We start from the raw sequence: 72089 nt of genomic DNA, 5'->3' as shown, positions 1-72089 counted from the left end.
CTAAGGATGTCAGCTCCTGGACGAGATGGACTAACAGGAACTGGATTTACCCAACTACCTGATTTTTAAAAAGGGCAAAGTATATGAAAAAAAAAAACAGTTTTCAAGACATTGGAACAGAACCCTGAAAGATGCAAAGCAAATGATATGCCTCTGTAATTGCTCCAGCTTACAACGTTAGAGAGTTTCCAGGTCATCGTGCAGACAGAGGAAACCGAGAAAGAGCCTGTGAGATGACCTCCATTGAAGACATGGAGCTCAGAGTTCAGGCAGAACGAGGTGGCTCCAGTTAGTAGGACAGAGTATAGGAAAGGAGAATTGTACCAAGAAGCCTGGAGATCTGTAGAGAACTTCTCCAAGAACATTCAGCTGCTTACTGATCAGCAGTCGCATGTAAAAACACCTACCCAAGGTCAGGGAAAAATCACCCCAAAAGATTAGAGGTTGACAGTGCTGTGATCACTGTTGTATGTGTCCTTTAGGGTGGGCAGTATACATATACTTTTCTGCTGGGTGAATGCGTAGGAGTGGAATTGAGAGGCTACGGAATGTTCATCTTTAGTAGTTGCACCAATTTAACACTCCCACTGATGGTTTCCATTTTTCTACATCCTCTTGAACACTTGTGTTGTCTATCGTTTTTATTTTAGTCATTCTGGTGTATATTACCTCATTCAATTTTAATTTGCATTTCCCTGATTACAATGGAATCGAGTTCCTTTTTATATATTCATTGGCTTTGTTCACATCATCATTATGGCATAACTAATCATTAAAATAACCTTGTAAAGAAAAATAATTTCTTGTTTTATTGACTTAGAACTTCCTTCTCCTTAGAAATAATATACTCAAAAATCAAAGCTTAGAGGAAATTTTCCATCAGAGTTGTTTGACTATCTTGCAAAGTCCACTGCAAATCTGAAATTTAGGAAAAACACTATTTAGTAAGTAGCTTTGGAAAATCTTCATTGATTGCACTAGCTGGAAATACTTTACCAAACTGAGTAATTCGGTTCATGATTTATTTGGCCAGTGGGTGATGATCAGATCTCAAAATGACCTGAATAGCAAAGCCTTCCCCTCATGAGCTTGTGGGAGAGGTCTGCTATTTCCAGCTTTGATGTTAGACCAACTTACCTCAGCAAGTGAGACCTTCAGATACATGGGGCAGAAGAGGCTGTCACATGACACTGGTAAAATTTCTCTCAACAAAATTAGAACAAATTGACAGACCTCTGCTAAATTTAGAAGTAACTTCACTATGTAAATAAAAATAAGACTGCACTGAAGGGGGCATCTGGTGGTACAAAAATAGACTGCACATGGCCCAGTGAAAATTAGCTGTCAGGAAAGGGTTTGCTAATTATTTTTCCTTTGGTGCTGTCATTCCTGAAATACTTCTACCACCTGAAGCCTTATGTTTGGCTTGATTTAAATATTTAAAAAATGGTAGTGGGTGTCTAAATATGCCATCAGCAAAATCTCAATTAACATAAAGTGCCCATAAGTCAGAAAAGCCCTGAAAAGGGTGCTAATCGGTATCATTAGACATTCTACCTCTCCTCTTAGGTAAAGGCAAAGCCTGTGAGACCTCTCAGATAAAACAAAATATCACAAAGTAAATAGATCTGAAATAGCTCCCTGGCCCTGATGCTTCTGCCTCCTACATTTTGTATTATTCATTTTGATGAGACCTATAATTTTTCATTGCAATTCTCATGCCACTCATTTTCAGAGAACATCACAATAACTCATGAGTTAAATGACCAAGGGAATGTTTTGAAAAGTGGAGGAGACTCTTTGGATTGTGTCTCTTAGGTAAAAGGACATTGAAACAAATCAGCTGTTAAATTTCAAATTTTAAACGTATATATCATCTCTGTGTTTTCATTTTTCTATTTAAGTAAATAAGATGAGCAATGATTCAAGGAATAGGTATCTCAGGCATCACTGGTGATAAGTAAGTTAGTTTATGGTTTAGCTATAGATTTACTTGAAGCACCAAATTATTGTTGTTTTATATCAAACAAAAACAACAGTATTTATGAGTGTTTACTAAACATTGAGTGTCACACTAACAGATCTGCTTGCATTAATCTTCTTTTCTTCTCAATGATTATATAAGTTAAATATATTATTTCTATATTTCAGATAACAAAACCGAGGCTTAAAAAGTTTACATCCGGGCTTCCCTGGTGGCGCAGTGGTTGAGAGTCCGCCTGCCGATGCAGGGGACACGGGTTCGTGCCCCTATCCCGGAAGATCCCACATGCCGCAGAGCGGCTGGGCCCGCGAGCCATGGCCGCGGAGCCTGTGTGTCCGGAGCCTGTGCTCCGCAACGGGAGAGGCCACAGCAGTGAGAGGCCCGCGTACAGCAAAAAAAAAAAAAAAAAAAAAAAAAAAAAGTTTACATCCCTTTCCTTTTCCTTTTTAATACTCATTCAATGTCCCTTTTGCTTGTCCCTTTCAAAGCAGTTGTTTCCCAAATTCTATTGACTTTTTCCTCTTACAGTCTCCATGGAAAATTTGACTTATGTTATGGTTTCCTATAAGTTTGGGTAATCAGATAGAAAGTGCTAAATCCACCATTACATGTAGAAGCTGATGACTAATGAAAGAATACTTCATTAAGGATCTTAAGTATTTTGCTCACATTTAAAAAAATAACATTTTAAATTAAAAAATGGAAAATAATCACAACAGTATTTACTTCAACAAATCAGTTATGTGGAGTCACTACTCCCTGTGCCCTTTGAGAGAGAAAATGATCTAATATATATTTATGTCCTAAGGAATCAGAGCAATTAACATAGAGCAGGCAGCTCAGTAAATATTCAAGAAATAAAATAATACTAATAGTTTATTAGTATAAGAAGCCCTAATAGTTTAATGTAAGTCTTCAAAAATTCCAAAAACTAGATATGAATATAAACTTTGTTTGCTACCAACAAAAGCATCTATTTACATATTGTGCTTATATCTTGCTTTCTTCTTCAGTCTCATCCTTAATATCTACAGTCTAACAGTCATACCTCTGAGTCATTTTTGGCCATCAAGAGTTATGCATAAAATCATGGTGACATGCTTATGTTCTCGGATTTTTAGACACTTTAAGATGAACATTATGATGATTTCAATGTTTACTGAAGATATCTAGTTGTCACAGTAAGATGTGTTTGAATTGAAGTTCCTTGTATTCCATGAAAATAAAAGTTTTGTATTTATCCTTGTATCCTTTTGTTGAGCCAACGACATTTTAAAATATTTTTAAACTCCTGAAATATAATATTTGTTTTTGAGAAAAACACCAAAAACTGTATGTCAGGGAAAGACAGAATGATCAGAAGGAAAAGTAGAAGTATGGCATTAATGAACAGACTTACTTAGTAACCAGGCAAGAGATGATGGGACAGCATCCTTCATCCTTGAGACAGCAAGGATGAAGAGGGAAGCGCATATTGGAAAGATAATAAAAATATAGAATTAGCAGAACTTGGTAGCTAATTGGATGTGCAGAGTTGGGGAGTAGGAGAAGTTTAAAAATATTGATCAAGGGCTTCCCCAGTGGCGCAGTGGTTGGGGGTCCGCCTGCCGATACAGGGGATGCGGGTTCGTGCCCCAGTACGGGAAGATCCCACATGCCGCAGAGCGGCTGGGCCCGTGAGCCATGGCCGCTGGGCCTGCGCGTCCGGAGCCTGTGCTCTGCAACGGGAGAGGCCACAACGGTGAGAGGCCTGCGTACCACAGGAAAAAAAAAAAATATATATATATATATATATATATACACACATATATATATACATATATTGATCAAAGAAGATCAATAGAAGTCCTTAAATCAAGTTTCCCAGGTGTGTACCTGGATGAAAGAATCATTAGAACTACAAGCTGGTTTCTTCCTTTTTTCCCTCCTTTGAAAATATTTATTGCATGCCTTTTTTATTCCAGCCATTTTTCTAAGCTTTGGGACTACACAGTGAACAAAACTGAGTTCCTGGGCTTCCCTGGTGGCGCAGGGGTTGAGAGTCCGCCTGCCGATGCAGGGGACGCGGGTTCGTGCCCCAATCCAGGAGGATCCCACATGCCACGGAGCGGCTGGGCCCGTGAGCCATGGCCGCTGAGCCTGCGCGTCCGGAGCCTGTGTTCCGCAACGGGAGAGGCCACAAGAGTGAGAGGCCCGCATATCGCAAAAAAAAAAAAAAAAAAAAAACAACAACTGAGTTCCTACCTTCAAGGAACTATATTAAGGAGACATAGAATGAATAAACAAGTAAATACAGAGTATGTAGCGTGTTATGGAGAAAAAAAATACAGTAGGATAAACTTCCACTTTGATTTGTGATGGAGTAACTGCTATCAAACCAGTTCTCCCATCATAAACACCTGTTAAAGCAGGATTTTTTTTTAAAAAAGCATAAAAATACAGCTATTTAAAGACATCACAGAATATCCAAGGTAACTGTGACTTCAGGAAAAAGATTCTAAGATTCTAGAGGAAAAAGATACCATACAGATCTGACCCTGACACACTGTGCACAATTCCCACTTTGAGGCATCCTTTTGAGGCATTTACGGACTCCAAAGTTATGTACATTTGGAACGATTTTCTAAGAAACCATTCTGGAGCAGTGACAAGGGGCTAAAAAGCTAAGAGGAGATTTTTGCACTATCAAAAAAAAAATGCTGTGAATCTGCCAAGGAAGTGAGACTCTGGTGGACAACCTAGGACTAGGCGGTAAGAATAAGGATAAACGGCTGAATTAGTGAATTGTGCGTGACAGTGTCGCATTACAGTTTTTCTTCTCTTTCCAACTATTTTTTGGTGTCTTTTACGTACCCCAAACTTTTCATTCCCATTTTCTCTTTTTTCTTTTACAGTCATTTTGTATGGATGATGGGAATTTTGCTTGTCTATTTGTTTATTTTTAGCTGCATTGGATTTTCTTGCAAAAGGAATAAAAGGTCATTTTACAGACTGAGAAAGATGGGTTTGAACTGAAAAGATGCGGCTTACTTGGCTTCTTAATTCAAGAGCACTATTGTATGCGAAGTGTAAATTCTTTAGCAAAGGGTACCTTTTGGGAAGAGTCTTTCTTCCTCTATTCTTGGATAATATTTTGTTTTTATACAGCCATTATCTCTAGATGTTTACTTCTTCCTCTTCAGCACTAAGCCTCTAGGAAGCGCTGTCTCAATAAAGCATTCTCTTTCTCCAGAAGGAGTGCCTTCCCAAGAGTGCCTTTGCTTATCCTATGCACTTTCTAAGAAGACTTTATTTTACTCCCCTATTGTCAGTGCTCTCATCTACCAGACTTCAGATATTTTCTCAGTATTCACCCACTCAAGATATAGCCCTCCTTTACTGGGGATAAATCACAGTCAATATTATCTCTACTTTACTCCTACTAGGATCCTATTGTATTCTGCTCTCTTCTGCACAATCCTTGTCTGACCCTCTGCCCTGGTTTGTAATCTAGAGAATGTTTACTTAAATGTGAATCAAAATTTTCAAAAATTTCTGCCTCCCTGCTATTGTCATAGGTTAGGGGTGATTGCCTTTGTTCTTTTTGTTCATATAAATGTTTTTGGGAGAAGCGTATGTGGGAGAATTTGAAGTTAGGTGGCCATAATTAGTCTATGGGAAACCAGAGCTCTATTTTTCTTTAGGTACTGCTGTTTGAAGGTCAGAAGACTGGAAACATACCTGGAAAATCCTCAAATTGCCTAAGTCATGATTTTGGCATTCATGTTTTATATTATAATTCTGTATTTTGCTAAAAAAAATTCTGTCTAAGGTTGAAACAGAATATTTTTTTCCCTCATTCTTCTGCACCTAGATTTAGTTCCTTAGCACCAGTTGATTTGGCAGTAATTTTCATAGTTCGTTTTTGATATTCATTTTTAATTGAAGACAAATGAACTCACTGCTTTTAAAAAATCTAATCTCAGATATCAGACAGATGGAGATGGAGAAAGAAGAAATTTCATTTCACTTATCTTCTGTTGTATCTAAGTTTTGCCTTGTATGCTATCAATGATTTATTTTTAACTTCCAGTTTCTCCCCTGAGAGCTGTTGGTACAAATGCCATTTCTGACATTTGGGGGTTATTTGTTTTTTGTTTTTCCTCAAATATCTTTTTTAACCTGTGTAGCAGAATTCTACTAGTCACACGGGGGCATTTGACTTTCACTTGAGCCATCAAAATATCACAGTCGTATATGCATTTTATTTAAAAAATAAATCTTCTGATTAACTCTCTTATAAGAAAAGGTTAAAAACATTTTTCTATCTTACAAAAAAATCATCAATAATTTCTATAAGACTCACTTGTTCATTCCACAATGGTGTACATATATTGTTCCTTAAAATATATTAAAATCCTATATTTTTTCCATCTTAAAGATGATTAAAATGAATGAATAATTCTAAGTTCTGCAAATGTTTAATAAAATGTTACAAAATATGAGATATTTAATCTGATGATTTTATTTTTTCTAGGTTTATAATGATGAAGTTTATTCATTATTTCAGACTATTGTAATAATCTCTATCTTTTGAGAAATATATATATTAAGCACATACTATATATGCCAGGCCTTGTTCTAGGTACATGGAGTATGGAAGCAAATAATGTGGAGAAGAGGGAAACAGAGATTAGATAAACAAATAAGTAAATTAACAGATAAAATAAAATATATCAAACTGTGGTAAATGTTTTGTTTAAGAATTAAAATAAGATACAATGTAATAACTAATGGCTAGTTTAGATTGGATGGATTAGGTGAAGAACATTCTGGGAACAGGAAACAGCTTAATAGAAACAGCAAGGTGGCCAGTATTGCCAAAAAAACGGCTGGAAATGAAGAGAGTCATTTTTTTTTTTTTGCTTTATAAATTTTGGTCTTTTAAAAAGTACTGACACCATCAAATTAGAGTGAATTAGTTTTTGTGGAGATAATATTTGAAAATAATTTGAGAATCTCATCATCTAAAATACTTTGTGGACTCGATCATTTGTCAATGGAAAATGGAGTTGGTTCTTTTGATTCTTTTGATTATTAGCTCTCTTGTACTGAATAGAAATCTGTGGATGTGGTTTCAAGAAAACCCTGCTCCCTTTGAAAGAAATACCTCCCTAAGGATAACTTTTCAGCACTAGCAGCTAGAAAACTTTCTAGTTTAATGTAAGGAAGTGCTGAGGCAAGGAAAATCTGGTGTCGGCCTTTTTGTAATTCTTTTTCTTTTTTTTTATTGATTAGAAACCTGAGGGTAATTTATTTTTCTCCATCCACATGCTTGCACTCAATGACAAAGTCTTGTACATTCTGAGTCCGATATTTATCTCCCATTGCTCTTCATTTTCTTTTTTTTTGCTTTATAACAAATTTAATAAGTTATACATATACATATGTTTCCATATCCCCTCCCTTTTGCGTCTCCCTCCCACCCTCCCTATCCCACCCCTCCAGGCGGTCACAAAGCACCGAGCTAATCTCCCTGTGCTATGCGGATGCTTCCCACTAGCTATCTACCTTACGTTTGGTAGTGTATATATGTCCATGCCGCTCTTTCACTTTGTCACAGCTTACCTTTCCCCCTCCCCATATCCTCAAGTCCATTCTCAAGTAGGTCTGTGTCTTTATTCCTGTCTTACCCCTATGTTCTTCATGACATTTTTTTCCTTAAATTCCATATATATGTGTTAGCATACAGTATTTGTCTTTCTGTTTCTGACTTACTTCACTCTGTATGACAGACTCTAGGTCTATCCACCTCATTACAAATAGCTCAATTTCATTTCTTTTTATGGCTGAGTAATATTCCATTGTATATATGTGCCACATCTTCTTTATCCATTCATCCGATGATGGACACTTAGGTTGTTTCCATCTCCGGGCTATTGTAAATAGGGCTGCTATGAACATTTTGGTACATGTTACTTTTTGAATTATGGTTTTCTCAGGGTATATGCCCAGTAGTGGGATTGCTGGGTCATATGGTAGCTCTATTTGTACTTTTTTAAGGAACCTCCATACCGTTCTCCATAGCGGCTGTACCAATTCACATTCCCACCAGCAGTGCAAGAGTGTTCCCTTTTTTCCACACCCTCTCCAGCATTTATTGTTTCTAGATTTTTTGATGATGGCCATTCTGACTGGTGTGAGATGATATCTCATTGTAGTTTTGATTTGCATTTCTCTAATGAGTAAAGTTGTCGAGCATCCTTTCATGTGTTTGTTGGCAGTCTGTATATCTTCTGTGGAGAAATGTCTATTTAGGTCTTCTGCCCATTTTTGGATTGGGTTGTTTGTTTTTCTGTTATTGAGCTGCATGAGCTGCTTATAAATTTTGGAGATTAATCCTTTGTCAGTTGCTTCATTTGCAAATATTTTCTCCCATTCTGAGGGTTGTCTTTTGGTCTTGTTTACGGTTTCCTTTGCTGTGCAAAAGCTTTTAAGTTTCATTAGGTCCCATGTGTTTATTTTTGTCTTTATTTCCATTTCTCGAGGAGGTGGGTCAAAAAGGATCTTGCTGTGATTTATGTCATAGAGTGTTCTGCCTATGTTTTCCTCTAAGAGTTTGATAGTGTCTGGCCTTATATTTAGGTCTTTAATCCATTTTGAGCTTATTTTTGTGTATGGTGTTAGGGAGTGATCGAATCTCATACTTTTACATGTCCCTATCCAGTTTTCCCAGCACCACTTATTGAAGAGACTGTCCTTTCTCCACTGTACAGTCCTGCCTCCTTTATCAAAGATAAGGTGACCATATGTCCGTGGGTTTAACTCTGGGCTTTCTATCCTGTTCCATTGATCTATCATTCTGTTTTTGTGCCAGTACCATACTGTCTTGATTACTGTAGTTTTGTAGTATAGTCTGAAGTCAGGGAGCCTGATTCCTCCAGCTCCGTTTTTCGTTCTCAAGATTGCTTTAGCTATTCGGGGCCTTTTGTTTTTCCAAACAAATTTTGAAATTTTTTGTTCTAGTTCTGTGAAAAATGCCATTGGTAGTTTGATAGGGATTGCATTGAATCTGTAGATTGCTTTGGGTAGTAGAGTCATTTTCACACTGTTGCTTCTTCCAATCCAAGAACATGGTACATCTCTCCATCTATTTGTATCATCTTTAATTTCTTTCATCAGTGTCTTATAATTTTCTGCATACAGGTCTTTTGTCTCCTTAGGTAGGTTTATTCCTAGATATTTTATTCTTTTTGTTGCAATGGTAAATGGGAGTGTTTCCTTGATTTCACTTTCAGATTTTTCATCATTAGTATATAGGAATGCCAGAGATTTCTGTGCATTAATTTTGTATACTGCAACTTTACCAAATTCATTGATTAGCTCTAGTAGTTTTCTGGTAGCATCTTGAGGATTCTCTATGTATAGTATCATGTCATCTGCAAACAGTGACAGCATTACTTCTTCTTTTCTGATTTGGATTCCTTTTATTTCCTTTTCTTCTCTGATTGCTGTGGCTAAAACTTCCAAAACTAGGTTGAATAAGAGTGGTGAGAGTGGGCAACTTTGTCTTGTTCCTGATCTTAGTGGAAATGGTTTCAGTTTTTCACCATTGAGGACGATGCTGGCTGTGGGTTTGTCATATATGGCCTTTATTATGTTGAGGAAAGTTCCCTCTATGCCTACTTTCTGCAGGGTTTTTATCATAAGTGTGTGTTGAATTTTGTCGAAAGCTTTCTCTGCATCTATTGAGATGATCATATGGTTTTTCTCCTTCATTTTGTTAATATGGTGTATCACGTTGATTGATTTGCGTATATTGAAGAATCCTTGCATTCCTGGAATAAACCCCACTTGATCATGGTGTATGATCCTTTTAATGTGCTGTTGGATTCTGTTTGCTAGTATTTTCTTGAGGATTTTTGCATCTATGTTCATCAGTGATATTGGCCTGTAGTTTTCTTTCTTTGCGACATCCTTGTCTGGTTTTGGTATCAAGGTGATGGTGGCCTCGTAGAATGAGTTTGGGAGTCTTCCTCCCTCTGCTGTATTTTGGAAGAGTTTCAGAAGGATAGGTGTTAGCTCTTCTCTAAATGCTTGATAGAATTCGCCTGTGAAGCCATCTGGTCCTGGGCTTTTGTTTGATGCAAGATTTTTAATCACAGTTTCAATTTCAGTGCTTGTGATTGGTCTATTCATATTTTCTATTTCTTCCTGATTCAGTCTTGGCAGGTTGTGCATTTCTAAGAATTTGTCCATTTCTTCCAGGTTGTCCATTTTATTGGCATAGAGTTGCTTATACTAATCTCTCATGATCTTTTGTATTTCTGCAGTGTCAGTTGTTACTTCTCCTTTTTCATTTCTAATTCTATTGATTTGAGTCTTCTCCCTTTTCTTCTTGATGAGTCTGGCTAATGGTTTATCAATTTTGTTTATCTTCTCAAAGAACCAGCTTTTAGTTTTATTGATCTTTGCCATCGTCTCCTTCATTTCTTTTTCATTTATTTCTGATCTGATTTTTATGATTTCTTTCCTTCTGCTAACTTTGGGATGTTTTTGTTCTTCTTTCTCTAATTGCTTTAGGTGCAAGGTTAGGTTGTTTATTCGAGATGTTTCCTGTTTCTTAAGGTGGGATTGTATTGCTATAAACTTCCCCCTTAGAACTGCTTTTGCTGCATCCCATAGGTTTTGGGTCGTCGTGTCTCCATTTTCATTTGTTTCTAGGTATTTTTTAATTTCCTCTTTGATTTCTTCAGTGATCACTTCGTTATTAAGTAGTGTATTGTTTAGCCTCCATGTGTTTGTATTTTTTACAGCTCTTTTCCTGTAATTGATATCTAGTCTCATAGCATTGTGGTTGGAAAAGATACTTGTTACAATTTCAATTTTCTTAAATTTACCAAGGCGTGATTTGTGGCCCAAGATATGATCTATCCTGGAGAATGTTCCATGAGCACTTGAGAAAAATGTGTATTCTGTTGTTTTTGGATGGAATGTCCTATAAATATCAATTAAGTCCATCTTGTTTAATGTATCATTTAAAGCTTGTGTGTCCTTATTTATCTTCATTTTGGATGATCTGTCCATTGGTGAAAGTGGGGTGTTAAAGTCCCCTACTATGAGTGTGTTACTGTCGATTTCTCCTTTTATGGCTGTTAGTATTTGCCTTATGTATTGAGGTGCTCCTATGTTTGGTGCATAAATATTTACAATTGTTATATCTTCTTCTTGGATCGATCCCTTGATCATTATGTAGTGTCCTTCTTTGTCTCTTCTAGTAGTCTTTATTTTAAAGTCTATTTTGTCTGATATGAGAATTGCTACTCCAGCTTTCTTTTGGTTTCCATTTGCATGGAATATCTTTTTCTATCCCCTTACTTTCAGTCTGTATGTGTCTCTAGGTCTGAAGTGGGTCTCTTGTAGACAGCATATATATGGGTCTTGTTTTTGTATCCATTCAGCCAATCTGTATCTTTTGGTGGGAGCATTTAGTCCATTTACATTTAAGGTAATTATCGATATGTATGTTCCTATTCCCGTTTTCTTAATTGTTTTGGGTTCGTTATTGTAGGTCTTTTACTTCTGTTGTGTTTCTTGCCTAGAGAAGTTCCTTTAGCATTTGTTGTAAAGCTGGTTTGGTGGTGCTGAACTCTCTCAGCTTTTGCTTGTCTGTAAACGTTTTAATTTCTCCATCAAATCTGAATGAGATCTTTGCTGGGTAGAGTAATCTTGGTTGCAGGTTTTTCTCCTTCATCACTTTAATTATGTCCTGCCACTCCCTCCTGGCTTGTAGAGTTTCTGCTGAGAGATCAGCTTTTAACCTGATGGGGATTCCCTTGTGTGTTATTTGTTGTTTTTGCCTTGCTGCTTTTAATATGATTTCTTTGTGTTTAATTTTTGACAGTTTGATTAATATGTGTCTTGGCGTATTTCTCCTTGGATTTATTCTGTATGGGACTCTCTGTGCCTCCTGGACTTGATTAACTATTTCCTTTCCCATATTAGGGAAGTTTTCAACTATAATCTCTTCAAATATTTTCTCAGTCCCTTTCTTTTTCTCTTCTTCTTCTGGAACCCCTATAATTCGAATGTTGGTGCATTTAATGTTGTCCCAGAGGTCTCTGAGACTGTCCTCTGTTCTTTTCATTCTTTTTTCTTTATTTTGCTCTGCATCAGTTATTTCCACTATTTTAACTTCCACCTCACTTATCCGTTCTTCTGCCTCAGTTATTCTGCTATTGATCCCATCTAGAGTATTTTTTATTTCATGTATTGTGTTTTTAATCGATGCTTGATTCATCTTTAGTTCTTCTAGGTCCTTGTTAACTGTTTCTTGCATTTTGTCCATTCTATTGCCAAGATTTTGGATCTGGGAAATAGAATCTTGGATCATCTTTACCATCATTATTCTGAATTCTTTTTCAGGTAGACTGCCTATTACCTCTTCATTTGTTAGGTCTGGTGGGTTTTTATCTTGCTCCTTCTCCTGCTGTGTGTTTTTCTGTCTTCTCATTTTGCTTATGTTACTGTGTTTGGGGTCTCCTTTTTGCAGGCTGCAGGTTCGTAGTTCCCGTTGTTTTTGGTGTCTGTCCCCAGTGGCTAAGGTTGGTTTAGAGGGTTGTGTAGGCTTCCTGGTGGAGGGGACTAGTGCCTGTGTTCTGGTGGATGAGGCTGGATCTTGTCTTTCTGGTGGGCAGGTCCACGTCTGGTGGTGTGTTTTGGGGTGTCTGCAGACTTTTTATGATTTTAGGCCACCTCTCTGCTAATGGGTGGCGTTGTGTTCCTGTCTTGCTAGTTGTTTGTCATAGGTTGTCCAGCACTGTAGCTTGCTGGTCGTTGAGTGAAGCTGGGTGCTGGTGTTGAGATGGAGACCTCTGGAAGATTTTCGCCGTTTGATATTATGTGCAGCTGGGAGGTCTCTTGTGGACCAGTGTCCTGAAGTTGGCTCTCCCACCTCAGAGGCACAGCACTGACTCCTGGCTCCTCAATTTGGGATGATGTGTTGTCTATTCATGTATTCCACAGATGCAGGGTACATCAAGTTGATTGTGGAGCTTTAATCCGCTGCTTCTGAGGCTGCTGGGAGAGATTTCCCTTTCTCTTCTTTGTTCTCACAGCTCCTGGGTCTCAGCTTTGGATTTGGCCCCGCCTCTGCGTGTAGGTCGCCGGAGGGCGTCTTTTCTTCGCTCAGACAGGACAGGGTTAAAGGAGCAGCCTCTTCGGGGACTCTGGCTCACTCAGGCCGGGCGGGAGGGAGGGGCACGGAGTGCGGGGCGAGCCTGCAGCGGCAGAGTTCGGTGTGACGTTGCACCAGCCCGAGGCGCGCCGTGCGTTCTCCCAGGGAAGCCGCCCCTGGATCCCGGGACCCCGGCAGTGGCGGGCTGCACAGGCTCCCGGAAGGGCGGTGTGGGCAGTGACCTGCGCTCGCACACAGGCTTCTTGGCGGCGGCAGCAGCAGCCCCAGCGTCCCACGCCCGTCACTGGGCTCCGCGCTTTCAGTCGCGACTCGCGCCCGTCTGTGGAGCCCATTTAAGCAGCGCTCTTAATCCCCTCTCCTCGCGCACCAGGAAACCAAGAGGGAAGAAAAAGTCTCTTGCCTCTTCGGCAGCTCCAGAGTTTTCCCGGACTCCCTCCCGGCTAGCTGTGGCACATTAGTCCCCTTCAGGCTGAGTTCTCGCCGCCAGCCCCAGTCCTCTCCCTGCGCTCTGACCGAAGCCCGAGCCTCAGCTTCCAGCGCTGTGCGCCCCGGCGGGCGAGCAGACAAGCCTCTCAGGCTGGTGAGTGCCGCTCGGCACCGATCCTCTGTGTGGGGATCTCTCCGCTTTGCCCTACCCAGGTATGTGGGGAGTTTCTTGCCTTTTGGGAGGTCTGGGGTCTTCTGCCAGCGTTCAGTAGGTGTTCTGTAGGAGTTGCTCCACGTGTAGCTGTATTTCTGGTGTATCCGTGGGGAGGAAGGTGACCTCCGCGTCTTACTCTTCCGCCATCTTACCCGGAAGTTGGTGTCTGCCTTTGCAGTCTTCCAAATGGTTCTTGGAGGCTCGTAATGTGCAATGAAGAAGACCAGGAATCTGTGTTGCATGCAGATGTTAAAGTCTTCTGAATTACCCTGTCTTCCTCACCATGTTTACAAAGCAACATGTAAAATCATCTGCCACAGCAAGGAAAGAAAAACCCTTTTCCTCAAATACAGCCCAGATACACACGATAAACTATGTGTGTGAGAGTGTGTATACACTATAAATTCTAATAAAAAACAATTGTATAATTCTGTATGATGATAGATAATTGTATCCTTGCCACTAGCTGTTCCCTCTGCCTCTACACCCTGTTCCCAGACATCTAGATGACTAACTCCTTTACCTTCTTCAGAATTTACTACTCTATTTAAAATTATCGGGCTTCCCTGGTGGTGCAGTGGTTGAGAGTCCGCCTGCCGATGCAGGGGATACGGGTTCGTGCCCCGGTCTGGGAGGATCCCACATGCCGTGGAGCGGCTGGGCCCGTGAGCCATGGCCGCTGAGCCTGCGCGTCCGGAGCCTGTGCTCCGCAACGGGAGGGGCCACAACAGTGGGAGGCCAGCGTACCATAAAAAAACAAAAACAAAAAATAAAATTATCTGTCATCCCCCCTAAAACTCTACATGCTTGATTCTCTTTTCATTATGTCTTATTCATTGGTCTTATAAAAAACTGTATATATTAGCTACAGGAGGGAATGCAGTGGTGTGGACGTGATGCTGGCTATCTGAGGCTGTCAGAGTTAGCGCAAGATGAAATTCGTTTGAAGGATGCTCTGTCAAGAACTCTTCCATGCTCTGTTGAAGAAAATTTCTTAGAACTCCACAAAGGACTATACTAAGCAAAACTTCCCCCGCCAAGTAGAAAGGAAAAAAGTTGCTTCTCTTTTCTAAGCTTGATATTATTCAAAGTGAAATGTATATCTATGCACTTAAACTGAAGAGAAAGAAATCTTTTTGATCATTAACACATCCTTTGAGTGCATTTTGAAGATGATTCAGGAATTTTTGAAAGACGTAAACAGATATTGAATAAAATACAGTCTCATTGAAGCCAGTTAAGAAAATGGATGAAAGTAAGGAAATACAAATGGCATTAAAAATTGAAATGTCACAGGTAAAATATTTAGAAGATTTTAAAAAAATTAAATTGCATTTTGATTTTGGCCCTTCTAATTTTTGCAATTTTATGCTTAAGAAAAGTTTAGAGTAAAAGAACTTGCTCTTAAAACTTTTATATAGTATACTAGCAAAAACAAAAAGACAACCTGAGAAAAATGTGTGTATACCTGTATGTATAGTTTCCTTCTTTGTGATCTCATGAATGCATAGTTGTATTTGTTTCTGCATTATACGTTAAGCTCTTCACTCTACTATCACATCTTTTAAAATGAGACTCATCCACTTAAATATTTAGAATAATGTGTGCTACAATGTTAATTGTAGAAGTTAAGACATTTCAACATGAATCTGGTTTTGAGAGATTGTACAGCCAACAGAGAAAACTGTATATAAACCTACCAGCTCAGAGTATGGACTATATATGCAAAGGGAAGAGTGTGAAGGCAGCCATGACTCTAATGGAAAGAACAGAGTGAAACAAGGAAGAAAAAACATTGGTTCCAAATTTGTCGTATCTTGGCCTTCTGTGAACTTTAGCCAGTAGTGAGTTGATTCTTTCCTGAAAGGGTGAGGATTGTTGCTTGATGCCTGGAATATCAACCATAGAATAATTCAATGGAAACTCCTAGAGGTAGAATATAGTAAATATTGCTACCTTCTTTACAGAGTTCATTAACAATTATTTTTCATTTTATTATTTAAAAAATTTTTCAAAGTCTTACATAAGTTTTTATAGAGAGAATTTTAAATGTCTAACTTAATGGATTTTGGTTGAATAGAAAGCATTAATCTTCATGAGCTCAGGCAATCAATAGCATTTGAGACTTAGTGGGAAAAGTACTTAATAATGATTGATACCTAGACAAATTATAGTCTATTTAAGTGGAAAGACATACCTTTGAGCTAGACAGACATGACAACATAAGGCAAATACGCAGTGTTACCCTCCAGCAATTGGCTGTGTGCCTTCAATTAGGAGCAAATGCCTCAGAAGAATCAATCCCCTGAAATCTGGCCTTCATAACAATGAAAGTAAAAATGACAACAAATGCCATACTTAATTGATATGGTTTCTTATTCTGTTCTGTATCATTCCCAAATATCTGGCTTTTTTATGGGAATGGGTTGGTTTAGATAAAGAAAATGTAACTATTTGGCAAACTATCTCAATAATTTTTAAAATGCTCATTCTTACTGCCTAGTAATTTTACTTCCATAAAATAATAGAAAATTCAGACAATGACTTATACAGAGAGATACTCATTGACATGCTAGGGAGGAAAAAAACAAATAAACAAAACAGCAAGTCTGATAATCAAGCTGAGAAACATCTATTTCTAGATGGAAATATCTTCTCTCCCAGAGCAATAAAAACAATAATATCTTGGAAGAGATTAGAGAAGCTTAAATCAAGTAGTTAAAAAATGATTTTCTTTTGAAAATCATGGTGGGACACAGAGAAGGTGGAGAAGAGATTTTAAAAAGAGATAGGAGTAAGGATAAAAAGAAACAATAATGAAAATCTGGAAGTAGAGTGTGGAAAGACCCCATACAGTTTACTTTTCTGTTTCAGCTTAGTAAAATGGGCTCCAACTAATAGTAACTACTAAGTGACTATAATTTATTATGTGTGAAAAAATGGGACCAGTATTCATTCATACAAAATATAACCAGGTTAAACATTTTAGGGTAAAAGTGAGTTAGTCTTTGGGTGAAATGCCTAGGACAAAGTCTTTGGTGATTAAGTGTTAAAAACAATGGCACTCTTGTGGGTACCACCTTGTTCATCATTGGTGACCACATAATTTCAGTTTAGGAAGGGAAGTGGGAAGCCAATTTAGTTGGAAAGGGAAGGGAAAGTAGAATAAAAATAACAAAATCGTTTTCTTATTTTACTGCATATGAACTGAGAAAACATCAATCACACACGTCAAAGAATGATGGTAATAGAGTTAGTGATGGTGACTGAAGACATTTTGACCCTTCCCCGGAGTCGGCAATTTTCCTGATGGTCAGTAGCTTCCTGAGGAAGGCGAATTGGCCCAAGTTTAAGTGACATGGAATACAATTCAGTTTGAGTAATATTTCTGGTTTCTAGTGACATAAAGATAAAGAATTTTTCAGATCTTTTTCACAAAAGATGACAATATGGTATGTCTTTATGTCATATCTACAGGGAGAAATCCTTTGACTGACTCATAAAGAAGAGAATTAGAAAATAGAAAAAAAAACAGTGTCCCATTTATGAAAGGTACAAAGCTAGTACTTTCAGGTATTTTAAACTAATTGCATATATATACCTATGATATATAGATATGATTAGATATACATATCCTATTTAATCTACTATATATATTCTATTTAATCTACTATTTTTACCAGGTGAGTTAAAATCTATACTTTTTAAGATATAGATTTTAAATTTTCAAGATTTTAAAGATCTTTGTAATTCTATCAGTTTCACTTGACAAACAATATTTTTAAGATATGGTTGAGTGGCTTTTTAAAAATCATGGTGTGGGGCTTCCCTGGTGGCACAGTGGTTTAGAGTCCACCTGCTGATGCAGGGGACACGGGTTCGTGCCCCAGTCCGGGAAGATCCCATATGCCGTGGAGCGGCTGGGCCCGTGAGCCATGGCTGCTGAGCCTGTGCGTCTGGAGCCTGTGCTCCTCAACGGGAGAGGCAACAACAGTGAGAGGCTCGCATACAGCAAAAAATAATAATAATAATAAATAAATAAATAAATAAACAAAAATCATGGTGTAATATCTCCTTTTGTTTCTTTTAGTAACTTTTTTCCTTAAATTACTAATTTATCTGATAGTAATGTTATTTTGTTTAGTGTTTGTCAGTTGTATCTTTCAGTTATCTTGTTTTAAACCTAACTTTTTGCTTTAGATATATTTCTCATAAATAGAACTTAACTTATTTTTAATCCAAATTGATATTACCTACATTTAAAACCTAACGCATCCATATTTATTGTTACTACTGGCATATTTGAACTCATTTATGTTAACTTATTTTAGTTTTGTTTATTTTTTCTTTACTTTCTTTTATCTTCTTTTCTTGTTATTCAATGTCAAGCAAGTAGCAAGACCCAAAATTTGAGTGTCTCATGGGTGAAAGTAAGTAATATAATGTTCTCACAAAGTATCATGCTTCTTGTTTGGTCCTTCACTGTCCATTTCCAACATGTTATATACTGTATTTTATCTCCTCTTGATGAAACAGTGAATGAAACTTGCAAAACAAACTGAGTGATACAACTGTGAAATAAGCCAGAGTGTTACCAAAGCATCAGTTCTCACAAAGATTTTCTTAGGTAAGATACAATTTAATGGTATAATTCTTATCATAAATTTCATACTCCATTGTCCTCCTGCCAATGTAATTATTGTTGAAATAATTAGAAGTTTTCCAAGTGATATTCACTGCCAAGGTAAGGAACTAGTTAGATTCATGATCGACTTTTAAATTTTAATTACCTCATTTCTTTGAACAAATGTTTCTTACCTATTTATATAAAAAGAACTTATAAAAGGTATACAAAAAACAATGAAGAGGATGAAGTTATAATATAATATAATTATATGCATGCAAGAGCCTCCAAAATTATTGATGCAGCAAGGATAAGATGTAATTTTAAAATTTCCAGTAGGAACTTACCATATGGTAAGCAGTTTGCAAAAATTGCATATGGGTTTATTCCATATGATCTGAAGAAATTTTAGGGGCAGAGAACATCATATCAAAGAGTATGCTCTTTTAAGTGTCAAAATAGAGCAATGTTAAATATTGTTGGCCTGAATGCTATGGTAGTGGTGGTAAGTGTGTGTGAGTGTGTTAAAGAGAAAGAGACTATAAAAATAACTGACAACTTAATTAAAGTACATTCATTATAAATATTTAATTGGACTCTTAGAAGTTGATCATGTCAAAGCTCATTGGCAGTTAGAGACCACAGTTTTTTTTTTTTTTTTTTTTTTTTTTTTTTTGCGGTACACGGGCCTCTCACTGTTGTGGCCTCTCCTGTTGCGGAGCACAGGCTCTGGACGCACAGGCTCAGCGGCCATGGTTCACGGGCCCAGCCGCTCCGCGGCATGTGGGATCTTCCCGGACTGGGGCACGAACCTGTGTCCCCTGCATCGGCAGGTGGACTCTCAACCATTGTGCCACCAGTGAAGCCCTTTTTTTTTTAAAGAGTATACTTTTTTTTTTTTTTTTTTTGCGGTATGCGGGCTTCTCACTGTTGTGGCCTCTCCCACTGTGGAGCACAGGCTCCGGATGCGCAGGCTCAGTGGCCATGGCTCACGGGCCCAGCTGCTCCGCGGCATGTGGGATCTTCCGAGACCGGGACACGACCCCGCGTCCCCTGCATCGGCAAGCAGACTCTCAACCACTGCGCCACCAGGGAAGCCCAAGACCACAGTTTTGATTTCAGTTTACTTAATATTTCTCCATCAAAAGAAGCCAGTAATGCAGAGTAGAAACGTTGACTCATAAAAAATATTTTAAAAAATTTTATTTAGATATTTTTAAACAACTAATGTTTAATTCAGGTTTCATTTTAGCTCATGAGTGTATATTTTATTTATTTGGACTATTTCTCTGTTTTGTATCATTCACATTTGTTATATATTTCATTAATGAACAACAAATTATTCAGAAAGTTTTGATATCAAGTTCTTTTAGATTAGTAGCGTGTGGTTAAACTTCTCAGAAACCTATTCTTTTGGACACTGAATTCTAGTTGTTATATGACCACATTGATGGTCTTAATATTTAGTGCAATGGAAATTTTCTAAACTCAGAGTGTGTTAACAAAAATCAAGTTTTTTCTTCAAATTGTTTTTTTTTTTTTTCAAAAAATTGAAGCCCTCTGTGCTGGTGAATTAAAATATGAGTCTCATGAGTCCTAGTGAATATATTTGCTACAAGTTTATCATTGTACTTAAGGCAACTCACATCAAAATCTTTCACAACTATTCCTCCAATTTTTGAGATTTGATTCCTGTTTCTATTCATAGATCTCCATCTGCTTTCACTTTAAATTTTCCTTCATAACCTGTCTAAAACAGTTATATATTTTAAAAAGCATCTCATCAACTCAAAGGATATTAGCCCTAGAAGAACCTTTAGAAATATCCTAATCCAGTAGAATATTTTTTGATCCAACACATCTGAGGGCTATAACCTCTGTTAGGAATGGAGGCTCACTGGACTGTAATTTTCAATGGTAAGGCAATGCGTGGTAAGGGTGAGGAGAAGGGCAAGACTTTTAATAGAATTTGCATGGAGAATGGGTGTGTATGGTTTTAAAAAGATACCCAAGAGATCTGAATATGTCCCCTCAGCTGAGAATCTTCATTCTCTACATAAAACAACATGGGAGCAAATAAATCCCAGGTGTCTAGAACAGAAATAGAACTACAGCCAAAGTGTTCTGACCCTAATCTAATGCCCTTTCTTCAATACCATGTTACCTTCACTTATTCAAGTCCCATAAAATTTAGATTTCTTTCTTTGCATCAATATAAACTGACTTTGGGTAATTTAATTCAAAAAGAAAAAAATTTTAAGTACATAGGATTGCTCATGGAATTGAAAGGAAAATGCAAGAAGCAAGCTTCAGAGTAGCTCTGGGCACCTGCCCTCAGGAACAAAGAGGTGTTCTCTCACTGGCCAGCATGAATCAGGTCAACAGTTCATATGTCATTCACTCATGAATTAAATTCAGCCAACAACCTGGGGTTTCCTGCCCATTTTTGGCAGGAGAGGAGTGGGGTATCTTGATCAGGAATCCCAAAGCTGAAGATGGGTTGATTTCCTAAATAAAAATTAGGGTGTTAATATCCAAGGAAGGATGGACTGAAAGCAGAGAGCCAGAGCAACACCTGTCCACTCCAGCACCCATCTTGTGAGAAGTCTCATTTCAGCAGAGTCTTCAAACCCTGCTTTTTGGTGACAGTCATTCCTGGCATGCTTTCTAGATGCCTGTGCTGTGGTCACGAGCAGAGATTCTCTTCCCCAACTCATGCCATTCTCCCACTTAAATCCTCCTTCCCCTTAGCCCCCACTCAACAGATGGGGCAAAGCACACAGTGGAGGAGGTATTCCTGGAAAGAAGCTTTATGGAAAGGAATAAAATGAGAGTGAACAAAAACTGAACAGAAAACATTTAGCATTGGAGAGGAAGAATTTGTGGGAATTCATGCCAGCTCTTTTTTGTTTTCTCACTTAGAGCATTGACTGAGTGTTACTGAGCCCAAGTTCATACTGCTTGCTGCACGACAAGCCAATAAATAGAGAGACGAGTTGTTGAGGCAAGGAATAGAGACTCAATTCAGAAAGCCAGCAGACGGAGAAGATGGTGGACTAGTGTCCCAAAGAAACATCTTGCCTGGGCTCTTTTATAGAACAAAGAAGGGGAGGTGAGGAAGTAAAGTAAAAGAGGCAATAAATTGTTGCAAATATTTCCTGATTCTGACCATACTGTGGAGGGAAAGTGTTAATTACTTCTTTCCTACAGCCATTCACTGCTGGGCCTGGTCAGGATGTTTCCTGTGAGCTAAACAAAGGTAATTTAGCTTAATGCTCAGGCATGAGAGGCAGGGTTCCCTGAGATGGGCCATTATGTCTACTTTAAGCTACAGGCAACGTCTCTTTAGTGATTAACTTGTAGCAAAAGCAATAGAATACAAAGGTTAAAGTAAAAAAAAAAAAAAAACCAGATCCAATATGGAGTCAGACTTGTTCTTCCCTATAACATAAGGAGAAATTGTAGGAGCGTTGGAGCCAGCTTTCAGCCAACTAGAGGTGATGTAAAGGTTCCGAGTAGCCTGTCCCAGAAGAAAGTCAGAAATGTGCAAGGACCAGGCCAGGGGACTAGACCATTGTCTCTTAGTTCTGCTCTTCTTCCCCATGAGGCTGAGTGAAGGGAAGAGAAACTGGAATTGAGTGGTGAAGGACCAAGTGGGAATAGTGAATTCTCAGGGATTGTGGTGTGGATGCAGTTTACATTTTGATTATGGGGTCCATATGGAAGGTAGCTGAAAGAGGCTGGGGCATAGAACAGCCCAGCAACTGGAAGCTGTCATGTCACAGAGTCACTCTCTTGGTGTGCAGGATGTAGCTATGAGCAGCCACAGGAGTTGTGATCACAGGGAGGACTTTTACCATTGAGGGTTCAGGCATGGAGTCTGGATGCAGCTGATTCATGTGTGTGGCTGAGGTGAAATGGGCATAATGTTGATAGGACAGGAGCAAAGTCTAAATTGAGAAAAAATCACTCCCTCAAGTTAAGAAAATATCAAAAAATATGAATATAAAAATGAGTGATAAGAATTGATAAGTTATTGCCGTGAGTTGCACTTAGAGTTAAATTGTATTGGAGTCCCATTTAGCACTTCCATCTTACAGTTCTTTTCTGGGAGAGTTATTCTTTTACCAGCATTTATGAATGCACTATGTTATGAAAAAACACACTTACTGAAGAGAATTTTAGCCTCCAAGCCTGACTAACTAAGGACTCCATTTTAAAAAAGCTATAAAGTGAAAGAAAAGTGACAGACCAACTGCCTGGAATGCTAAAGGGTCAAAGCATTTGTGAGATTGACAATTTTAGAACCATACTCCGTGGCAGGAGATGCAAAAGTATGTTTTTCCATGTAAATCATAGCAGTACAGTTTTATAGACTACCTTAGGATTTGCTACTACTGAAAACCAGGAGAGTAACACGAGCTTGAAACTCTAAGTAGGAGCCAGGTAAGGAGAAAGCCAAATTGAAATAAGTGAAGAGTAACTAAAACCCCTGGGAAATCTTATCTAAACTCCCGGCTGCACACCCACCCTGACAAGCTCCCTAAGCTTTGTAGGCAATACCAACCTAGTCTTAACATTGCCTCAGTCAATGCACAGCCTGCTTGGCTAGGAGAGTGATTTCAGCCATTAGAAGAAGTTCAATTCTTCAACAGAGAGAATTTTTCTGTCCTCCAAACATCCTGTAGGAACTCTTTCTATAGATTTTTTGGTTTCGTTTTACCATTCTTTTCATAAAATGCACTTATTCTGGGAATAGAGTGACAGTAAAAAAAGAAAAAAAGAAGAAGAAATCAATTTATATTTCCTACAACCTCTAAACATAAATCACCTTCATAGTGTTGTTGGTTTGCCTATTTTATAACAAATCACCAATAGTTTAATAACAAAAATAAAAGCACATCCTGTAACGCTCTAAACTTATAAGTAAAAGCATTCCGAACAGTTCTCCCTCAGGAAATATGGGAGGACTTACTCTAAAATAGAAATACCCTTGTCTAGACTAAAGGCATGCCGTGTGCAAATTCTTCCTGTAGCGGCAACACTCAGCTGTCTGATCTCTCATTATCCCCATCCTTTGGGCTTTCTGCCATCCCTGTATTTATCTGCCCAGTTTTTAATTCCTTCAAGTCATCGGCACTACTGTGGTTCAAAGTGAGCTGTTTTTATAATCCTCTATGAAACAAAACCTGGGCTAGTAGTGGTCAAGTTTCATAAGAAAAACCATTGAGGAAATGCCAGTGGGAAACTGGACATCACCTAACATAGTCCCAATGGTCCTGCTTTAATATCATCACAAATGTTGGAAAATTGACTTCATTTTGTGCCAACAACAAATCTACATTAAAAACAGCAATGACCATAGGCATTCAGAATGATGGGCTGACTTCACTGAGGGTATTGTGTCCTAGAATCATGCTTCCATGTGGGAAGAAAGTGGTAACTCCTGTAGGCTCTCTGAACTGGGGGTTTTAGATTACTCCTGTTGGCAATTACTGATGACCTCCCTCCCTAAGTAAACAGGGTCAAGACTGATTTCAAGCTCTGCAACTGTGAGTGGGTCGTGATGGAGCTTGGTTAGAGAGCACAGAGCAAAGTGGGACCAAAGTTTGTGTTATGGAGTAAGGTAGGCCCAAGAAGCAAGAGACCCGGTCAGGTCTAGAAAACAGGTGAAGAGCAAAAATGGGAGCCAAATCAACAGCTTTGCAGTTTGGGTCAGAGGAGCATGAACCACTGGGCTTGGGAGCCTGGAGATTTACCTGAGCAGAAGAACTCAGGGCTGTAGCTCTCTATGGAGTGTCTGTGGCAGAGCAACTGGGAAACAGAGGGGCCGTTATAGGCTGTAAGAGGTTCAGTCATGAACAAAGTAGTCACAGTCATCTCGGTGCATTTTTAGAATGAAATAAGATAATGTACGTGACAGTGCTTTGGAAAGTGTAATGTAAATGAGAGGTGTCATTATTATTGTCATTAATGTCATTATCGTCATCACAAAGCCCAGAACATCTAATAAGTCTACACACTGGAAAAGAATGAAGAAAAAAAAAGAGAAGAATCTGATCCTTTACTCAACAATTTAGATGCTAAATATCTGGCACAGATGTAATTAGAAGTAAAATGATTTCATTAATGTGTACAAAACCTAAACTAAAAATGTATCTCATGCACAAGTTTAGAGAAAATATATATTAGTGGTGGAAGGCTAAGGCAGGTCCACATCTGTGGACCTAACATGGTAAACAATGTCCAAGTACAATAGATAGTGCTTCTGTGAAAAATGTGGGAAGACTTCACATATCAGGAGAGATTTCAGAATCTTTTTAAACTTTATGAAAGCCAACTTTATGGTCCAAGTGAAAGCCTGCACACTGTCAGACCACATATTTTTACACACAGAATGTTCTCCATTTCTTTTGATGTGTTCTGTCTTGGCTAATGAAAGTGAAACTCCTTAAGGGCAGACCCTAAACTTCCCTGATCTTGCATGCTGCCAGAAAAGTGCTAAGTACTCTGTAGGTATCTAATGAGTACTTGTTTGATTACAGCTGAAGTAACAGTGTACTCAGAGCAAGGTCAAGTCTTGACCAAGGACAGAGCCTAAGTGCAGTGAATGAGCAGAGTAAATAGGAAACAGGAGACAAAATAGGATACAGGAAAAAAAGAAGTGAACCAAACGAGGCCTTTGAAAAATGGTTTAAAAAATAATCTTTTAGATCTGTACAAAGCCACCCTGAACTTCCTAGAATGAAAGAAAAAAACAATAGGCTGAAAAAAACAGATGCAGAGGCTATTAAGTGGACTGGGGGAAGGGTAGGATATTTTCAAAGGTATGAAGTCCAGCAAGAAGAAATTATAGGATGGACAAAGGATTGAGGAGGAAAGTGCTACGCAGAGGAATCTGACATCCAGGTGAACTTGCAGATCAAAGGATAGAGAAGACAAGAGAATGAAGTGTGCTATTTGTGTAATAGGCTGTTAAAGCAAAATTCTCTCTGCCTCAGTTTTGGTTGAAACCCCAAAGAAGGCAGGCAAAACTGAGGTGCTAAGTACCCCTTTCATATTTCAAAGTATGATGATACATCCTCTATGCAGGAATTATAAGGGGAATAAAAGACAAGCCAAAAAAATCTAGTGGTAGATAAGAGGTTGATGTTACAAAGAGGCAGGCCTGGTTTGGGAGGTAATTTCTTCAGAAGTAACTACTTGAGTGTTGTGGCATTATTTCCCACCCCATCCCTACCAGGGGTCAGGAAAGGAGTGTACTTGTGCTTATTCCTCACATCAAGCAGAGACAGATGAGCTTCAAGAAAGCCACTTGGAAAGCTTAACTTGGAAGTCTAGAGTTTGTGAGCTTCAGAGACTGGTACCAGGCCCACATCTAAAAAAGCAAAAAGGCGAGATGGTAGCTGGCCAGCTGGCCAGGACAGCAGAGCAGAAAGGGCTGCCCTGGGAGAGGCTGGACTTGTGCTGAAGGTGGAAATGTGGAGAGAGCTGGCCTGGAGTTATTTTGATCCTGCCCAAGAGGCTCACATGGAGAAGTAATAGGACTCCAGCAGCAGCCAGCCCAGACAGCATCAGTGCCATATCATGGTCTCATCCATCAAGTAAACCTGTCCTGGTTTCACCAGTCCTCTCTCCTACTCACTCCATTTCTAGGGAGAAGGGAGAGGCTACCTAGAGAAAGGGGGCGGTGGAAAAGCATAAGGAAGGGAAGTGGAGAGAGGGCTACCTAAGCAACATACCACCCAGTCCCTTTCCCCACCATAGACCCAGGAGAAGAAAATAAGTGAGTCAGTCTAGTAGTGAGAAGTTTTTCATCTGAAAAACTTGCGGGAGTCAGTGGCAGGAGTGGCTTCAGCCTTGGCTGGAGACTGAGGCGAAGGCAACGGCGACGCGGGGCACGTGAGGCAGCGGCCGGCGTTGGAGGCGGCCCCGGGGGACCCCGCTGACCAAGGGAATCTGGAAAACTTGTAAGCAAAACATTTCTCTAAGAAAATTTTGGGTTTTAGAAATTCTGGATAACAGGGCAAAGCAATTCAGTCCCCATGAGTAGGAGCTTCCTCACTTGCCTGCCAGAGGAGATCCACAACCACCCCACGTTTGTGAGGAGGATCTGGCTCACGGTATAGATCTTCTTCTAGATTGTCCTTACAGCCATAGAAGGAGAATCCATCTATTATGACGAGCAAAGCAAATTTGTGTGCAACACAGAGCAGCCAGGCTGTGAGAACGTCTGCTATGATGCCTTAGCACCCCTCTCCAACATGCACTTCTGTGTGTTCCAGATCATCCTGGTGGAGACCCCCTCTGTCATGTACCTGGGCTATGCCATTCATAAGGTTGCCAAAATAGAGCACGGTGAAGCAGACAAGAAGGCCGATCAGAGCAAACCCTATGCAATGCATTGGAAACAGCACCGGGCTCTGGAAGAAACAGAAGAGGACCATGAAAAGGATCCCACGATGTATCCAGAAATGGAATTAGAAAGTGAAAAAGAAAATAAAGATCAGAACCAATCTAAACCTAAGCATGATGGGCAATGGCAGATTCGGAAGGATGGGCTCATGATAATCTACCTGCTGCAGCTGCTGGCAAGGACCATGTTTGAGGTGGGTTTTCTGATAGGGCAGTACTTTCTGTATGGCTTCCAAGTCCACCCATTTTATGTGTGCAGCAGAATTCCTTGCCCTCATAAGATAGACTGCTTTATTTCTAGACCCACTGAAAAGACCATCTTTCTTCTGATAATGTATGGTGTTACAGGCCTTTGCCTATTGCTTAACATTTGGGAGATGCTTCATTTAGGATGTGGGACAATTCGAGACTCACTAAACAATAAAAGGAGGGAACTGGAAGATCCAGCTGCTTATAATTATCCTTTCACTTGGAATACACCATCTACTCCCCCTGGCTATAACATTGCCATCAAACCGTATCAAATCCAGTACACCGAACTGTCCAGCAGTGCTAAGATTGCCCACAAGCAAAATAAGGCCAACATCGCCCAGGAACAACAGTACGGCAGCCATGAGGACAACCTCCCAGCTGACCTGGAGACTCTGCAGAGGTAAATCAAAATGGCTCAGGAATGCCTGGATCTGGCAATCCAGGCCTACAATTACCAAAATAGCCCCCATGGTCCCCGGGAAAAAAAGCCAAACTGGGGTCCAAAGCTGGGTCCAACAAAAGCAGTTCTAGTAGCAAATCAGGGAATGGGAGGACCTCCGTCTGAATTTAATCTTGGCTGGGCTTAAAACTTGTGCTTTTCATAGTTCATGGTAAGCAGTGGCTCACTGAATAATGACTTCCATTGAGTAAACATTTGGCTCTGGTTATTTTCAGGGACGCTGTTGGCTCATGATCCAAGCTCAGGGGACTCTGAAGGTGGGGCTGGGACAGGGGGAAGAGAAAGGGGAATACAGTGTTCCTGGACACATGTTCCAGCAATACACTTGCCGAATTTTACATTTGTGTCTTCCAGACCTGGAAAAGAACATATATATTTAAATCATTCTCGTTGAACAGTTTTTGTATGTACAGTATTATGGTACTTTTTTTTTTAGTATGAGAACTTTTTTTATATTATTACATTGGACCACTGTAGTTATACTTTTATATTAAAGGGGAAAAAATCCTTAAGATAAAAAAAAAAACTCGTTTTTCTGTGGCCCTAAAGCTTTGTAACTATGGCCAATGGATAAAAGTTGCAGGGACAATATTTATATATCAATATAAGGAAGGACACGCTTTTTTAAATTGAATAGATTTGACATACAATATTGTGCAAATTTAAGTTATATGATATGCTAATTTGATACATTTATATATTGTAATATGATTGCCATTGTGGCAATATTTAGCACCTCTATCATGTTACATGATTTTTCCTTCTTTTCAGTGGATAGGATAGTTAAGTTTTAGTCTCTTAGCAAGTTTGATGATTGTAATACACCATTGTTCTCTCTATTCATTATACTGTGCTTTAGACCTCTACAGCTTATTTTCTAGTTTGTTTTCTTGAGAAACATCAATCTTATCTCCCTGTCCCCCACCCCCTGGTATCCACCACGTTACTGTTTGCTTTTTATGAGTTTGATTTTTTTAGATTTCACACTTAAGTGATATCATAGAGTACTTGCCTTTCTCTATCTGACTTAATCTCATAGCATAATGTGCTCAAAGTTCGTCTGTCACAAATGGCAGCAGGATACCCTCTTTCCTCATGTCTAAATAATATTCCATTGTGTGTGTGTTTATATATATATATATATATATATATATATATATATATATATATATATATAAACACACACACATACATATACACATACATACATACACACACACATATATATATATCACATCTTTTTCTTAACAAAATACCAAACTTTAACATCAGAATTTGCTGAATTTCATCTCATGTGGAGTTCCTAGCATCATGGTAAGAGCAGATTTCCAGAATGGTTGCAGGATCTTCCTAATTTGTTTACTGTTAAGACTCTCTGAGTAAAATTCATAAGACTTTGTTCTGGCTTTTCTTCAAGTACTGGATTTAACTTTACAGGACATGGTGGTGATTTCGAACTGCATAATAAAAATTTAGGTCTTCATTATATAACGTTGTCATAAACATTTAATGGCCCCCAGAAATACTTAGGAAAATAATTTGGCCTGCTCTTGGTTAGAAATCATGCTCTGAAATATAGCCGGGTGGCTAAGTATTTACAAAGTTTTCTCCTTGACTTCCAAGTTCTCCCTCCAGAAATTCTCTGTATTTAACAGCATCATTTCATTGAAACTGATCCAGGTTAGTGACCTTCCAAATGAGAATCATTTATCCCCCATGCGCTGCATTGTTCATATGCTCTTCCCTCTTCACAGTCACTGTTGATTTCACCTACCTTAGTAAAATAGAAAATTGATAAGACATAAAGAGAAAACCCTGGCATTTGTCACCATATTTAAATTACCATAGGATCCTATATGTCTGCCAAGGTGGAAGCAACCGATAGAGTAATGGTAGAGTTCAAAAATCACCCCAAGGGGAGTCAGGCAGTAGAGGAGCCCAGATGCCTTCCCTTTCTTCTGTTGCCTCAGCAGCAGTCACAGGCAAATCTCAAGGCCTATTGTGAAAACACATTTCCCTGCATCCTATAACCATGACAAGTACAACAGGATGCTCATTTGTTTAAAATGACAGTTCTGACAGAAGTTATACGTTTCTCACTATTGATATAGGCAATGGAGTGGATGAGAAACAAACAAGAATCTTAGCCTCAGTCAACTTATTGAATTCTTCCGTAAATATATTCTGAGTTCTGATTATATGTTGAGCATGATTCTGGGCTCTATGAGAGAGGCAAAATAGAAATCAGACATGATCCCCTATACTTTAAATTAATCTAAATAAGGGGACAAAATAAAAATCAGTGTTCAAGAAGAATGCTAAGCATTACCAGAATTCAGTAAAGAAGAAACATTAATTTAGTTTTTATCTGCAGAATCAGTTGGCATGATAGGTATGTAATTTACCCGCTCTTTTTTTACTCCCATGAGTGATCTTGCATCTGATTCAACAAGCTTTTGTAAGATGCCTATGATATTTCATCTACAAGATATTTGTCAGGAATGTGTACATATTATGGGTACTTTGATTTTCAAATATGCATTGATTCAAAATTATGTTTATTTTATATATAATTTAAATAATGTATGTGTGCCAGCATTGTCAACGTAAGGATAAAGTCTTTTATCAAGCCAATAGTCTATCTGTGAAGGTGTTTTTGGAGGTTATATCTTCTCCTTTTTCTACTTTTACTATTGTAGAAAGAGTCAGAATGTTTAAGCCATATAGACATGAATTCAAATCCCAACTTTACTATCTTCTAATTGTATATTCTTGGGCAATTTTTTAAATCCTCTTTGCATATTAATATAAAGTAACATAAATAAAATGCTTGGCATTGTCGGTCAATGATTTTTGTAGCTGGATGATGTACATGGGCTTCACTGTACCAGTTTGAAATTTTCTTAGTAAAATAGCTTCTCTGGTTCTCACTACGGGCACCTTCATTCTCTGGGTTATTTGGATTAGAAGACATGAAGTCAGGGTGGGTATTGTCCACAGCTAACCCTTGTTAATTCTTCCCCTAAAATGTCCCTGACATCCTCTCCTTTTTTTCATGACTTCCAAGAGTTCCAAAGTATTCCTTACTATCCTACTCCAATAAGTTCTTTACCACCAGCTTCATCTTACAGTATGAAGGTCATTATGTCGGTTACATACTTTTCTATTGCCTGCAAGGATTAAATTCCAATCCTAATTTGGCTCCAATTTACTCTCAACCTCCCATTGCTCATCTTTAGGAGTACTCAGGCACAATATACTTGGTCATCCCTGCTTTGTTACATTGTCCAGGAAAGCTTTTGTTCGCCCATGTTTTCTACCCCTCTCCAAATCCTACCATTCCAAATCTAGTGCCACCTCATCCCCTGAGCCTTCTTTATAATTCCAAGCCTCATTGATTTCCCCTCTTTTGACTCTCCACAGAATTGTCCCTCAATAACCATCATTTGGATACTTGATCCCATTATTGTTTTATCTTCTAAGTGGATATGGTAGCAAGCATCCAAGATAACTCCCAGTATCTACACCCTTGTGTGTTCAACTTCCATATTGGAACAGGGTTGGCCTTTGTGACCCATAGAGTATGGCAGACATGACAGTGTGTGAGTCCCAGACTAGGTCATAAGAGGTATTGCAACTTAGCCTTACTCTCTTGAATCACTCACTTGTGAGACATGTCATAAGGACACTCATGCAGCCCTGTGGAGAGGTCCACGTGGATAGGAACCAATTTACCAGCATCAACTTGCCAGCCATGTGAGTGAGCTACCTGAGAAATGGATCCTTTCTCCAGAATCTGGTCAAGATAAACAGCCACATGAGAGGACTGGGGCAAAACTATCTATCTAAGCCACTTCCAAACTCCTGACTTACAGGAACTGGGAAAGATAATAAATGATTATTATTTTTTAAGCCACTAGGTTCTGAGGTGGTGATTTAAATAATAAGTAGAAAAATAATAGTACATAACTTACCTCCTAACTGCACTGTAAGCTCCTTCAGCATAGTATATTTGTTTAAATTTTTAAAATTCCAGGCAATTATTCAGATATCATTCAATACTGTAGCAAAATTAGATACTGCATATGGAATTAGAGAAAGGAACCATCATTTATTGAATGCTTACTAAGGGACTTCACATATGCATGAGATTTATATGCGTCAAAATGGCTACATACATAGATATAGAACAAGATGCTCCCTAAATACATAAAACATTGTACTTGAGCTATAAAGTTATGAAGTCAGTTTTTCTCTCTTTTATCATCATTTCCCAGACATGGTTTTTTAAGGGGGATTATGTGTGTGAGAGCATCTAATAAGCTATAAAGTGTTCTATAGACATAAGTCATCATGGCTTGCATCAATTTATTTTTCTATCAAGTTAAGGTGCCTTAATACTTCTACTCTGGTACATATTTTGCTTTGCTAAATTAAATTAGACATGTCACTGTGATACAAACATCTCTGACTTCCTGAAAACCAGTGAAAGGGCAAAAGAAAGAAATGTCGTAGCTTTGGTACTGTACTGTCTCTTTGGTTGTTATGTGCCCAGCAGATGTCTGTTAACAATTGCAGTAGTCAAGGTCTCTGAAGAAAAGAGATGGCCCACTCACATGGGTAACTGAGGACAGTTTAACAGGGTTAAGAGAAATGAGAGGAAAGGAGGGAACGGTTAATGGAATCCAGAGAAAGTAACTGCAGGGGAAGGCCCTCCAGCAGCTGTGCCCTTTGGTAGAGAATGCAGCCAACTGGTCTCAGCCTAACAGGGAGGGGCCAGAGGGAATCAATTCTTGGGCTTCACCCTCCTTGTACATTTTCCTCTCCTGCCCATGCTCCACACTGGCTGAATGCAAACCAAACCAGAGAGGAAGGCAGTTAGCTGGGATGATGCAGTTTGTACTGATCAGCTTCCTGGGGCACAGAGCAGGATGGAGAAGAGTAGAGAATTAATTGAGGATGGGCAGTGGGAAATTTCCAACACAAAACGTAGTGTTTTTTATATAATGGCAGAATAGCCCCTTAGACGTATGGTAGGCACAGAAACCAGAGGTACATTCCAAGGGACAGCTAGACACTAGGGTTCATACCAGGCAGGGTCTCAGATTCAAGATAAAAGGAGAAGTAAGGGATTATTCTCTCAAATAGCATGAGCATGAGGAAGCAAGTGTCGTTTTTGTTAATCATGAAAAAGTGCTTTAAGTTCCAAAAGGAATATTAAATACTTAACTATCTCAAAGGTCACTGCCATTTTAACTGGTTAGATACAACTTCTTAGCTACTTAGTTGTATAAATATTCGACCTACACAGAAGGTGTATTGGAAAATCACCTACAAGCTTCAGTCAAACTGACAGCATTCTCAATATATTCGGTTATAGCTTCTTGACTTAATGACAACTTTTTAGAATAATTTTAATAGTATTAGTCCATGTCTCACATGAATAAAGTTCACGTTTTAGTAACAAACACAAGTAAAACATCTTTCCTATTTAAACTATAAAATTTATGTAATGCTAGTAAAGGGAAATATTTTTAGACACATAACTTGGAAAAATCTGCTAAATGGCATTTTAGTTTAATTCATGTGGTACTTTTACAATTTTAAATTGTGCTAATCCTCCACAACTATAAGAAAGCTAGTAATTTTCTCATATTTTGCATAGGTGTGCAGAACTTACAGTAAATATGCATTTATGCTGTAGCCTTTTAAAAGTTTTTTGATTTGCTCTCATTATGTCAGTGTGACATGATAAGCCTATAAAATATTCCTTATTATGTGGCTGATTTTAGAGACTCTTCCAGGGTTATATAGTCTCTGACAGGTTGCATGCTCAGTGATTATAGTTTGCCTAAGACAGGTACTTTGGTTTAGTGTAAATGCTTGAGATTGCCCAAATTAGAGCAAATGTTTTAAATGATTTTAGTGCATGTCAATTGTCTCAATGTACCTTGGCCAGATTTATGAATATATTTCATTGGAAACTAATCTAAAATATCCCTTATCATATGTAGAGCAGTTTTTCTTTTTCCGATCTGGGAAACTTTACTGTTTAAGACAATGACTAGTGAAATATAACCCTGGGTTCAGCCACAGATCATGCTGTCAGTATCTGCACACTTCGCATCGCCACTGGGCATGATTCTGATTTTCCCAACACTCTCCCAGCTCCTTCCTAGTTGAGCTTCCAGGCAAGTCTCCATTCCTTTCTTTTGGAAAATCATTGCTTCTTCTAGACCAGTGGTTTTCAAACTTGAGTCTGGCAGAATCACCTGAGGGGCTTTTTAAAACACATCTGTACTCCAGAGTTGCAGATTCAGTAAGTCCGGAATGTGGCCCAAGAATGTGCATTTATGATAATTTCCCATATGAGGTTAATGCTGCTGGTGATGGGTTCTCACTTTGAGAACCATCAATCTCATTTATCCCTGGGAAGGTTTCTTCCCTAAACCAATACTGGCCAAAACATTTGTTACTCCTCCTATTCCTGAGACATTCTATTTCCCTAGAAAATCCACTGTGTCTGACTCAACGCCATTACTTACACTGCATTCACACTGCCTGCCCAGCTATCGCATCTTATCTGACATTTTCGTAGCTGCCATTAGAGGAAGGAATTCCAGTCAGATAACAGGCAATTCTCGTTTATGTATATGCATTTGCTAGAGCATTTATCAGATATTATTCCTATTATCACTTTCACATGTCATGGCTGCCTCCTTAACAGTGGAAATTAAATGACAATGATAGATGCAATTTCAGTAGCAGCACCCTTATTCTGAAGCACCATCATTAGAACCCTAGATCTAGCATTGTATTAAATCTTTTATATAAAAAGAAAAAAGTTATTTGAGGCTTCCTATGTATTAGCTTAGATCATTTAGGAACTTATATGTTCACCTTGCCATGGCCACCTTCTTGTTCTGGAATAAGATAAAAAACAGTGTCTTTAGTTCATTTTCATACTAATCAAATTTTTAAAAAATCCTTTGGTTGTACAAAAAGCAGCAGCCTTTGGCAGCAACAGCCTTTGACTTCTGGCTACAAATATTATTTCAACAGTAAAGAGGCCTGCATTAATAATCTGAAAAGGAAGAAAGAAAATTATTTGAATATTTTCATGGTGTTAAATATAAACAGAATTTAAATATACAATGGTTGTGTGTGTGTGTGTGTGTGTGTGCGTGTGTAGAGGTTTCTCCATTATTAAATATTCCCAAGAATTTTTAACAAGCAATTAATGTTCCTGGATAGCCAATTTCAAATAATACTGAAGGAATAATTAGACTGAGGAAAAGTTGTAAACTGGTAATAACCACTCGTGTAGCTTACTGTAAAATAAATTTAACACAAAAAAATGGTACTATACTAGAAAACAGCTTTTCAACAATCTCCAGAATGACTATTTCTGACCTGGATCCTCTCTAACCTCAGAGTTCTCCCATTTGGTTATAGCCCGAAGTTTATAAGTTGACATTAAATTCAACAACTTCTTTCAGAGGCAAACTAGATAAAATAATAGTCCTGATTCTTATTCTTTGGAATTAAAGAAATAATTTTGTATATTTCTGGTGCTTTATTTTTTCATATTTAGAAAGGAGGGTTCAAAACTGACTTTGAAAGGATGGTCTGCAGGTGGGAGACACTCATGTCTGCAACTCAGGAGATCCTGAAAGGGCCCTATACTTGGCTCCAGCCATGGTCAGGGAGCAGGCCAGCTCATTCAGGAACCTGGTGGGAGACACACCCATCTATGCCTCTAGAGCCATGTCTGCAGAACTTAATCTTAGCTGTAGAACCTACAATGGCCCTGGCGCTTGGACCCAAGCTTACTCAGCCATGGTCCAGAGTTAGTCCTGCCCATACAGGGACCCATCCAGTGACCAGACAGCAGCCTTCCCAGGGACTTGGTGGAAGTCACATAGACTACACACCTGGTAATAAACCTGCTGTCTGAGGACTCGACTGTGGATCCTGAAGTAGATCCATGTCCCAGTGCCATCCCACCAAACAAGGTACTGGAGGCAATCCTATCTACCCAGGCACCAGACAGGATCCATGCCCATCCAAGTCCCTGGTAACAAGCTCTTCAACTTCAGATCACACTGCAGATCTTGCAACATAACTGGCTCTAATCCAGCATGACTATGATTCCAGAGGTAATCCCAAGAAAAGGTCTTTGTCTGCTAAAACCAGTCTATGAAGATTGGAAGAGGAGTTAGCCCTTTCAAATGTGTAGACTCAAAGCAAGTTTACATAAATCACAAAGAATCAGGCAAATATGATACCACCAAAGGAATTTATAAAGCTCCAGTAAATGACCCCAAAGAAGTGGAAATCTACAATTTACCTGACAAGGAATTCAAAATATTCATCTTAAAGAAACTGAATGAAATGCAAGAGACTGTGGAGAGACAACTAAACAAAACAGTGCATGAATAAAATGATAAGTTTAATAAAGAAATAGAAGCCATAATAAAGAACCAAACTAAAACCCAGGAGCTGAACAATACAATGACAGAACTGAAAAATTCAACAGAGTTTTAACAACAGATTTAATCATGTAGGAAAAAAGAATCAGCAAACTCAAAGACAGGCCATTTGAAATTAGCTAGTTTAGAGGAACATAAAGAAACAGAATGAAAAAGAGTGAAGAAAACTTATGCGAATTATGGGACAACATCAAATGACAAAACATTTGAGTCACGGAAATCCCAGAGGAAGAAGAGAGAAAGATAGGGTCAGAAGGTTTATTTAAAGTAATAATATCTGAAAACTTCCCAAACCTTGGAAGAGATTATGGATATCCAGGTACAGGAAGCTCAAACTCCAAGCAAGATCAACCCAAAGAAGATCACTCCAAGGCACACTATAATGTTAAAAGTAAAAGATAAGCAAAGAATTTTGAGAGCAACAAGAGAAAAATGACTCATTACATACAAGGGAACTCCATCAGGCTATCAGTGGATTTCTCTGCAGAAAACTTGCAGACCAGGAGGGAGTGGGATGATAGATTCAAGTACTGAAAGAAAAATGGCCAAACCAGAATAGTATACCTAGAAAAACTGTCCTTCCCAAATGAAGGAGAGATAAAGACATTCCCAGACAAACAAAAGCTAAGGCAGATCATTACCACAAGATATGACTTACAAGCAATGCTAAAAGGAGTTCTTCAAAATTCCAATGGCATTTTTCACAGTCATAGAGTAAATAATTCTAAAATTCATATAGACCACAGAAAACCCCAAATAGCCAAAGCAATCTTAAGAGAGAAGAATAAAGTTTGAGGCATCAATTTTCTGATTTTTTCTGATACAAAGCTGTAGTAGTCAAAACAGTATGATACTGGCATAAATGCAGACACATAGACCAACAGAGTAGAATAGAGAACCCAGAGATAAAGCCACAGATATATGGTCAACTAATATTTGACTAAGGAGTTAAGAATGCTCAGTGGGGAAAAGAGAGTCTCTTCCATAAATGGTGTTGGGAAAACTGATATTCACATGCAAAAGAATGAAAATGAACCCCTATCTTATACTACTCACAAAAATTAACTCAAAATGGATTAAAGATTTAAATATAAGACCTGAAACTGTAAAAATCCTAGAAGAAAACAGAGGGAAAGCTCCTTGTTATTGGTCTTTGCAATGATTTTTTGGATATAATACCAAGAACACAAGCAACAAAGCAAAAATAAACAAGTGGGACTACCTCAAACTAAAAACCTTCTACACAGTAAAAGAAATGATGAAAAGAATGAAGAGGCAACCAATGGAACAGGAGAAAATATTTGCAAACCGTAGATCTGATAAGGGGTTAACATCCACAATATATAAAGAACTCATATCACTTAGTAGCAAAATCCCCCAAATAATCCAATTAAAAAGTGGGCAGGGGACATGAACCAAGTTTTTTCCAAGAAGACATACAAATGCCCAACGGATATATGAAAAAAATGCTTAACAACACTAATCATCAGGGAAATGCAAGTCAAAACCACAAGGAGATATCTCCACACACTTGTCAGAATGGCATCAACAGAAAGACATAGCAAATGTTGGAAAGGATGTGGAGAAAAGAGAATTCTTGGGCACTGTTAGTAGGAATGTAAATTGGTACAACTACTATGGAAAACAGTATGGAGGTTCCTCAAAAAATTAAAAATAGAACTACCATATGATCTAGCAATCCCATTTCTGAGTATATATCCAAAGGAAATAAAATCACTATTGTGAAGAGATAACTACACTTTTATGTTCATTGCAGCCTTATTCACAATAGCCAAGACATGAAAACAACCTAAATGTCCATCAGTGGATGAATGGATAAAGATAAAGATATGATATATACATGTACCATAGAATATTATTCAGCCTTAAAAAGGAAGGAAATCCTACAATTTTTGCAAATGGAAGGACATTGAGAACATTATGCTAAATGAAATGTCAGACAGAGAAAGACAGATACTGTTTGTTCTCATATATATATGGAATCTAAAGTATCCAAACTTACAGAAATAAGGAGTAGAATAGTGGTAGCCAAGGGCTGGAGGGAGGGTGGGAAATGGGGAGATGTTGGTCAAAGTTACAACCCCCTGCTATAAGACGAATGAGTTCAGGGGATGAACAACATGGTGTTAATATACAGCATAGTGACTACAGTTAAAAATACTATATCATATACTTGAAAGTTGCTGAGAGAGTAGATCTTAAATATTCTCATCAAAAGAAAAAAAAAAGTAATTATGTGAGGTAATGGATCTGTTAACTAACTTTATTGTGGTAATTATTTTACAATATATATGGGTATATACCTTAAACTTCTGCAATGTTATACACCAGTTATATCTCAATAAAACTGAAAAATAATTTTTAACAAAATTTTTTAAAGAAAAGAAAGAATGATCTACATAGGACAGTGTTTTATCAGGAAAAGCGTAATACAGTCATTTCTGCTCTGGCATGAACTTCATTTTTTTCAATTTTGTGTTTAACTCTGGTCTCATTTAATATTCATAGTCAACAATAGAAAGCTTCACCTTAGGATGAAATGACTGTCTGGTAATTATGTGATGTAACCAGGCAAGCAGATACGAAGTTTGGCTCAGCAAAAGGACTTTTTGTTATCAGAATGTAAGCCATAGAATTGACAATGAGCTACTGTGTTTTTGGCAGACCACTGAATCAGATTGCTCTTCTGAAAGAGGGATACGATGAGTGAATTTGACTGATTATACATGCAAATTCAAATCCAACATCTTCATAGGTGGTACTATAGTGTAAGCCCAGTTTTTCTAACATTGTCAGCAGCTTTTCTATTCACAGCAGCAGAAATCCAATTAAAATGACCATCAGAGCAGAGCTGAACTGCATTAAATTGTTCCCATTAATGTCATATTTAATTTAGAAGTACAGTGTTGAAGGTGTTCATTACTGCCCTCTGCAAATCTTCATTCAGCTTGTGGACATCAAGCTTTATAAATTATATTTACATCTTTTAGGAAAAATGAAGATCAATTGGCTTGTATTACAAAACAACTGTGTTGGGTTTTTATGTCCCTTTAAATCCATAACAATCAAATCACCACGTTTAAACCAGTTTTCTGTACTAAACTTTCATGAAGGTGTGAGGAGGGGGACATATCCTTTAAAACAAAATCCCAAAGCAAATCACAAACTGCTAGGAGTGCTATTTAAACATGTCTTCCAGGAGGCAATGGGTTGAATTAGAAATGAATTATTCTGTTGGATTTTCAAATTGATAATGTTGAGACTTTTAAACCACAAAATTTAGAATCAGGGAATAGGAAGGTTTGAAGATAATAAAAAAAAAATCTGGGCTTCCCTGGTGGCGCAGTGGTTGAGAACCTGCCTGCTAATGCAGGGGACACATGTTCGAGCCTTGGTCTGGGAGGATCCCACATGCCACAGAGCAACTAGGCCCGTGAGCCACAACTACTGAGCCTGCGCGTGTGGAGCCTGTGCTCCGCAGCAAGAGAGGCCACAACAGTGAGAGGCCCGTGCATCGCGATGAAGAGTGGCCCCCGCTTGCCACAAATAGAGAAAGCCCTCACACAGAAACGAAGACCCAACACAGCCAAAAATAAAAATAAATAAATTAAAAGAAGGCTCAACATAAAAAAAAAAAAATCTACTGAGGAGTGCTACTATTGAAATGAGCTGCAGAGTAACCATGGCAATACCTCAGCTTCCCCCAAGCATCCATACAGCACATGAATCATGAATGGTGAGCTTTAATTGATATTTTCAGCCTATACACCCTTATTCTGACACTTAAAGGTAAAAATGTTTAGACAAACATGTATATATTTTTAAAAAAGTTTACATATGAAATAAAGATAGTATAGAAAGAAACAGGCATCAATAAGAAGACAGTGAAAACATTAAGAATGGGCAAAAGATATTAATAGACAATCCATGGAAGTAAAAATTCAAATGTCTAAAAACACATGAAAATATGTTGAAACAAGACTAATCAGAGAAGTGTAAATCAAAATAATTTCATAATTATCAGAGTGGCAAACATTTAAGTGTAATAGTATCAGGTTTGGGGAAAGTTATAGAATTTTAGGAACTCTCTACACTGCTGGAAATATAAATTGATGAAACAACTCTGGAGAGTAATTTGGCATTAAAATAGAAAATCTACATGTCTTTTAAACAGAACTGTCAAATTTAGGTTTATACCATAGACAACTCAGATATGTATGTGGGTATAAAGTAGATTTACTTCTCTATAGTGAACTTTTTTTCCTTTTAGTTTTATATTTTAATATAAGTTCAAACTAACACAGAATTTTTAAGAATAATTCAAATAGTTCACCCAGATATTCCAAATGGTAACTTATTTGCCTGTTCTCTCACACTGTTTATCTATACTAAATTGTTTTTCTCAACAACTTGAGAAAAAGTATCTAATATAATGTTTCATCACCTTTTAGGTATATGTCAGTGTATGTTTCCTAAAAAAAAGGACATTCTATCACTTAATCAGAATATAATTATTTAAATCAGGAAATTAATATTTATTTTATGTTATTACTTAATTTACAGACCTATTGAAATTTCATCAATTGTTCCAAACTTATTCTTTATAGTATAAGAAAATTCCAGCTCAAATATTCCATTCAAAAGTCATGTCTCTGTAGTTTCCTTTAATCTAGAGGATTTCCTGAGGATTTTCTCAGTCTTACTCTTTCATGACATTTGACACTTTGGAAGGGTAACAAGCCAGTTATTTTGTGGAAATTCCCTCAATTTAAATGTATCCAAATTTCCCCATGATTAGATTCAGTTTGTGTGTTTTGGGCAGTAACACCACAGGAGTGATGCTCTGTTCTCAGTGCATCTATCAATAGTTGCATGATGGTGGCCCGGAGGAAGATGGCGGAAGAGTAAGATGCGGAGATCACCTTCCTCCCCACAGATACATCAGAAATTCATCTACACGTGGAACAACTCCTACAGAACACATACTGAACGCTGACAGAAGACCTCAGACGCCCCAAAAGGCAAGAAACTCCCCACATACCTGTGTAGGACAAAAGAAAAAAGAATAAACAGAGACAAAAGGATAGGGAGGGGACCTGCACCAGTGGGAGGGAGCCGTGAAGGAGGGAAGGTTTACACACTACAAGCCCCTTCGTGGGCGGAGACTGCAGGTGGCGGAGGGGGAAAGCTTCGGAGTAGCGGAGGAGAGCACAGCAACAGGGGTGCGGAGGGCAAAGCGGAGAGATTTTGGCACAGAGGACCGGTGCCCTCAGGCACACACCAGCCCGAGAAGCTTGTCTGCTCGGCCGCCGGGGCGGGCGGGGCTGGGAGCTGAGGCTCGGGTATCGGCTTTCAGTCGGAGCGCAGGGAGAGGACTGGGGCTGGCGGCAGGAAGAGAGCCTGAAGGGGTTAGTGCACCACGGCTAGCCCAGAGGGAGTCCGGGGAAAGGGTCTGGAGCGGCCGAAGAGGCAAGAGACTTTTTTCCCTTTTGTTTCCTGGTGCGCGAGGAGAGGGCATTAAGAGGGCTGCTTGGGGAAGCGCCGGAGACAGGCGCGAGCCGCGGGTAAGGCGCGGACCTCGGAGACGGGCGTGGGCCGCCGCCGCCGCGGGGCCTGTGTGCGAGCGCGGGTCACTGTCCGCCCCGCCTTCCGGGGGGCCTGTGCACCCCGCCACTGCCGGGGTCCAGAGACCCGGGGACGGCTTTCCTGGGAAAGCGCACGGAGCGCCACGGGCTGCTGCAACGTCACGCCGGCCTCTGCCGCCGCAGGCCCGCCCCACACTGCGCGCCCCTCCCTCCCCTCTGCCTGAGTGAGCCAGAGCCCCCGAATCAGCGGCTCCTTTAAACCCGTCCTGTCTGAGCGAAGAACGGACGCCCTCCGGCGACCTACGCGCAGAGGCGGGGCCAGGTCCAAGGCTGAGACCTGGGAGCTGTGAGAGCAGAGACAGGGAAATCTCTCTGTGCAGCCTCGGAGGCAGCGGATTAAAAGCTCCACGGTCCATTTGATGTGCCCTGCGTCTGTGGAGTGCATGAATGGACAGCGAATCATCCCAAATTGAGGAAGTGGACTTTGAGGACAAGATTTAAGACTTTCCCCCCTTTTCCTCTTTTTACAACGAATTATTCCAAATTAAGGAGGTGGACTTAGAAAGCAAGATTTCAGACTTCTCACCCTTTTCCTCTTTTTACAACGAATTATCCCAAATTGAGGAGGTGGACTTGGAGAGCAAGATTTTTGATTTTTCCCCCTGCTCTCTTTTTGTGAATGTGTATGTGTAATCTTCTGTGTAAGATTCTCTCTGTATAGCTTTGCTTCCACCATATGTCCCAGGGTTCTATCGGTCCGTTTTTTTTTTTCAATAATTACTTTCTAATTTTAATAATGCTACTATATTTCATACTTTATTCTATTTTACTTTACCTGCTCTTTCTTTTTTTCCTACCTTCCCTTCCTCCCTCCCTCCCTCCGCTCCTCCTTTCCTTCTTTCTTCTTCTTTCCTCCCTCCCTCCCTCCCACCCTTCTTCTTTCCACTTTCTTTTTCTTTCCTTCCTCCCTCCTGTATTTCTTTCTTTCTTTCCTTCCTCCCTCCCTCCCTCCCTTCTTCCATTCACTCTTCCTTTTGCTTTCATTCCTCCCTCCCTCCCTCCTTTCTTTCCTTCTTTCTTTCCATCCTTCCTCCCTCCCTCCCTCCTTTGTTTCTTCCATCCTTCCTTCCTTTCTTCCCTTCTTCCTTTCTTTCCCTCTCTCTTTCTTTCTTCTACTAATTCTTTCTTTCTACTTTTTCTCCCTGTTATTCTGAGCCGGGTGGATGAAAGGCTCTTGGTGCTGCAGCCAGGAGTCAGTGCTGTGCCTCTGAAGTGGGAGAGCCAACTTCAGGACACGGGTCCACAAGAGACCTCCCAGCTCCACATAATATCAAGCAGCGAAAATCTCCCAGAGATCTCCATCCCAACACCAGCACCCAGCTTCAGTCAACGACCAGCAAGCTACAGTGCTGGTCACCCTATGCCAAGCAACTAGCAAGGCAGGAACACAACCCCACCAATTAGCAGAGAGGCTACCTAAAAACATAATAAGGCCATAGGCACCCCAAAACACACCACCAGACGTGGACCTGTCCACCAGAAAGACAAGATCGAGCCTCAACCACCAGAACACAGGCATTGGTCCCACCCACCAGGAAGCCTACACAACCTACTGAAACAACCTTAGCCACTGGGGTCAGACACCAAAAACAACGGGAACCACGAATCTGCAGCCTGCAAAAAGGAGACCCCAAACACAGAAACATAAGCAAAATGAGAAGACAGAAAAACACACAGCAGGTGAAGGAGCAAGATAAAAACCTACCAGACCTAACAAATGAAGAGGTAATAGGCAGTCTACCTGAAAAAGAATTCAGAATAATGATAGTAAAGCTGATCCAAGATTCTATTTCCAAGATCCATAATCTTGGAAATAGAATAGACAAAATGCAAGAAACAGTTAACAAGGACCTAGAAGAACTAAAGATGAATCAAGCATTGATTAAAAACACAATAAATGAAATGAAAAATACTCTAGATGGGATCAATAGCAGAATAACTGAGGCAGAAGAACGGATAAGTGAGGTGGAAGATAAAATAGTGGAAATAACTGATGCAGAGCAAAATAAAGAAAAACGAATGAAAAGAACAGAGGACAGTCTCAGAGACCTCTGGGACAACATTAAACGCACCAACATTTGAATTATAGGGGTTCCAGAAGAAGAAGAGAAAAAGAAAGGGACTGAGAAAATATTTGAAGAGATTATAGTTGAAAACTTCCCTAATATGGGAAAGGAAATAGTTAATCAACTCCAGGAGGCACAGAGAGTCCCCTACAGAATAAATCCAAGGAGAAGTATACCAAGACACATATTAATCAAACTGTCAAAAATTAAACACAAAGAAATCATATTAAAAGCAGCAAGGGAAAAACAACAAATAACACACAAGGGAATCCCCATCAGGTTAACAGCTGATCTCTCAGCAGAAACTCTACAAGCCAGAAGGGAGTGGCAGGACATAATTAAAGTGATGAAGGAGAGAAACCTGCAACCAAGATTACCCAGCAAGGATCTCATTCAGATTTGATGGAGAAATTAAAACCTTTACAGACAAGCAAAAGCGGAGAGACTTCAGCACCACCAAACCAGCTTTACAACAAATGCTAAAGGAACTTCTCTAGGCAAGAAACACAACAGAAGGAATATACGTACAATAATGAACCCAAAGCAATTAAGGAAATGGGAATAGGAACATACATATCAATAATTACCTTAAATGTAAATGGACTAAATGCTCCCACCAAAAGACACAGAGTGGCTGAATGGATACAAAAACAAGACCCATATATATGCTGTCTACAAGAGACCCACTTCAGACCTAGAGACACATACAGATTGAAAGTAAGGGGATGGAAAAAGATATTCCATGCAAATGGAAATCAAAAGAAAGCTGGAGTAGCAATTCTTATATCAGACAAAATAGACTTTAAAATAAAGACTATTAGAAGAGACAAAGAAGGACACTACATAACGATAAAGGGATCGATCCAAGAAGAAGATATAACAATTGTAAATATTTATGCACCCAAAATAGGAGCACGTCAATACATAAGGCAAATACTAACAGCCATAAAAGGAGAAATCGACAGTAACACACTCATAGTAGGGGACTTTAACACCCCACTTTCACCAATGGACAGATCATCCAAAATGAAAATAAATAAGGAAACACAGCTTTAAATGATACATTAAACAAGATGGACTTAGTTGATATTTATAGGACATTCCATCCAAAAACAACAGACAACATTTTTCTCAAGTGCTCATGGAACATTCTCCAGGATAGATCATATCTTGGGTCACAAATCAAGCCTTGGTAAATTTAAGAAAATTGAAATTCTATCAAGTATCTTTTCCGACCACAATGCTATGAGACTAGACATCAATTAGAGGAAAAGATCTGTAAAAAATACAAACACATGGAGGCTAAACAATACACTACTCAATAACGAAGTGATCACTGAAGAAATCAAAGAGGAAATTAAAAAATACCTAGAAACAAATGACAATGGAGACACGAGACCCAAAACCTATGGGACGCAGCAAAAGCAGTTCTAAGAAGGAAGTTTATAGCAATACAATCCCACCTTAAGAAACAGGAAACATCTCGAGTAAACAACCTGACCCTGCACCTAAAGCAATTAGAGAAAGAAGAACAAAAAACCCCCAAAGTTAGCAGAAGGAAAGAAATCATAAAGATCAGATCAGAAATAAATGAAAAAGAAATGAAGGAAACGATAGCAAAGATCAACCAAACTAAAAGCTGGTTCTTTGAGAAGATAAACAAAATTGACAAACCATTAGCCAGACTCATCAAGAAAAGAAGGGAGAAGACTTAAATCAATAGAATTAGAAATGAAAAAGGAGAAGTAACAACTGACACTGCAGAAATACAAAAGATCATGAGAGATTACTATAAGCAACTCTATGCCAATAAAATGGACAACCTGGAAGAAATGGACAAATTCTTAGAAATGCACAACCTGCCAAGACTGAATTAGGAAGAAATAGAAAATATGAGTAGACCGATCACAAGCACTGAAATTGAAACTGTGATAAAAAATCTTCCAACAAACAAAAGCCCAGGACCAGATGGCTTCACAGGCGAATTCTATCAAACATTTAGAGAAGAGCTAACACCCATCCTTCTCAAACTCTTCCAAACAATATCAGAGGAAGGAATACTCCCAAACTCATTCTACGAGGCCACCATCACCTTGATACCAAAACCAGGCAAGGATGTCACAAAGAAAGAAAACTACAGGCCAATATCACTGATGAACATAGATGCAAAAATCCTCAACAAAATACTAGCAAACAGAATCCAACAGCACATTAAAAGGATCATACACCATGATCAAGTGGGGTTTATTCCAGGAATGCAAGGATTCTTCAATATACGCAAATCAATCAATGTGATACACCATATTAACAAGTTGAAGGAGAAAAACCATATGATCATGTCAATAGATGCAGAGAAAGCTTTTGAGAAAATTCAACACCCATTTATGATAAAAACCCTGCAGAAAGTAGGCATAGAGGGAACTTTCCTCAACATAATAAAGGCCATATATGACAAACCCACAGCTAACGTTGTCCTCAATGGTGAAAAACTGAAACCATTTCCACTAAGATCAGGAACAAGATAAGGCTGCCCACTCTCACCACTCTTATTCAACATAGTTTTGGAAGTTTTAGCCACAGCCATCAGAGAAGAAAAGGAAATAAAAGGAATCCAAATTGGAAAAGAAGAAGTAAAGCTGTCACTGTTTGCAGATGACATGATACTATACATAGAGAATCCTCAAGATGCTACCAAAAAACTACTAGAGCTAATCAATGAATTTGGTAAAGTAGCAGGATACAAAATTAGTGTACAGAAATCTCTGGCATTCCTGTACACTAATGATGAAAAATCTGAAAATGAAATCAAGAAAACACTCCCATTTACCATTGCAACAAAAAGAATAAAATATCTAGGAATAAACCTACCTAAGGAGACAAAAGACCTGTATGCAGAAAATTATAAGACACTGATGAAAGAAATTAAAGATGATACAAATAGGTGGAGAGATATACCATGTTCCTGGATTGGAAGAATCAATATTGTGAAAATGACTCTACTACCCAAAGCAATCTACAGATTCAATGCAATCCCTATCAAACTACCACTGGCATTTTTCACAGAACTAGAACAAAAAATTTCAAAATTTGTTTGGAAAAAAAAAACCCCAAATAGCCAAAGCAATCTTGAGAACGAAAAAGGGAGCTGGAGGATTCAGGCTCCCTGACTTCAGACTATACTACAAAGCTACAGTAATTAAGACAGTGTGGTACTGGCATACAAACAGAAAGATAGATCAGTGGATCAGGATAGAAAGCCCAGAGATAAACTCACGCACATATGGCCAACTTATCTTTGATAAAGGAGGCAGGAATGTACAGTGGAGAAAGGACAGCCTCTTCAATAAGTGGTGCTGGGAAAACTGGACAGGGACATGTAAAAGTTTGAGATTAGATCATTCCCTAACACCATACACCAAAATAAGCTCAAAATGGATTAAAGACTTAAATGTAAGGCCAGAAACTATCAAACTCTTAGAGGAAAACATAGGTAGAACACTCTATGACATAAATCACAGCAAGATCCTTTTGGACCCACCTCCTAGAGAAATGGAAATAAAAACAAAGATAAAGAAATGGGACCTAATGAAACTTCAAAGCTTTTGCACAGCAAAGGAAACCATAAGCAAGACCAAAAGACAACCCTCAGAATGGGAGAAAATATTTGCAAATGAAGCAACTGACAAAGGATTAATCTCCAAAATTTATAAACAGCTCATGCAGCTCAATAGCAAAAAAACAAACAACCCAATCCAAAAATGGGCAGAAGACTTAAATAGGCATTTCTCCAAAGAAGATATACAGACTGCCAACAAACACATGAAAGAATGCTCCACATCATTAATCATTAGAGAAATGCAAATCAAAACTATAATGAGATATCATCTCACACCAGTCAGAATGGCCATCATCAAGAAATCTAGAAACAATAAATGCTGGAGAGGGTGTGGAAAAAAGGGAACACTCTTGCACTGCTGGTGGGAATGTGAATTGGTACAGCCACTATGGAGAACAGTATGGAGGTTCCTTAAAAAACTACAAATAGAACTACCATATGACCCAGCAATCCCACTACTAGGCATATACCCTGAGAAAACCATAATTCCCAAAGAGACATGTACCAAAATGTTCATTGCAGCTCTATTCACAATAGCCCGGAGATGGAAACAACCTAAGTGTCCATCATCGGATGAATGGATAAAGAAGATGTGGCACCTATATACAATGGAATATTACTCAGCCATAAAAAGAAACGAAATTGAGCTATTTGTAATGAGGTGGATAGACCTAGAGTCTGTCATACAGAGTGAAGTAAGTCAGAAAGAGAAAGACAAATACCGTATGCCAACACATATATATGGAATTTAAGAAAAAAAAATGTCATGAAGAACCTAGGGGTAAAACAGGAATAAAGACACAGAGCTACTTGAGAATGGACTTGAGGATATGGGGAGGGGGAAGTGTAAGCTGTGACAAAGCGAGAGAGAGGCATGGACATATGTACACTACCAAACGTAAAATAGATAGCTAGTGGGAAGCAGCTGCAGAGCACAGGGAGATCAGCTCGGTGCTTTGTGACCACCTGGAGGGGTGGGATAGGGAGGGTGGGAGGGAGGGAGATGCATGAGGGAAGGGATGTGGGAACAGATGTATATGTATGACTGATTCACTTTGTTATAAAGCAGAAACTAATAAAAAAATAGTTGCATGATGCCAGTTTGTTCCATTACAGTGTCATTTATCTTAATCATTTGGATAAAAATGTATTTGCCAGTTTTCTCCATTTCCAAGTTACCGTCTTTCTCTTGGTAATTAAGAAGTAATTTGGAAGGAGATATTTTGAGACCGTGTAAATAGCCTATTATTCCCTGCAATTTCTCCTACTAGTTTTTATATCTATTGATAATTGTTGCCTAAATATCTAATTTTTCTGATGACTGGCAAATGGTGCTTTTCTAATTTTGCCATTCTTTCCACATGTATTATTTGGCTTTCTAATCTAGGAAGAGTTTTCCCTTCTCTCTCTCTTATTTATTCATTAATTATATTACCATTGACTCACTCGTTCTTATTTTATTCAAAAGTTTATAATCTTTACTATCATTATTTTATGTTCAAATTTTTCCAGATTTGACCACTGAAAAACCAGCTCCTGTGTCCTTTTGAATGGACTCTACTGTAGTTTAAGCACTGCCTTACTTTCTGGCACAAGAAAAATGTTTAGTAGTAAACTGACAGACCTTAGGCATTTAAAGCAATGCCGATTAACAAAGTACTTGAGAGGCAATAGAGTTTCTTAATGGAGACCTCAGCCCATGAAGTCAAAAGACTTGGGTTTAACTTTTACCTTAATCCTTTCTAACTGTAAAATGTCAGACCAGTTATTAAACTTCTTTAATCCTCATATTAGCTCACAGTTTTTTGAGGTAGAATTTAATAAGACCATTCATGTAAAGGCGTTCACATTGTACCTGACACATGGTAGACCCAAAAGTCAAATACATTCTAGGCATCAACAAGAGGAGTGGCTAGAAATAAGATATAAATTATTATTCTTCCTTAACATGATACATTTATATGCAAGGGATGTTCTTTGTCCTTCTGGTCACCAGACCTTAAAACAGAGATCAAAGATCTTGATAAGGTTAGAGCACATTCAGTTGAAAAGATCAGGAAAATAGGATACTTTTAATAAAAAACATATATAAAGATGGGCACAAGTATGCACATGCCAAATGCTCCATAAACAACAGAAGTTTTCATTTTCCCATTAATGTGTTACTTAAAATTGTTTTTGTCATGTTGGACCTTAGGCTTTTTTTTCCTTTACCTATTCTCATAGACTTGATTACAATCAAAAGAGACAAATGAAACAATAATAATACAAATGTCTTTGTTCGATTAAGTTGCTGGTACACTATTATAATATTGTGTTAAGTACTATATTAAGTGCTGTATTAAATTATTAAACCCTTTAGCAAAGTCAAAGGTACTTTATTTGATATTTCTTAATTTAACCGTTTTTCTTTCTGCAGAAACACTCTTTCTTAGCAATCTGCCCCAGGCCTGTCTCAGACTACTTCCAAATCTCCATCAAGCAGACAGTAACCCACACATCACCAATCCTTCTGGCCAAAGACAAATATACAATTTGACCAAGTACAATTGGACAACATGACCAAGTTGAACCAATCTGAGTGCTTCCTAGGAACTGTGTATTCAGATACAAAAAATGTACAAAGTTAGCTATAGGTGAGGATACTTAAGGCCGAGGCTGGTCAGACACAATACACCTTGTGTATTTGAGGGGCAAGCAGAGAAATCTGGTCTTGAGAAGAGAATGCAGAATGCAAATGCATTTTATATGCAAATGCAGCACATATGGACAAAAGCAAGTCAGCAATAGAGTAAAAACCAGATAGAGCAAAATGCAAGAATAGATTGATACCACGGAAAAGAGAGAGAAGGAAAAAGAACATCGGGTATAAGTAAACATGGGAAAAGAATGCATCCTTTTGCTTCTCTGAGGAAAAGTAGTGCCACAGTTGACAGGGCCATAGTCACAGTGGAATATTTAGTGAAGTCTGTATTACATGATTGAAATTCTCAGTTTCAAAGGTTTGAGAACTGTGTAAAATGGTTGGCAAGTTTCCTACATATAGAAAAACTTTAATAATTCAAATTACTTAGAGCATCATTTTGTGTTATCCAAAGGCCTTCTATTTGTTTTCAATACAATTTTTGTTACAAAATAGTGAAGACTCAAATCAATAGTGTTCAAGAAGTAGTTGCAGGAACTGTTTAATGAATTCATTTATTTGTTCAACATAGCTTTTGAGGGCACAAAATGCTGAGCTAGGCTCTGTGATTATATTAAGATAATTATAATAACCTTGGATTTTACGCTATTTAGTAATTGAATATAGTTTGCTATAGATTATACCTTTCCCTTAAATCTTGTTTATATTTTCAAGAATATAGTATTGAATGTAGTACTAAAGTACTCCTGGGACATTTTGTTCATTAATTTAGTAACCAATAAAGTAATAGAAATTGAAGAGCATTAGCGATCTAAATGAAGTCTCCCTGGGGTGTAGTTCTGTTTACAAAAGTCTGAAATTCACAGTGAATTTTATATTCCTGATTTCAAGCTAAAAGGAGATTGAGAGAATATGAAGAAATACTGAGTGAGAAAAACCAATAGACAAGCAATGTATGACATGGAACAATAAAAATTTTAAAATTAGATTCATATATAGCAAACAATGGATTATTACAAAAATACCACTGTCCTACATACTGTGAAGGTTTATAAGATGGGGGGTGTTGGCGACAGGGGCTTTCATCAACTGACATTTTTTATTATGACCAATTCTTATCCAGAAAAAATTTTGAAGTATGAAAACACTGCATCCAATGTCATGTAAATACAATGCATTCTTCTATGAGGTTGCTGCTATTTGCAATGTAGCAAAAAACAAAATCAATCCCACCCAGATTCAGTAACTTTGAATGTTTATATGAAACAAAAACTCAGTAAGCAGCTTCAGTTTACTATGTAATCACCAGAATATTCAAAGCTTTTCTCATTCACAGTTAGCTTTATTTTTAAGGTAGGGTTAAATGCAAGATCCCAAACCAAATGCATGTTTTGAGTTTATGCAGTCAAAAAAAAAAAAAGTGATCATCTTATTACACAGGAAGCTATTCAAAGGCAAGGTTTTCTCTATCCTTAGTAACTCTCTGAAAAAAGGTGTCATTTGTTCTTGAAACCATACACTACTTCCTAATCATCTCCACATGATTTTCTAGATGGGTAAAAATGAGTTTAATCCATTCTGAAATTCTTAAAAAAAAAAAAAACTCTTACCATTTTGTAGGTTTCTAAATCCATTTTTTATTTCATTAAAAAATTTGAAAAACACTTATTCATATCATTTATATTTTTCTTTTCTTTTTTTTTTTTTTTGCGGTACGTGGGCCTCTCACTGTTGTGGCCTCTCCCGTTGTGGAGCACAGGCTCAGCGGCCCCGGCTCATAGGCCCAACCACTCCGTGGCACGTGGGATCTCCCCAGACCCGGGCACGAACCCGTGTCCCCTGCATCGGCAGGCGAACTCTTAACCACTGCACCACCAGGGAAGCCGTATATTTTTCTTGATATTTAAAATATTATTGGTAGTGGGCCATTATTCCTATGTCTGTATTCTTAGTTCCTCTAAATAAGATTTATGTTTCTAGGGAGACTTACTTGTTCCCTTAATCTCTTCACTTATCTCTTCAACTTTTTCCTCAAGAAGTTTATCTGAACTTTCTGTTATGGACTGAATGTTTGTGTCCCCCCAGAATTCATATATTGAAATCCTAGCCCACGACGTGATGGTATGAGAAGGTCATGCTTTGGGATGTGATTAGGTCATGAGGGTAAAGCTATCGTGAACAGGATTTGTGCTTTTATAAAAGGGAAACCCAAGAGTTCTCTCAGTCTCTCCACCATGTGAGGATACAAGGAGAACTGCTTTCTTGGCTTCTGTTAATTATGGTGGGTGCTCAGGTGCACCATCTAGAGCCCCCTTCAGGACTGAAAGACTTACCCCCCAACTTCTCAGCGTGCTGTTTACTGACAACACTCCTTTGTGATTGCTCTCTGCTGGAGAGCCACCCTCTCTGTCGCCAGCTCCCCTGAGGCAGCCTGCAGCCAACGCCAGGTCAGTGAGGGGGGATGAAGCCCAGGCTCCCTGTTGCAACTGACCACTCGGTAGGCTGACCCAGCTTTCAAGCTTCCTGTGACGTCAGCTCATACCTTTTTTGACATGGAATCCTAACCCCAATTTTCCCTCCGTCCAATCCTGCTTACTTCTACTCTCCAGCACGTGTTAATATCAAGATTACTTGCTAATGACAAACTGCCATCTCAGAGACTGCTTTCCCAGGAATCCAAACTACCACAGCAATCTTTCTGAAGCAGAGTACACCTCTTCCTTGAAATGCTCTTAACATAGCTTTTAAGTGCCTATCATGTTAGCATTTACATTTTTCCAAGATGCACTTAAGTGAAAGAAGAAAATTCAGGTTTTGTCGTTTTCCATCATGAATTGGATACTTAGAAGTCATTATGACTATTTACTTAATGTCTCCTACAGATATATAGAAAAATAGTCCCAAGACTCTTTTTTTCAGACTAGATCCTAAAAGGAGGAAGGTAGCAGGCAAGGACAGACAAACAAAGAGGACCAGTGCTATGGATATTATGAACATCAACCTCAATTCCTGTCAGCACTTCAGAATCAGGGCATTTTGGATGCTTGAGATAGGAAGTGTTTGAGCTATCTAACCACTGAAAAAAGAAATATGGTACTATCTGAAAATTATAAAGGCATATACATACTATTATTTTTACTGATGCAGGAATAGGCAAACCAATGTAAGATGTGAGAAAGGCCAGGAATCAATATGAATACTTGAGACTTTACTAAATTACAAGTTTGTATTTTGTTTCAATGGAAAAATGTTAAAAATATCGGTGCTAGAATAACTCGTCATCCTTATGATAGAAAATAAATCTGGTAGAAAATAAACTTCATACTTTATACAAAAAGATACACCAAGAGATTGTAAATACAAAAATTAAAAATACATGTATATTTTTAATAGAATATTTTTATAACCTTACAATTAGGAGAAACCCCAAAAGTCATAAAGAAAACAGATATTTTTGACTAAATTAAAGTTAAGACTTGGTGGGTTTTTAAAATTTATTTAATGACACACTGGAGTAAATATTCACAGGACACATGAAAGAGAAGAGCTTCATGAATCTAATTTATAAAACACCAGCAAATTTATCAGAAAATTAATCCCAAGAGAAAAATGAGCCAAGTATAAGAACAAGTAATTCAAGAAAGAAGTTCAAATGGCCTGTAAAAAGGAGGAAAATATGATCAATCTCTAGGGTCAGGGAAATGAAAATCAAAGCAACAATGTGCTGCCATTCCCATCTGTTGTATTGGCCACATTAAAAGAGTTTTGCCATACTGCTGGTGAGGGTGCAGGGAAGCATGCATTCGCACTCATGATTACCAGGCAGGTAAATTGCTCTAACCATTTGGAAAAGAAATATGGCACTATCTGCAAATTATAAAGACACATACATATCTTTGATTTAGCAGTCCCGCTTTTGAAATGGCAGCCTGTAGAAGCAAGGTTTTTTGGGTTTTTTTATGTTTCAATTCTTCGTGGTGGCAAGAACAGCAAAACTAAATGTCCATTAGTTGGGGAAAGGTTAGATTAATTATAGCCCATCTAAATTATGGAATATTATGCAGCTATTAATAAACAAGTTAGTGCTATATCTATTAAACTGGACAAATGCATCTGTTCCTATGAATTAGCTAGCGAGTAAAGCAGGTTGAGGAATAGTGAAAAATATATTTCATTTCTTAGCAAAAGCACAAGTGTGTGTGTTTGTATATATACACAAAGATTTAAAAAACACATATACATATATACATATATTTGGAAGTATATGTGTGTATATGTGCAAATATATAAGTGTATAAATACTCATATGGAGAAAGGTGTGGAAGGCAATGTCCATTCCCCACCTAGATGCCCTTGTCTTTGCATCAGCTCTGTGCACACATCCCAGCTTTGGCATGTTCTGCTGCTAAGACTTACCTATGACATTGAAAAGATTGCTTTGGACACAGGGGTTAACTCATTCCTAAGAGAGCTAGAAATACTTGGGAGTTAGAACCACTGTTTCACCCCCATCCCTCCATGGGCTTTTGTACTGGGCTGAGTACAAAGGTTTTGTCTCCAGGCAGAGAGACTCTCAAGGCATAATTTACACTCCAGAGCTTTCTGAGAGAGCAGGTGGAGTTTGTCACTTCTTCTGAACTTCCACCCTTGCCTGGCTCCTCCCTTATTTCTATCGTATATCTTCCATTTCCTTACTGGTTTCTCCTGGGAGTAAATCCTTGGTAAATCACTTCCACCCAAATTGTTGTCTCAGCATTTGCTTCTGGGAGAATTCGACCTAGGACACTAAGCTAACGTTGGTTACCTCAGGGGGATAAGGAGTGCACCATTAATTATTTAGACATTTTTGCATGGTTACACTAATTACAATAAATATGTCATTGAACTAAAACAATAAAACATCTAAAAAGAAAAAACAAATAGCTTCCAGTATCCTTTACTTCATATGTAGTGTTCGGGATAGCTAAGAGAGAATTTCTCAGTTGTACCTTCTTATTCACCACAGAGGTAAATGCATATAACCTTATTTCTGAAGCAGCACCTGATGTTATATTGCTGTATTTTTGCTTATGATTTTATGCTACAGTACATCAGAATAAAGCAAAATGCTTTTTACCTGCTTCATTTGTTCCTGCTTTTAACCATACAGAAGTATCAGAATGAAGTTCCAAGGTTCACTTCAACTTCTTTTATCACTTGCAAGACAGCAATTCAAAAACACTTGTATTTTATTATCCTACCCAGTCTTCAACCTCCAAGTCCACTTTTTCTCTACAAAATAGAAATATTTTCTCTTACAAAATAGAAATATTTTATAAGTGGGAATGTCTAGAGACAGCTTTGTTTTTAACTAAAACTAAAAATCTCATACATCCACATCTATCTCTCAATGGTTCTCCTCTGAAAGGTTTTCTCAGATACTCTTCCTTGCCAAAGAAAACTAGTCCTCTTGGCAGATGGCATCTAAATTCAAGCTCAAGTCAAATATTTATGCTAAAAGAAAGTATTTTAGGTGAATTGCTATCTAGAAAAGTTAACCTCCTAAATTGTACTGAAGAAAATCTAAGAAAATTGTATTTCTCGGAGTTTCCATTCTCTCTTAGGTTCAAACTTGAACAGTTCTTAATCTAAAATATGTAACCACTGGGGCAAGCACAAAGCAAGAGACATCACTGATTTATTTTGTTAACTATCTTTTGTAATGTGTATTCTTAATTAATTATGTCCCATATCATTGCACTATATTTTGTAATAAAACAATTTTAACTAAAAGGAAAAAAAAACCTACTTTGGATTATTTTGCAGGAAAGGGAGTTCTCTTTTTGAATAAATATTTACATGATATTTTCATCCAATTTAATAAAGCCGTTCTTATCTGGGATAAATTATTTTATAACTGAAAAAATAAACCAAACAGATATGATGTACATAGATAAAATCTCTCCAGGTGAGATGAAAACCAATAGGTAGAGCAATTTGCTAGCACATTTTAAGCTATTTTGTGAATGAAGGAAAATGTCCTTTAAAATTTGGGGGGATCCAAATATATGTATGGTACTCTATAATGATGTACTCTATTGAACTGATGGGTGCTATTTATTTGGGTAAAATTCCAATAAACATGATTCAGTAGAACATAAAGTATTGAGGAAGTGTAACAATTGCAGATATTTGTAGATGGATTCAGTGTTTACCAAAAAAATTTCTCTTTGAATAAATTGATTTGGTATCTCTATTAATGTTTTAAATTGGGATGTAAGATTTATACAGTAAAATACACTTAAACTTTTTTAACATCTTTATTGGAGTATAATTGCTTTACATTGTTGTGTTAGTTTCTGCTGTATAACAAAGTGAATCAGCTATACGTATACATATATCCCCATATCCCTTCCCTCTTGCATCTCCCTCCCACCCTCCCTATCTCACCCCTCTAGGTGGTCACAAAGCACCGAGCTGATCTCCCTGTGCTATGCAGCTTCTTCCCACTAGCTAGCTCTTTTACATTTGGTAGTGTATATATGTCCACGCCACTCTCTCATTTTGTCCCAGCTTACCCTTCCCCCTCCCCGTGTCCTCAAGTCCATTCTCTACATCTGCGTCTTTATTCCTGTCCTGCCCCTAGGTTCTTCAGAACCTTTTTTTTTTTTTTTAGATTCCATATATATGTGTTAGCATACAGTATTTGTTTTTCTCTTTCTGACTTACTTCACTCTGTATGATAGACTCTAGGTCCATCCACCTCACTACAAATAACTCAATTTCATTTCCTTTTATGGCTGAGTAATATTCCATTGTATATATATGCCACACCTTCTTTATCCATTCATCTGTCAATGGACACTTAGGTTGCTTCCATGTCCTGGTTATTGTAAATAGTGCTGCAATGAACATTGTGGTACATGACTCTTTTTGAATTATGGTTTTCTCAGGGTATATGCCCAGTAGTGGGATTGCTGGGTCATATGGTAGCTCTATTTTTAGTTTTTTAAGGCACCTCCATAGAGTTCTCCATAGTGGCTGTATCAATTTACATTCCCACCAACAGTGCAAGAGTGTTCCCTTTTCTTCACATCCTCTTCAGCATTTATTGTTTGTAGATTTTTTGATGATGGCCATTCTGACCAGTGTAAGGTGATATCTCATTGTAGTTTTGATTTGCATTTCTCTAATGATTAGTGATGTTGAGCATCCTTCCATGTGTTTGTTGGCAATCTGTATATCTTCTTTGGAGAAATGTCTCTTTAGGTCTTCTGCCCATTTTTTGGATTGGGTTGTTTGTTTTTTTGATATTGAGCTGCAGGAGCTGCTTGTAAATTTTGGAGATTAATCCTTTGTCAGTTGCTTCATTTGCAAATATTTTCTCCTATTCTGAGGGTTGCCTTTTTGTCTTGTTTGTAGTTTCCTTTGCTATGCAAAAGCTTTTAAGTTTCATTAGGTCCCATTTGTTTATTTTTGCTTTTATTTGCATTTCTCTAGGAGGTGGGTCCAAAAGGATCTTGCTGTGATTTATTTCATAGACTGTTCTGCCTATGTTTTTCTCTAAGAGTTTTAGTGTCTGGCCTTACATTTAGGTCTTTAATCCATTTTGAGTTTATTTTTGAATACACTTAATCTTAAGTATTCATTTCAATGAGTTTTAGCAGTAGTATATACTTGTATAACCAGCACGCCAAAACAAGATAGAGAATATTGTCATCACCCCAGGAATTTAGCTCATTCCATTTTTCAGTCAATTCCTCATGAACAAAGCCATCCAATTTCTGACTTCCATCTCCATAGATAAATTTTGGTTTTTTCTTACACATTATCTACATGGAATCATCCAGTAAGTACTCTTTCATGACTGCCTTTTTGGTTCAAAACAATATTTTTGAAAATCATCCATGCTGCTGTATCAGTAGTTCAGTCCTTTTCATTGTTGAATAGTGTTGTGTTAGACGAATGTACCACAATTTGCTTATCCCATCTCCTTTTGGTGAACATTTAGATTGTTTTTGGCCCTTATGAATTAAGCTGCTGTAAACGTTCATGTACAAGTTTTTTTTTTAATTTTATTTTTTGTTTCTATTTATTTATTCATTTTGGCTGCACTGTGAAGCATGTGGAATCTTGGTTCCCTGGCCAGGGATCTAACTGTGTCTCCTGCAATGGAAGCACAGAGTCCCAACCACTGGACCACCAGGGAAGTTCCCATGTACAAGTTTTTATGTGGACATATGTTCTTCTTTCTCTTGGGTAAGCATCTGGGAGTGGAATTGTTGGGTCATGGGGTAGAGGCATATTTAAATTTTTTAAGAGCTGCCAAACAATTCTCCAAATAACTTGCATTATTTTATGTTACTACCAACAATGTGCAAAGAGTCTCAGTTGTTCTATATCCTTGTCAACATTTGGTGTTGTCAACCTTTTAAATTTTAGTTCTTGTAAAGGATTGCTTTTTGGTAGATTTCATGGGGTTTCCTACTAGTAAATAAGTAAGACCTCTAGTAAATATCAAGAAGAAGTGGTGAGCATGGACATCTTTGCCGTGTTTCTAACCTCAGGAAAAACTTTCAATGTTTCACCAGCAAGTATGATGTTAGTTGTAGTTTTTGATAGATGCCTTTTATCAGATCGGGGAAAGTTACTTCACTTCCTAGTTATCTGAGAGTTTTTAGTATGAAATGGGTGTTAAATCGATGTTGAGTTTTGTCCAGAGCACTTTTTGCATCTATAATGTGGAGCCCTACCACCATCTTCCCTTTCTGTGGAATCAGTGACATGAATAGCATTTTTAAAACAAAATTAAAAACAATCAACAATCTAGGAAAATATGCTTACCACCATTATGACACCTGGTTAGCATTATTCAATATAAAGCAGTCACACAATACTAAGGGGAAAATGTGCGAATCTTAGTGTTCCATTGCTAATGGGCAAAGGGTAGAAGCAATAATTCATAAAAGATGAAATACGAATTGCATAAAAGCATGTAACAATTGATTAAACTAAATAATAATCAAAGAAATAGAAATTAAGGCCAGTTATTTCATTATTTATTAATCTCATTTGCATAATTAAAGAACAGAATTCAGTGTTGTTCTGGTAGAGTGATACAGGTATTCTCATCTGGCAGTGTAATCTATTTAGAGAAAAGGTTTGCAAACTAGGATCAGGAGCCTTAAGAATATGTATACCCTCTGATTCACACATTTAAGACTTTTGTAAGAAAATAATTAGGAAGATATTCAACAATGTATGTGTAAAATATTATTTTTTTTAATTTAAATCTAAAATATCCTAAATACTCAGCATTAGGTAAACTAATTTGGCCTGGTCATGTAACATAATATCATACCACCATTAAGATTATATTTACAATAATGTTTATAATATGAGGTAATGCTGTAAGTAAACAATGAATAATTCAACATTTTAATTGATGGTATAATCTCAACTATTTAAAAAATTTCTTTAAGTCCTGGAAAATATATACCAAATATTAACTGCATTTTTTCTGGTTTTTAATAACATCATGGATAATATTTTTGTTCTTTTAAAATATTTTTTGTGCTTTCCAAATTATTTTTGTAATCACAAAAAAGAAATTGTGTATGTAGTATACATATTTAAAAATCTGAATAATGAGAAGGGCTCAAATTTGAACTTAACTCTCTTGATTTTGCTTTAGTAAAAATATTTAATGCTGAGCTAGAAAGTTGATAATAAAACAAGATATAAGGAAAGAGCATAAAATTCCATGTGGGAAAATATGAAGATAAAAAAAGTTAAAAAGTCAAAGTCAAAATAAAAACATTTCATAGAACAAGAAAAAATTTTTCAATAAATTTACTGAGAACAGAAGAGAACTATGTCTTAGTTAATTAGCTCAAAAAACAGAAGCCGACTGTCTTGGAATGCTCAGAATGCAGCTCAATTTGAGGATTTTTGATAAATATTAACTTTTTATTATTCTGCCTTTTAAAATAGAATTTTCAAGAAGAAAGAAAATATGCTAAATTTAAAACCCTAAAGGAAGAGTATTTTTAATTGCTGTAATTAAATGTAATCAAAAAGTTGAAAATTATGCACCTAGAGATTGAGAGCTGATTAAATACTCATGAAGCAAAGCTCAGGCTGTGATTTATGAATTAAGTAATTTTCTCTGGTGATAATAGTTTCTAAACAATTGGAGCAATGAGAAAATTTAACTGTATGGAAAAAAAGTTTTAAAAGGAAATACAGATAGGGCTGATCAGTTTTTCTTCCCCAAGCAGCACTGTGACTGACTCCACCCTCTCAGCCCCCATCACATTGAGACTTTACTCAGCCATTCAGCAGCTGATTTCCTTGGACCAGCTTCCAAGCATTTCTGGGCTTGAGTTTTCTCTTAAAATGTGTGTCACAAATGCTGCACTCTTTTTCCAGTTCCTCATTCATTTTTAATTTACTTTTCAACAGTATAATAAAATTCAATCTGAGAGTTTTGAAAATATGGTAAGATTGTACTTCCTCACCTCTTTGTAGCTAAGTGGAGTCATGTGACGAGTCCTGGCCAATCAGTAGTGAGAAGCAGAATATTCCTTACTAGTGCAATTTCCCCTGAGCTCTCTTTGCCTCTCTCATTGCAAGCAGAAAACCGATAGTGGCTGTTTTATCAGCCTGGGTTCTGGGGTGCAGTCCTTGTGAAGCAGAGCCCACAATGGACATGCATCATGACAAGAAATAAACTTTGCTGTTTAAAGTTATTGCACTTCAAGAGTTATTTGTTACCATAGCATAACCCAGCCTATCTTAACTGTAACTAACCAAAATATTACACAGTAGAGAATTAGTTAAATAATTAGTGATATAACATACCTTGGAACACTGTAGTCAATAAGAATTTTAATGTCAGACTATATTTTGAAGAGATTGTTACAATATGTTACTGAAAAAAAGGTCTTATTTAACATATTTTATGCAAATTTACACACATGTATTGCATAAACAAGGATTAGAATGTTTTATACTAAAATAACATACAACAAAATATTATACACCAAAATATTAGCCAGGATAACAGGGTAGTGTTTCCATAGATGATATTTTTCTTTTTGCTTATTTCTATACTCTATTGTTTTTGACAATGAATACATAAAACACTAATGAAGTAGTAGAAGTTTTTAATGAGAGGAAAAAAATGTTGGGAGGGTGCTGCAGTGTGGCAAATACTTTCTATGTAACTATATTAAAATACTAATTTTCCAATTCTCAGTATCCAAATAAAACTGTGTAATAAACATACTTGATAAAAACTGGAAGACACTTACTCTAAGGCAAACAGATTGTTCCACTGACTGTTATAATCATCACAGCCTGAGACATCTTGTCAGTTGAAAGACAAGGGTTTCAATTATAGAGGACAATTCTAAAAATGTGACTCATTCCTGTGGTGACAATAAGACTTGACAAGTAGTATTTGCCCTGAGGCATTTTCTGGTCTTATTTTCCTCTTTAGAAATGGCTCAAAAGAGCTCTTTTAAGAAATCCCTACAGCAGACATCTGACCTCCTGTGTTTGCTCTGACTCTATATTATAATAGAAGCTTCTGAGAATTGTCAAGAGAAGACTGCCTCAGGGTGTGCATGTTGGTCACATTTTAAAACAACTTTCATTACGTAATGTTTGGAACCTTCTAGCAAGAAGAGAAATTAGCCCAATTTCCTGAGTCATTCCAATGCTAAAACTCTCTGGAGTCAGTTTTATCCTTCAGTAAACTGGGCACAAGTGCCTCAGTGGGAATATTGACAGGGCTAGATTTGGGGATGTTTCCTTTAGATAGGCCTAAGGCCTTGATTTTAATAAAGTTTAATGTAAACTTTTAATCTCTTAAGGCCATCTGTGAAAGGGAATCCCTTAAAGGCTTTCCATTGACAGTATTTTTTTAATTGATATAATGATGTCAATGCACTTTCTCCTCCTTTGCAAATGATCAAAGCCTTTCCAACAGAGCCAAAAAGGCAAAATCTGAAAACTCTCTATAGGTAAATCAGCTCTTAACACTCAACGTTACCAAAATCGGGTTTGCCTGCTCGCTACTCAAAAGCCAGTAATCAAGAGACAACTGTCAATAGAAAGGGAAGTTGTTTTAATCAGAAAAGCTGGCAATCTGGGAAGAAGGTGGACTCATGTCCCAAGATGAACTCTGCTCAGCTTTCTTTTTTTAAATTTAATTTATTTTTTTATACAGCAGGTTCTTATTAGTCATCAATTTCATACACATCAGTGTATACTTGTCAATCCCAATCACCCAGTTCATCACACCACCACCACCACCACCACCACCGCTTTCCCACCTTGGTGTCCATACATTTGTTCTCTACATCTGTGTCTCAGTTTCTGCCCTGCAAACAGGTTAATCTGTACCATTTTTCTAGGTTCCACATATATGAGTTAATATATGATATTTGTTTTTCTCTTTCTGACTTACTTCACACTGTGTGACAGTCTCTAGATCCATAAACGTCTCTAAAAATGACCTAATTTCGTTCTTTTTATGGCTGAGTAATATTCCATTGTATACATGAATCACAACTTCTTTATCCATTCATCTGTCGACTGGTATTTAGGTTGCTTCCATGACCTGGTTATTGTAAATTGTGCTGCAATTAACATTGGGGTGCATGTGTCTTTTTGAATTATGGTTTTCTGTGGGTATGTGCCCAGTAGTGGGATTGCTGGATCATATGGTAATTTTATTTTTAGTTTTTTAAGGAACCTCCATACTGTTCTCCATAGTGGCTGTATCATTTACATTCCCACCAACAGTGCAAGAGGATTCCCTTTTCTTCACAACCTCTCCAGCATTTGCTGTTTGTAGATTTTCTGATGACACCCATTCTAACTGGTGTGAGGTGATACCTCTTTGTAGTTTTGATTTGCATTTCTCTAATAATTAGTGATGTTGAGCAGTTTTTCATGTGCTTCTTGGCCATCTGTATGTTTTCTTTGGAGAAACGTCTATTTAGGTCTTCAGCCCATTTTTGGATTGGGTTGTTTGTTTTTTTTTTAATATTGAGCTGCATGAGCTGTTTATATATTTTGGAGATTAATCCTTTGTCCGTTGATTCGTTTGTAAATATTTTCTCCCATTCTGAGGGTTGTCTTTTCATATTGTTTATAGTTTCCTTTGCTGTGCAAAAGTTTGAAGTTTCATTAGGTCCCATTTGTTTATTTTTGTTTTTATTTCCATTACTCTAGGAGGTGGATCAAAAAAGATCTTGCTGTGATTTATGTCAAAGAGTGTTCTTCCTATGTTTTCCTCTAAGAGTTTTATAGTGTCTGGTATTACACTTAGGTCTCTAATCAATTTTGACTTTATTTTTGTGTATGGTGTTAGGGAGTGTTCTAATTTCATTCTTTTCCATGTAGCTGTCCAGTTTTCCCAGCACCACTTATTGAAGAGACTGTCTTTTCTCCATTGTATATCCTTGCCTCCTTTGTCATAGATTAGTTGACCATTGGTGCATGGGTTTATCTCTGGGCTTTCTTTCTTGTTCCATTGATTTATGTTTCTGTTTTTGTGCCAGTACCATATTGTCTTGATTACTGTAGCTTTGTAGAATAGTCTGAAGTCAGGGAGTCTGATTCCTCCAGCTCCAATTTTTCCCTCAAGACTGCTTTGGCTATTTGGGCTCTTTTGTGTCTCCATACAAATTTTTAGATTTTTTTGTTCTAGTTCCATTAAAAAATGCCACTGGTAATTTGATAGGGATTGCATTGAATCTGTAGATTGCTTTGGGTAGTACAGTCATTTTCACAATATTGATTCTTCCAATCCAAGGATTGGTATATCTCTTCATCTGTTGGTATCATCTTTAATTTCTTTCAACAGTGTCTTATAGTTTTCTGCATACAGGTCTTTTGTCTCCCTAGGTAGGTTTATTCCTAAGTATTTTATTCTTTTTGTTGCAGTGGTAAATGGGAGTGTTTCCTTAATTTCTCTTTCAGATTTTTCATCATTAATGTATAGGAATGCAAGAGATTTCTCTGCATTAATTTTGTATCATGCAACTTTACCAAATTCATTGATTAGCTCTAGTTGTTTTCTGGTGGTATCTTTAGGATTCTCTATGTATAGTATCATGTTATCTGAAAACAGTGACAGTTTTACTTCTTCTTTTCCAAGTTGTATTCCTTTTGTTTCTTTTTCTTCTCTGATTGCCATGGCTAGGACTTCCAAAACTATGTTGAATAATACTAGTGAGAGTGGACATCCTTGTCTTGTTCCTGATCTTAGAGGAAATGCTTTCAGTTTTTCACCACTGAGAATGATGTTTGTTGTGGGTTTGTCATATATGGCTTTTATTATGTTGAGGTAGGTTCCCTCTATGCCCACTTTCTGAAGAGTTTTTATCATAAATGGGTGTTGAATTTTGTCAAAAGCTTTTTCTGTATCTATTGAGATGATCATCTGGTTTTTATTCTTCAATTTGTTAATATGGTGTATCACATTGATTGATTTGCATATATTGAAGAATCCTTGCATCCCTGGGATAAATCCCACTTGATCATGGTGTATGATCCTTTTAATGTGTGGTTGGATTCTGTTTGCTAGTATTTTGTTGAGGATTTTTGCATCTATATTCATCAGTGACATTGGTCTGTAATTTTCTTTTTTTGTAATATCTTTGTCTGGTTTTGGTATCAGGGTAATGGTGGCCTCATAGAATGAGTTTGGGAGTGTTGCTTCCTCTGCAATTTTTTTTTTTTTTTTAAAAGGGCTCTTTATTTTTTTTAGTAATTTATTTATTTATTTTTGCTGTGTTGGGTCTTCGTTTCTCTGCGAGGGCTTTCTCTAGTTGTGGCAAGCGGGGGCCACTCTTCATCGCGGTGCGCGGGCCTTTCACTGTCGCGGCCTCTCTTGTTGCGGAGCACAGGCTCCAGACGCGCAGGCTCAGTAGCTGTGGCTTACGGGCCTAGTTGCTCCGTGGCATGTGGGATCCTCCCAGACCAGGGCTCGAACCCGTGTCCCCTGCATTAGCAGGCAGACTCTCAACCACTGCGCCACCAGGGAAGCCCCCTCTGCAATTTTTTGGAAGAGTTTGAGAAGGATGGGTGTTAGCTCTTCTCTAAATGTTTGATAGAATTCACCTGTGAAGCCATCTGGTCCTGGACTTTTGTTTGTTGGAAGATTTTTAATCACAGTTTCAATTTCATTATTTGTGATTGGTCTGTTCATATTTTCTATTTCTTCCTGGTTCAGTCTTGGAAGGTTATACCTTTCTAAGAATTTGTCCATTTCTTCCAGGTTGTCCATCTTATTGGCATAGAGTTGTTTGTAGTAGTCTCTTAGGATGCCTTGTATTTCTGCGGTGTCTGTTGTAACTTCTCATTTTTCATTTCTAATTTTATTGATTTGAGTCCTCTCCCTATTTTTCTTGATGAGTCTGGCTAATGGTTTATCAATTTTGTATATTTTCTCAAAGAACCAGCTTTTAGTTTTATTGATCTTTGCTATTGTTTTCTTAGTTTCTATTTCAATTACTTCTGCTCTGATCTTTCTGATTTATTTCCTTCTGCTAACTTTGGGCTTTGTTTGTTCTTCATTCTCTAGTTCCTTCAGATATAAGGTTAGATTGTTTATTTGAGATGTTTCTTGTTTCTTGAGGTAGGCTTGGATAGCTATAAACTTCCCTCTTAGAACTGCTTTTGCTGCATCCCATAGGTATTGGATCATCATGTTTTCATTGTCATTTGTCTCTAGGTATTTTTTGATTTTCTCTTTGATTTCTTCAGTGATCTCTTGGTTATTTAGTAACGTATAGTTTACCCTCCATGTGTTTGTGATTTTTACATTTTTTTCCACGTAATTGATTTCTAATCTCATATCGTTGTGGTCAGAAAAGATGCTTGATATGATTTCAATTTTCTTAAATTTATTGAGGCTTGATTTGTGACCCAAGATGTGATGTACTCTGGAGAATGTTCCATGCACACTTGAGAAGAAAGTGTAATCTGCTGTTTTGGTACGGAATATCCTATAAATATCAGTTAAATCCATCTGGTCTACTGTGTCATTTAAAGCTTCTGTTTCCTTATTTATTTTCATTTTGGATGATCTGTCCATTGGTGTAAGTGAGGTGTTAAAGTCCCCCACTATTATTGTGTTACTGTCAATTTCCTCTTTTATAGCTGTTAGCAGTTGCCTTATGTATTGAGGTGTTCCTATGTTGGATGCATATATATTTATAATTGTTATATCTTCTTCTTGGATTGATCCTTTGATCATTATGTGGCGTCCTTCCTTGTCTCTTGTAACATTCCTTATATTAATGTGTATTTTATCTGATATGAGTATTGCTACTCCAGCTTTCTTTTGATTTCCATTTGCATGGAATAACTTTTTCCATCCCCTCACTTTCAGTCTGTATGTGTCCCTAGGTCTGAAGTGGGTCTCTTGTAGACAGCATATATATGGGTCTTGTTTTTGTATCCATTCAGCAAATCTGTGTCTTTTGGTTGGAGCATTTAATCCATGCATGTTTAAGTTAATTATCAATATGTATGTTCATATGACCATTTTCTTAATTGTTTTGGGTTTGTTTTCGTAGGTCATTTTCTTCTCTTGTGTTTCCCACTTAGAGAAGTTCCTTTAACATTTGTTGTAGAGCTGGTTTGGTGGTGCTGAATTCTCTTAGCTTTTGTTTGTCTGTAAAGCATTTGATTTTTCCATTGAATCTGAATGAGATCCTTGCCGGGTAGAGTAATCTTGGTTGTAGGTTCTCCTCTTTCATCATTTTAATTATATCATGCCACTCCCTTCTGGCTTGTAGAGTTTCTGCTGAGAAATCAGCTGTTAACCTTATGGGAGTTCCCTTGTATGTTATTTTTCTTTTTTCTCTTGCTGCTTTCAATAATTTTTCTTTGTCTTTAATTTTTGCCAATTTGATTACTATGTGTCTCGGCATGTTTCTCCTTGGGTTTATCCTGCCTGGGACTCTCTGTGCTTCCTGGACTTGGGTGGCTATTTCCTTTCCTGTGTTAGGGAAGTTTTCAACTATAATCTCTTCAAATATTTTCTCGGGTCTTTCTCTCTCTCTTCTCCTTCTGGTATAATGCGAATGTTGTTCCATTTAATGTTGTCCCAGAAGTCTCTTAGGCTGTTTTCATTTCTTTTCATTATTTTTTTCTTTATTCTCTTCTGCAGCAATGAATTCCACCATTCTTTCTTCCAGGTCACTTATCCGTTCTTCTGCCTCAGTTATTCTGCTATTGATTCCTTCTAGTGTAGTTTTCATTTCAGTTATTGTATTGTTCATCTCTGTTTGTTTGTTCTTTAATTCTTCCAGGTCTTTGTTAAATGCTTCTTGCATCTTCTCGATCTGTGCCTCCATTCTTTTTCCGAGGTCTTGGATCATCTTCACTATCATTATTCTCAATCCTTTTGCTGGAATGTTGCCTATCTCCACTTCATTTAGTTGTTTTTCTGGGGTTTTATCTTGTTCCTTCATCTGGTACATAGCCTTCTGCCTTTTCATCTTGTCTATCTTCCTGTGAATGTGGTTTTTGTTCCATAGGCTGTAGGATTGTAGTTCTTCTTGCTACTGCTGTCTGCCCTCTGGTGGATTCTGCTCAGCTTTGACAGTTTTTAAAGGGAAAAAAGTGGGAAGAATCTCAGTGAATCATGGAAGCAGAAGGTTGGATTGTGTATCCTTTTCCATTGCATGCAGGCTGCCTGAATCTCTCTTCACATGATATCTTGCCTGTGTGATCTGCCTATAGGCTGGCTAAGGGGGCTTTTGTGGGTAGAGAGCTAGTTATTCTTTAACTACTTAATTCTTCATTCTACTTCTTTTAACATAGGAAAAGCAACAGGTTAGGAAAGACATTGTGTGCATTCAGGAGAGCACAAGTCAGGAGTTAGTTTTAACTGCCTAGTGATCTCAACCCTATATAGGTTCTTTCAAGGTTAGAGGGGGACAAAAATGGGCAAACAGGAAAGTGGCAAAAGAGCTGCTTTCATCAAGGTTTAGTGTAGCACTGTGTCTTCTAGGATACTGGTCTGCAAACATACAAACAGAACCCCCACTTCTCTGCCTAAGTAAATGAGAGTTGGGTGACTTAGTACTCAAAAAACTTTTGAAGGGGAGAGGGAGTCCATCCAGTTAATAGAGTTGTTTTTTTGTTTATCTAATAATTCACACTTTGAGAAATACTGAGAGCTCTCTAAAATGGAGCTGGTAGTCCATTAAGGAAGTGTGACTTATGCACATCTCAGCCTGGATGGAATATGACCTTTTGACTACTTATTGTCCTAATGAAGTCATCCAGAATATCTGCCAGAAGCCCAGGATACCTATTGGACCACCTATCCTAAAAATAACTCATGATTCCTTAAGGGCAAATATTTCCTGGCTGGAGTCAGAGTCAATCACAGTTCTCACCAGGCAACTTTTAACAACCTCCTGGCTTTTTGTCTTTATAAACCTCTGACTCTCTCTTCCCCAGAACACTTTAGGCTTTATCCAAATCTATGTCTCCCAAGTTGCAATTCTTAAGACTTCAAACAAACACTTTTCTCATTTGCAGCCTCCTATATTGCTTTTTGGTTGACAGGTATTGTCCCCACAGTGTCTAGTGGGTGAAAAGACCCCACTTCCATTATTCTGACCTCTCACTAAAGCCTCACTGAAAGTCAGTGCCTTATCTCAGCTGTGCAGTTAGGAACAAAGAGAGGCTTGGTCTACACATAGGGGAAGAGAAGAATGGTAGAGAAGGGAAAGATGACATTAAGATTTGGGTCATGCAACTGGTACTACTGACAGTAATAATGTAATGATAACAAATTAGGGAGACAGTAAAGAAGAAATGATTGAAGATAAACGAAAGAACAATTAATTGATGGTGTAAAATCCTAAAGGAGAAGAGAGGGAGAAATCAAGTTTAAGGGGAGAGGGTGGGGATAAGTATTGGAAAGGAAGTTGGATTTCAAGAATTTGTTATACTAGGGTATTATATTTTTTTCTCATCCTTTGGGGTGTGTGTGTGTGTGTGTGTGTAAGAATGTAAAAGTATAAGGCCCACTTGCTCACCCAGTTGAGGAGTTCGATATATACTCAACATATACCAAATTGAGCAGGGGTCCTTACCTTTTGATGCCAGGAGTCGATGGAGGTACAGAAGTGCAGTGAGTCTAGCCTTTGGTTGCCAAGAAAGAGCAAAGAAAAAACTAAGCACACCATCCAGACGCAGACCAGGAGTATGGAGTGAAGCAAGTAGTCCAAAAGACTCATCCAATTCAAAGGGCACAGGCAGAGGGCAAAAACTGGGTCTCTGGGTAAAAGTCTGTCTGGCTCAGAAGAGAGTAAACATATTCTGGAATGGATATGGGGTACCAAGCCTGGAGCAAGACCTCCAAGGAGTTTATATGCAGAGTCAGGCCCCTTCTACAGGGCATGGGCAGTCATGCCCATGGTCAGGCCAACAAGTGAAATGGAAGTATTAAGTTTGATCCTTAAGGTTTGGACACATACAAATATGTAGAAAAAAACATTTGCTTTCTAGAGAGTGTCCAGTTGAATAAGTGGTTGAATTTTCAAGGCAAGTCAGTGTGTTTATTTTTAGTTAAATGGAAAATGATAATTAGGGTCCATTTATTTACCTTTTTATTTAGTACAAGCATACATAGCAAATACAGAGTGGTTTATAATTCCTTTAAAATTTATTTTCCAAGTCAAATGTTTAATTTTATAAGGCAGCCAATTCTATGTTTCATTGAGATAGAGAATCTGTCTTTGAATTCCCATCTACAAATCTGCTTGACCGGTTGAGGTTTATTTTTTATGGTTCTGATTAGCAAATGGCGGAAGTCAAAAATGTCACTTATTTAGAAGAGTGAAACTGATTTAAGAGATGAAACCAATGCTTAGTCATTGCATATCCTAAAAAGTAATTGAGCTCTTGGTGAAAGATTTGATGGAAAAAATTGCTTTCATTAGTAAGAGTCTTAGGAAGGCTGACTTAATATAAACAGGCCAAGCAGTTTCCAGCTTGATTTCTCTTCACATAGGCAGGCCATTTTTGCAGAGTAAGGAAGTCTGACAAATATTAAACTCTAACTTTTTATCTCTTTATAAATTACCTTCCTACTTTGTCAATGTATATGGACTTCATTCTACATATTAATAATCAGTGTACATATGTTAAACTGAACCCTTTGCCATGTATTGCAATATTGTGACATACATATTTTGTAGGTATCAGAATACTTGCCATTTTAAACGTATTTTTAGTGTGTCAAAACTAAGGTTTTTGCTTTTTGTTTCTGTTTTACTTTGTTTTTAGTTATTCCCTTAACATTAGTCATCTGGGCTGTTGCCAATTTTACATCTTGGGAAATGGTACTTTCTAGACACATCTTGGCTTGATCACTATTGCAATCTGTGTGTGGGGAAACTGAGCTGCCCTGATTGGCTCAGGGAGCAAAGGGAAGCCTGTATCCATGCCTTGGAGGGCAGAGGAAAGTGCAAATGCCAGGTTTGAGGAAACAAAATGCAACGTAAAGGAAGGACCTGCTACAGGGAAGAGGCAAGACTGGAAGTCGCCTGGGGGGTCTGGATAGAGTTGAGATCCAGTGCTAATACCTGCCTTGCCTGCACTGCTTCTCAGGACTTGGTCTGCTCTTCTACAGGGGAACAATCCTGGCTCTGAGCTCTAAGGAGAAAAAAATTTGAGGGGTGATTATACAACGTTATAATGATGTACTTGATAGCAGATGTACAAAAAAAGCATAAGTCTTATACATGTAACCATTTTAAAATAAAGGTTCATTTTGAAAATGGAGGGCACAATGTTAAATGTTTTAGTACAGTCATTTCATTTATGAGTTCTTAATAAAAATGAGGACAATATTAAAGTATGTGAAGGGCTTTCTACCAGATAGTAAAGTTACAGAGTCAAAGTCTGTAGTTTTCTGGAGATCTAAATGACTACAGAAATAGAGCTCAGAATAAATTTTGGATTTCCTCCCTATCACTGTACCCAAATTGCTCTCGATGAGATTACCATGACTTTCATGTTGCTAATTTCATTGAAAATCTTTAGGACTAATCTCATTGCATCCTCCAGCAACACTTAATACTTCCTTCTGCCTAAAATACTTTCTTAATACTAATAGCTCACATTTAACATACATGATGCTAAGAATTTTACAGCCACATAATCAACTTCATTTACAGGTAAGGAAGCTGAGGCTCAGAGAGATTAAGTAGCCTGATGATTGTCTCATTACTGGCGAAGCCCAAGCCCTGTGTACCTGATTCCAAAGCTGGTGCTCTTAACCAGGATGCCATCCTGCCCACCACCTGCCTGTTTCTATATGTCCATCTCCTCTCCCCCGCCTTTCTGCCAGTACATCTTATCTGGTGCAACAGTAGAGTTGAGACTCTGCAGTAGTTCTTAGCCGGACTGCACACTAGTGTCACCTGGGAATTTTTTGTTAAATGCAGATGGCTGGCCTTGCCTGGGATCAATGAACCAGAACCTTTGGTGATGGACCTGCCTGGACATCTATAGGTTTAAGAAGTTCTCCAGGTGATTCTAATGGCAGAAAGGGTTGAAAACAACAGAACATTTAGAATAATAGTTCCCAAACAGGATTTATTATTAGAATTAACTGAGAATTTAAATATCTTGTCTGGGGTGGGCAGGGAATCTGTGTTTTTTCAAGAACTCACAGTGATTCTGATTATCAATCAGGTTCAGAAACAACTTAGAGTTTCTCTCTCAATTATCTGCTACATAAAGAGGACTTTATACAGGAGATTTGTGGTGTAGTTATTCTGTGATGTTTTAAATACCAGACCACTACAAAAAGCAAAATGAGATTTAATGAGATTTTGAAACAAAAATAGAGAAATGTGTTTGCAACCTCCTTCTTTTTATTTTTTAATTTTTACTGGAATATAGTTGATTTACAATTTTGTGTTAGTTTCAGGTATACAGCAAAGTGAATCAGTTATACGTATATATATATATGTGCACTCTGTTTTAGATTCTTTACCCACATAGGCCATTACAGAGTATTGAG

At 37.9% G+C, this 72089-nt stretch overlaps 1 pseudogene across 1 annotated transcript; it reads left to right on the top strand.

Moving 5' to 3' along the window:
* Nucleotides 1–26469: 26469 nt before the first annotated feature.
* On the top strand, nucleotides 26470–27835 carry LOC308626299 (gap junction gamma-1 protein-like; annotated as a pseudogene). The gene has a single exon. The product of its transcript is annotated as a gap junction gamma-1 protein-like (transcript).
* The last annotated feature ends 44254 nt before the right edge of the window (nucleotides 27836–72089 follow it).

This window comes from Mesoplodon bidens (genome assembly GCF_964165515.1).
Source record: "Mesoplodon bidens genome assembly, chromosome: 12".
NCBI lineage: Eukaryota > Metazoa > Chordata > Mammalia > Artiodactyla > Ziphiidae > Mesoplodon > Mesoplodon bidens.
The sequence above is the reverse complement of the archived record's forward strand: the minus strand, read 5'-3'. Positions and strand labels throughout refer to the sequence as shown.